The sequence below is a fragment of the Cololabis saira genome, chromosome 14 (genome assembly GCF_033807715.1).
Source record: "Cololabis saira isolate AMF1-May2022 chromosome 14, fColSai1.1, whole genome shotgun sequence".
NCBI lineage: Eukaryota > Metazoa > Chordata > Actinopteri > Beloniformes > Belonidae > Cololabis > Cololabis saira.
This window is the reverse complement of record NC_084600.1, coordinates 24,157,852-24,216,738: the sequence shown is the minus strand read 5'-3', so window position 1 is coordinate 24,216,738 and position 58,887 is coordinate 24,157,852. Positions and strand designations below refer to the sequence as shown.

The 58,887-nt window shown below is 42.0% G+C and overlaps 1 protein-coding gene across 2 annotated transcripts; it reads right to left on the bottom strand.

Annotated features, from left to right (window-relative positions):
- Positions 1–13,527: 13,527 nt before the first annotated feature.
- Positions 13,528–54,747, bottom strand: nrip1b (nuclear receptor interacting protein 1b). 2 transcript variants are annotated; one of them, XM_061740225.1, is made up of 3 exons: positions 54,440–54,747; positions 49,008–49,089; positions 13,528–19,507 (listed from the first exon to the last, which is right to left on the bottom strand). In XM_061740225.1, exon 3 carries the CDS (start codon positions 19,036–19,038, stop codon positions 15,424–15,426), a length of 3,615 nt encoding a protein of 1,204 aa, XP_061596209.1. In that variant the 5' UTR covers positions 19,039–19,507; positions 49,008–49,089; positions 54,440–54,747; the 3' UTR covers positions 13,528–15,423. The 2 variants fall into 2 exon arrangements, with proteins under 2 accessions (XP_061596209.1, XP_061596207.1); XM_061740223.1 differs by lacking the exon at positions 49,008–49,089.
- Between the last annotated feature and the right edge of the window lie 4,140 nt (positions 54,748–58,887).

The following is a 58,887-nucleotide window of genomic DNA, read 5'->3' as shown; positions in this document are numbered from 1 at the left end:
AGTATATTGCTGATTCTGTCTTTTCATCTTTATTTTAAGAATGTTATATTTTGGTTTTCATAATTATAATCACAAAGATTAAAATTACGCTTTCTTTTTTATAAATCTGTCTTTATTTTTAGCAAAGTTTCACATACATAAGTGCAAATTCGTCCACAGAAAGCCTGAACTCCTTGTACTCAAAAAAGAACTTGAACAATATATGAGGACGATCTACTCATCAAAAAACACAAAGGCACAAAAGACCATCGGCATCTGTAAATCGCTGAATTTGTTTACACAAAACCTACTCGTACATTATGTTGTTTTTATTTTTATTTATCTTTTTAATTTACATTCAACTGTCTTGTCCTTTATATATATTCTTTTGTTTATTTCTTTTCAATTTGGTGCTGGAATCTCTGTCTTTGTATGTTGCCTTTGTTCTTAATTTTTCATTGTATTTCAAGATTTAAATAAAGAAAAAGAAAGAAATATATAATAATAATGATAAAATATAACCATGTCATTCCTTAACTTAAAGGAGCCGTCTGTAAGAAAAATGGCCAAAACTGGTACTGCAGTCACTTTCAAAATATTGTTGAGCGGCGTGTACCCTCCCCCTCCTCCCCCCGACCAGAGGTTGCCAGGTAGGCTGCAGAATGCAGCAGGAACGTAGGCTGCCATGGCTGCGATACTTAGAGCCGAGCTGGCAACCCGGATGCCGAAACAATACTGACTTGGTGATTGGGAGATAGGTGGAGGGTGGAGCTTCAGGCCAAAACAAAAAATGACAACATAAACATCAGTTGAGGGCTGCAACTCCTCTTTTTAAACGGGAATATCCTGGCTTGAGTGCTGTTGTCAGTGACATAAGTATTTGAAATGAACATGATTTTTAAATGTCTGTTGACATATCGGGGTCATTTTATGATTCGTTTTATTATTGCTCTTACATACAGCTCCTTTAAAATTGTATAAATTAATATAAAACAATAGAAAGAAAGCAGAACATCCATTCTGTAATAGTGCACATTTTGAGTGCAATAAAAAAAAGTGCAAACAGAAAGTCTGTAGAAAACTTGTAAACATATTTGTGACTCAAAGGCCATGACTGTAGGCTACAGTTGTAGTACTTGATTCAAGCTTTTGAGAGTTACAATGACCTGGAATACCTGGACAGCACATTTGGACCATGATGCCTAGCGGTATGAGAAGAAAAAGACAGTTCAAAAGCACTCTTTTCCGTTTTTTTTTACCCAGTTCTTCTTATTGCATTAAGTTCCTCGCACATGTTTTCAACCATTTTGTGCAGTGATTAATTAATTTTTTTTCAGTTAGCACTCAACGTGGCACCATGTTATCGACGTCCTTTTGGTCCTGCCTTAAACAGATTCACATGTCTCCAGAGGCAGTATGGTACTTATGCTTCTACAAGTTTAATATTGTGGCAAAGGTCTGAGAGACTATGGCCCTCAGTTGGTTGATCTTACTGAGGTGTCAGTGGAGCTAGAAAGCTTCTGAAGGGGAGAGTAGGATAACTGTTACAGTAACTGTTTCTCATACAAGTAAGTTTGCGCTCCATCATACTAAAGAATAATGATAAAAAAATCCTGAATAAAACAGATTTATAGTCTCCCCAAAAACCCACCTATAATGAGCACCAGTGCTTGCAGTAGATGATATTACTTTTTCTAAAAACCCAGGTTTTTCTCTAGTCTCTTCATCCCCACTCTACTTCTATGTGAGCATGTGTTTGTGCATGTATGGTCATATATTATGCTAAAGTCACGAATAATGTCATTTAATAATTCAACAGCGGTTGTTTACTACCGGTGCGCTTTAGTACTCAAACAGTACAGTTTTTCAGAGACTATTCCAGTCAACCCCGGATCTCTTACTAGACATTTGTAAGCTGCCAGCAGGGATGCAGTTTTGAATTAGAACTGTTTATATTTTTGAAGCGTAATGAATTTACCCTTCGCCCAGAGGGTAATTAGCAATGTCGGAATACATTTCTGTTTTAAGCCTCTGACAAGACTCAAATGGGTAAATCCGCTTAAGTGACAGTTTGGGTAGAGACCTAGACAAAGCGAGTCAAGTTCATCTTTGTGAGTTTAATACAGGTGTAATAAACAAAGGACCTAAGCCTTCCGCTAATGTCACCACTATCTTAAAGTACCATTTTGAAAGTACTAAATGTTGCATGTTTCATTGTTAATGAATGCAAAATGAGGAGGAGAATTCTTGACTGTTTGACTTTGTCTACACTCACAAAGTTAAAATCATCTTGGTTTATCTGTAGGGTCTCTTTCCCACACGATCACACGAGTGGATTATGAGTCTTGTCAGAGGGTTAAAATAGGACTTTATTCTGACTTTGGGCTCATGGGCCTAATATTTGTTTATTAGGAATCACATGTGTTGGAAACAACCATGTGTATGTAAACTCTGATGGTAAGCTTAAACTTGTTGTTTTATGTGTCATCTCTCTTCATGCAGCCAGGCGATGTGTTGTTTTTAATGCACATTTTTATAACAAATTTGATATCTGAAGCATAAATATGGGAAATACCCATCAATTACAGTTTTTCTCAGTCGCTTTGGTGCTATTCTCAGATCACTCTTAACATTTGCACAACACTTAGTGCATTTCTCAGAACAATTATCACAAACTGCAAAACCTAGTGGATGACCTGCAAAAGCGCGTCACTTGCTCAAAATGGATTGTCTATCCCTCAAAAGCAAGTACTCATGTCAATGAAACTGTCAGTGTCGTCAAAATGTGAAGTCCTGTCACCATCGTTTATGAGCATGATAGTCAAATGGCTTTGTCATGTTTTCATTAGGACACTATATTCGCTAAGAGTTTTCTAATGTAAAAAAAAAGGTCAGGACTTGGTGACACTACCTGAAAATGCTCAAGGCAGAACTATACACTACTTGTACAGCCATTTGAAAACTACAGTAAAGTTACACATTGCTGTAGTTAGGGGAGTAACTGAGTACAAGACACTGAATATGTATGTTTCACATTTTTACTGTATGCTCTTTGCAATTCTACAGCATTGTGCAAAAGAAAAATACACTACAGTCACTAATTTACTGTAGAACAAACATAAGAAACACCTTTTTGGTAAAGCTGTGCACAAATGTGAACAATACACTATAGCAGTACATATTCTAACTGAACATAGGTACAGTAAATCATTCTGGCACATCCAGACGTTCCTGTCTGTCTGGCCACATATTTTCATCTACATCACAACGGATATCATCCCTTGCAATGCAACGAGGAAAGTATCTTCTGGAGTGGCGAATCCACCCTCTGCATGAATCTGCTGTGATGTCGTCACATGCTGCATCCATGGCTGCTAGCAGGGCCATTTGTGTATGTGGACGCCGGTCATAAACCTTCCACCTCCAAGCAGAAAAAAACTCCTCAATCGGATTAAGGAATGGGGAGTAGGGAGGGAGATACTCGACCAGCATCCTGTCATCATGTGTGCAGCAAACCACTCCCTGACCAGAGGTGAAAGGTGAAAACGGACATTATCCCATACAACGACATAATTGCTCTGTTGGCCTCCACCCCTCTCATTCTCGGGGATTATATCCCTGTAAAGAGAGTCTAAAAAAGTGAGCAGGTGTTGTGTATTATATGGACCAAAGGTATTACAGTAAATTAGCTTGACACAATTTGATAACTTGTTCAACAATTTTGTATGTAATGACTTAAGCAATGAAATGAGGACTATTAGTTTTTTAGGAAATGACTATTCAGCGTCCATAAGTATAGTTCATTTTGACTGACATGACATAAACAAATGATAATGTTGTAAAACAGCAGAGAATTGTATGAGAGCAACTGATACATGTCCAAAAGCATTTGCAATTTGTTCAGAGGAAGGAGAAACTGCTACTATGATGTGGACAAAGGACTACATGTTGTGGAGGTTGAACTAATAGTTATGAGAACTTTCATTCTGATCTGAGAATAGCACCAAAGCGACTGAGAAAAACTGTAACATGAATGTGTTATTTGTTTAGTTTGTTCTCATGCTTGAAATGCTCTATTTTAAAGGTATCTGCATATGTTGAATATACCAGACACATAAGCAATGTAAAGTCTGGCAATGACAAGCAATATTTAGGTGCACTCCTTATTCATGGAAACGCTGGTCTGAGGCAGGAGCAGATTTTGTTCATATCTACAAAAGGTTTTACTGTAAAGCAAACATTTTTGTGAATTCTGAAATGCGTACATTTCACTCTGAGAACAGTTGAAGCACACATTCATTCAGCTCATGTTTTCATGGCCGAGGCCCAATGCATTTACCAAAGTGGATAGGTGGAAGTGTCCACTATGTCTTTGTTAGAGGAAATCTTTGACTGTCATGATCAAATACTTGACTATGCATGCTTTGGAAACCACAGTTCACACTACATTTAAAGCAAACAATTAATATTTCAAATGTATGTTAGAATGAATGTACACAAGATTGTCAAATTCTCAGTTCCTTTAATCCCAAGAAGACACTTGGACTACACAGCAAATATGTCCACGTTGTGTGGTGATGTTGAATGACATTTTCTTTGACTTGTGTCATTTTCAGCTTCTCCACTTCGGAACCTCTGTCTAGATTGTAACATTGTAGTTTTTCTGTCACTGTTACTCTTAAAAATGAACCCGAGTGCACCACCGTTGATCTCACCGCTGCAGATTTTCTCTCGGTTTTTCCTCTTCACTCATCACGTTGATCCCTTGACTCTGTCCAATTTTGCAAACATCAGAATTCTCATCTTGAGTGAGCGCTAAACCCACAGGAGGTGCTAGCACACGACCCACGAATGCATTTCATATCACACATTTAGTATTTAGATCAGTTAAATTATCTTGAAATATAAACATTATAAACATTAACACTAAATGACATAAGACTTCATAAACTGGATAGATAGATAGATAGATAGATAGATAGATAGATAGATAGATAGATAGATAGATAGATAGATAGATAGATAGATAGATAGATAGATAGATAGATAGATAGATAGATAGATAGATAGATAGATAGATAGATAGATAGATAGATAGATAGATAGATAGATAGATAGATAGATAGATAGATAGATAGATAGATAGATAGATAGATAGATAGATAGATAGATAGATAGATAGATAGATAGATAGAACCCCAGAATCATCTGCACATCCCGCTGTATTGTTGAGAGAGGGATGTAATGCAGAGGGTTTCAACCCCTGAACAACAAAGATTCATTTGATTTGAGGAATGGACCGCTGGATCCAGCTGTCTGAATGCTACACTGCAGACAGATGCGATAAATCTGGTGTCCAAACGCTGGGCAAAATAAATGCCTACTGTTGACAATTTAGTCCAAGATGGGAGACAGCAGTCCTCTCACACAAATATGGGTCATTCTTTAGCTGTTCATGAGGCATTGCTGTAGAAGTTATAAGCAAAACAGTCAGCGTGCTTCGTCTATATGAACTGTGTCAACTAACTGGTACATATGAATATTAATGTGTGAAGAAAGAACTTCATGATGTTACCGATTGTTTTGGTAATAATACAAAGAATGTAAGAAAAAGGGTAATCTATTCATATTTTGTAAATTATTGTGCAAATAATGTTATTAAAATTATGCTGATGAATGTATTTGGATTAATACAAGGTAGACAAATGCCTCTATGTTAACAGATCAAGTTTCTATTCTGATGGTTCACCAGCAGAGGGCAATGTTCTCCTTTGAAGCCCCAGTTTTCATAGTGACAGAGGCACACAGTCTCACAAAAGGAAATTACTTTTGAAAAAAGGATTTCATTTTCTAAATCAAGCAGCATTTTAAATAATGAACGGTGTTGTGAGTTTTTAGTTCTGTGCCATATTAAATATTTATACGCCTCAGCTTGGTGAAACTAGTGGCCGACCGACCACCAGAGAGCATGAAGGTTACAGCGAGCTCCCTGAGCAGGCAGACAGCGTGACCTCAAGGCACAAATACAGACGTTATTTAAAGAATTTAGGAGGTTGTTAAGACACTAATCACAAAAAGGACTTGAATAACTAAATGAAGACACCTTATAAGTCACAAAGTCACCACTGTTATCGGAGCATATCCAAACGGATGTTAGGAGCTAAAACTGTTTTGTTGAAGATCAAAACAAATCCTGAAAGTGGGCCTGAGGGTTGTAAGATAACAATTTTACTCATGCTAACATCCAGTCTCTCTTTATAATAAAACACAAGTATAGCATGTCACCACTGTACTAAAATGCAATTTCAAAAGACAATTAAAGCTACAAGCAGCGATGAACGGGCCCTCGCACCCGTTCAGGCGTGCTGCAGTGGAAGTGCTTGTATGACTTGCATGTAGATTCTTCAGGCCTGGACATTTAGCGGATGACACCAGCCACGACTCTCTATATCAAACCATTCAAAAGTTATGGCAGAAAGTAGGAACTATCAGATATCGACCAATCAGATAAAGGGGCAGGGCTAATTTGCCAATTATGTTCAAGGACTCAAAAGCATGTCCGATGACACCACCCACGAGTCTCTATGTAAAACCATTCAAAAGTTATGGCAGAAAGTAGGAACTATCAAATATGGACGAACCAGATGAAGGGGGGGATCGCAGGATCGAGACGCACATTTTGATGTATAACACACCTGGGTGCACATTACGTTTCGGGCCGTATTAACAGCCGAAGAAATGGCATAAATTGCGCCAAAATTACACGATTAATTCAAAATGGGCGACTTCCTGTTCGATTTCGGCCATGGCGCCAAGAGACTTTTCTTTAAGTTGCGACATGATACAGGTGTGTACCGATTTTCGTTCATGTACGTCAAACCGTATCGTGGGGCTTGAGGCACGAAGTTTTATCTGTATGGACCAATTAAATGAAGGGGGGGCGCGCTTTTTGGCGTCTATCGTTGCCACGGTAACGCTTTTGACTGAGAAAAGTAATGTGCATCGTCGCAGGTTCAAGACGCATATTCTGATGTATAACACACCTGGGTGCACGTTACGGTTCAGGCCGTATTAACGGCCGAAGAAATGGCATAAATTGCGCTAAAATTACACGATTAATTCAAAATGGCTGACTTCCTCTTCGGTTTTGGCCATGGCGCCAGGAGACTTTTCTTTAAGTTGCGACATGATACAGGTGTGTACCGATTTTCGTGCATGTGCGTCAAACTGTATTGTGGGGCTTGAGGCAAAAAGTTTTCTAGGGGGCGCTGTTGAGCCATTAGGCCACGCCCTAATGGCTTGCGTGCAAAATTTGGTGACTTTGGGGCACGTTTAGGGGGGCAAAAAGGCCCTCATTTCGTTGGAAAAAAAACCCCCAAAAAAACAAGGAAAACAATTCCTACAGATACAATAGGGCCTTCGCACTGTAAGTGCTCGGGCCCTAATTATGAGCAAATTATACTGCGATAAACACCTCATTAACCAAGCCCAAATAAAATAAATTTATTTAAAGAATAAAAATAGGAAACATGCCTGCACTATCTTTTTGTGCAGTCATATAAAACAGAACACTTGTTTTCAATTCAAAGATTTTACATGTCATGCAAAAAAAAAGAAAAAGACCCCAGCCTGGTTGGTTGTTTTACTTTGCAGTCCCTGAGTCTACGACTCGATCTAACTACATAGTTTCACAGCAAAACGGGAAACCAAACACTTCAGCTACCGATGTACTTCCACATGCACATTCTTCGCTGTTGATTCTTACTGGGGGACACAAAAATATTTACAAGGAGAAAACATTGTCACCATATTTTGTGAACCACTCACAAAGGTTACTGTAATAATGTATCACATCAAAATGTATCCTTCACAAATCTGTCCGTCTGTCTGACAAGTTGTGACTCTTTAACCAAACACACAAAACACCCTGGACCCACGCAGCACACCTATGGCTAAAATATATCACTTTGAAAGTCAAAAATGACGTTATGAGCAGGAATGCAGTTTTTGTTGTTTTGTGACTGTTTCAGAACTTGATCTGCGAACAGGCTGAAACATCTCGGCATACCAAAGTATTCTGGAGTGAACTGAGAGGCCATCTGTCCAACAGCTAAAGCTTGACCTGAACTGGGTCACGTAATGGGACAATGATCCCGTGCACACCAATAAATCTACAGCAGCATGGCCGTAAAAAGGAAAATGGATGAAGAATCAATGCAGAAAACGGTAACTTTAAGTTATTGTTGATTAAAAAAAATGGCTGTACAAGGTATTGGATCATGAGGTGCTTTTATTCTTCATATGCGGTTTGGTCTTCGTTTTTGTGAAATAAACAATTACACTTTAATATGCCCTGTGCTTTTGGTATGGTAAGGACCTGATGGAGTTATTTTTAATTTATGTACTTATTTATTTATTTTAATATTCGTCAAATTATTATTAGGTCAACCTTAAACTTGAAAAGGGGTCAAGTTTTCTCAAGTGGATTATGATTAATGCACACTTACAGGCTACAGTGGAATGTTGAAATGAATAAATAAGTCAAATCTTGTTTTTGTATTTTTTGTTTAGTTATCTCTCTTAAAACATGAAGCTACAAAAAATTATCTGTAACCAGACATCTTTTATCTTTAGACTAAGTAAATGTTGACCACTTATTTAAGAAAAGAAAAGACCTGACCGTTTATTCCTTACAACCATGATTACGTCTCCCCTCTTTTTGCCCTTTTTTCTATTTTTATTTTCATTTTTAACCTGACAGTGCAACATGGGCATTGATTTTGTGACAGCGTAAAGGATGAAATGGTTAAATCCAGTCTGGACCCGATGTATGGTATCCTGACAAGGCCATAGCTTTTGAGGATCCTAACAGTTTCACTGGTCTCTGTGCCACATAAAAGCAATAACAAATACTACATATTTATTCAGATCAACAGTAAATATCTATTCAGTCAAAACAGAACTGGAATTTTCTATCGAGTAGTGAAAATAGAAGAGATCATGGGGCAAAAACTGATAAGGCAGGTTATGTTTTATATATATATATATATATATATATATATATATATATATATATATATATATGAGTGTAAAGTGTTTTATATGCCTCTCAAAAAAAATAATAAAAAAAATAAAATACTGAGATAAGTGACAGTTAAAGTGGGGAGATTTGATGCAAGTGTTGATCACCAAGATCAATTCAAGCTACTGTCTTGTAGAATAAAATGTCTTTGAAAGTTTGAAAAGTAAACCATCCAATGTAGCGCCCTAGGCGAGACATTTACATGGTGCCCCCCTCCATCGGTTATTTACATTCACTTACATAAGTAATCGAAATACATTGTTTTTATCATTGTCTTCAATTTATAAGATAACATCTCACCAAATTAACATGCTTCACAAATTACAAAAACATCTCCTAACGTATCTGAAATACAATATAAATACCCTTCCCACAAAATAAAAATCCGTAAAAAAAATAATGAATAGTAGTAATTAATTATAAGTACAACAATCAACATAAAATGTATATAACTACACAGCATGCACACAATAACTGTATAAGCTAAATGTATGCAATAAAACTAAATAAAACGACTAAGTATACAAAAGCTATATAAAATGCATTTATACAACTATATGCAAAACTTTGTACAAAAAGGCCTTTTACAGACCTAGATGTGTGTTTTGCTACTGCATCCACTGGTGTAGTATTTGTCTGATACTTTTACTTTGGGGATTGCTTTACATTTGAATGTATGTTAGCATTTCCATTTTATGAATTAATAGTAATGACTAGTTTGAATATAATTACATTAGAGGTGATTTTCGCCAATTTTTGTGGCGCCCCCTGGAGGCCACGCCCCCCTCTGCATTTGCCTATATTTCCTAACGGGCCAGGCTTCTCTGCATCGAGTTGTTTTTGAAATAGTTGTAGTTTTCTAGAATGAGACAGATTTTGCTTTTCATGGTCCGATGTTGCTTGGATAAAATCCCAGCAGTCGATACTCAAAACCTATTTTAAAAATCTTTTAGTTAGTAGTTAAAACTATTGAGTATGGCAAAATACTGAACAATAAACTACCGTGATGCTCTTCTTCCTCATGTTTTGTCGTTTGATGGCCCTTCATGACACTGAAACTAAGTTCATTTATTTTTTTTAAACCTTCATCTAAATTCCTCTTGAAAGTGAAATCCAGTTGTATAACTTCAGAGCGAATGGATCATCAGAGCACAAACTCTACTGAGTTAAATTTGGCGTGTTTGACCTAAATGCTCCTTAACCCACGCAGTCCAAAGTTCACGTCCCAGCCTGGTCCACGCAAGGCTTGTTGACACTGGAGTGCCCTTTCTCATTCTACCGGGGGTTTTTAAAAACGTCTTCTTGAGAAGTGCATAGCCCTGCAAACGGAAATCAGTGGTAAATATATTTCCTGATCGACATTTTTTCTCATGAAAGTGTTAGAAAAACAGGGGGATTTCCTTGTTTCCTGTTTTTCCTTTAAGCTGAGAAAAAAAAATTCAGAAAAAAGTCAAAGAAATAAAAGGCCAAGCATATACTTAGTCACGTCTGACTGCGTCTTTGTCGAGAGGAAGAATTATGTTTATCTTCACCGACTGAAACCTCCAGAGGTGTGAGAAAGAGCCTCTGTGAAAAGACTCCTGAGGAGAAGCTGGCATAGAAGATACTGACATTGCTAGTTCTCCCCAGCCGGTTTGTAAAACATTTACCCTTGTGCTTATCTGACATGGCGAATATCACCCATGCTCTTTCAGTGTCAGCCAAGATACCTCAAGCTGACAGCCGGCTCTGTGGACTACAGGGACACTCATCATGAATATTACATTGAGTGTGTTTACATATTTTGCACATGGACATCCGTAAGGAAGTTTTCTAAAATAGCTCTCATTGACCCAAACTCTCAAACTAAGTTGCTTCTTCACCCCATTTCCACCTTTTGTGCTCATTCGACATATTGGTCTTTTATGAATAACTTCTATGTCTTGCATGTACACTAGGAGGTCCGGAACAACAGAGAGCCAAGAGGCTATGAAGTTAGAAAAGAAGAAAGCCAACTGAAGCCGTGCTGCTGCTTGTCACATTAACATGAAACATGGGAGGAACGGCTCAGCTGTATTTTCAGGGAGGAGAGGGTGGGAGCAGTGTGTTGTCCCGTCAAAGCGCATATGTGTGTAGAGGAGGAGTGGGGGGGGGGGTCACAGCTGCAGGACAACAGTTGATCCTGTCCCGGGAAACGGGATCAGCCAGGTCACTGCAAGGGAGGTGGGGCAGGAGGTCACGACCCCCAGGGTAAAGGAAGACTTCACAAAGAGGTACATCTTCTAAAGTGCAGTCACCAGTGGGAGGAGCGGTATAAGGTTGGGAAAACAAACCGTTCTGACCTCTTTTTGCAGCGCAGGAGTTTCCCCAGGTGCTTGCCTCGACCTCTTTACCGTCGTTTGACATACAGCTCTGCTGTTAAACGCTGTTCCAGCTACCACAGCAGTAGCATCTTTAGTAAAGACGGAGTCTCACCGGTATCTTCTGGAAGAAACGGTGGCGTCATTTCGCGTATTCTGCCTTAATTACGCTGCAAATGGAACCACGAGACCCATAAAATGCTAATTAAATGAGTTGTGTTTGTGAATGTGTGGGTTTGCATTAACATCTGAGGTCAAACCATGTGCTCGGAGTTCAAACAGTTGTCTGAGAAGAGGGCGATCAAACATCTGTGAGTTTGTTTTTCACACCAATTACCATGACATGTGACAAGTGTAACCTCTGTATGCTCACCATGTGAACAAACAAAGCATTTACCAAGGAAATCTTAGACTAACATTTAAATCGGCCAACCATGCTTCAGAGTGGTTGGTGTTTAAAACAGTTCATGTGTTCCCATGTAGATAAACCCTTGACTGAGCATGTTAAATGTGCTCATTAAGTTATTTGTGAGAGAATAAGCATCCTTAATGCCAGGAAATAGTTTTGGAGGCCTCATAACTGTAAAATGTTTGTTGTGGGACCAAGGCCTCGGCCTGCAGTTGAGTCAGCGATGGCCTGGTGTGCAGCATTCACATCCTTTTTGGCCTCCCGCTGAGGTCAGGAAATCAAAGAGAGGAGCCACAAACAAACAGTCAATTGTCAAGTTTTACACCTTGACCTCTGTTTAAACTTGTGCCTCCCTCCGTTTGCCGCTGCTTCAGCAATCGGAGGAAATCAAGAGGTTACTGATGGTTCAGACACGATAAGAATCTTGAAATGGAGAAGTTCATGGAGGGGAAAGGTTACTGGGAGTTTAAAGAGAGCGCAGTCAGTCATGAGGAGGATTAAATGAAAGGGAAGTCAGAGCTGAGGAACTGTGCTGCAGTTTCAAAAGTGCACTGCAAACAAAAAGCTATCTGTTCATTCACTGGACTTCACGCTCAAAACCCAGCGGATGGGAAGTTTAGCTTGAACTCATCTTCACCTTTTCGGAGTCTCACGCAGACTGACTGTTTTTCCAAGTCAAGAAAATGATCACCAAATGGAGACATTTCATAAACGCAAGATGGAAAGTTATGCATTTTGCCATATTGTGGATTCTAAACAGCATTCGTTTCATGTACGTAAGGCACATCTTTGGGCATTCACTGTACATCTGGTGACCTTCATGGGTCCTCCCTCCTTTGAGTGTCTTTCCTGCCTTTGTTAAGGCTCAGCACAGTGGAAAACTGCAGCCAACTCAGGAGCACAAGTTTTGGGGCAAATACAGGACATCCTCTCACTCCACTTTAATAGAAGAGTCTTTGATTACAGAAAGTGCTGTTTGGCTTTGATGTCCTCTTAAAATAATAGTATTCTTTAATGTGAGGCCAGAGTCTGATGTTGGGCTGCAGCAGAACATCAATTTCCCTAATGGTTGCTTTGGTTTATTAAAATGTTCTGTAAAAGTGAACACTCACATGAATTATGCAACATTTAAGTACATGTAATGTTAGAAGAAGAAGAAAAAAAACCAGAGCAAAGCCCCAGGTAACATATTATAAATATAATGGAGTTGAGAGTTCTTGTAAGGAAAATCCAGATTTCTGAAGTGGAAAAAGAGGAACACATTCATACCAGGTCATGCATTTTAGTACTTTATTTTTGAGATATCAGTGCAAATGAACACCAAAAATGAAAACATAAAAAAAATGAAATAATGTTTCAGCTCTTCACATGAAAAAAAAGAAACATCTTTTTATATATATATTTATATATTTGTTGCTACAAATGTATTATTGAGATGCACAATGCAGATCTATGATTGTACGTCAATCCCCCCACTAGAGCCCCATGCTCATTCACAGAGCTTTGTTAACCAGTAACAGAAAGGAAAAAAAAAAAAACACAAAAATATTCAATCCACGTTTATTTTTACACTTTTTTTTTTCTCTTTTAAAATCAACTTGCTCAAAAGTCTGTGGTTATTTGGGGACTTCTCATATTCTAAGCCAACCTCTCTGTGATAAAGAAAAGACCTATTTTTAAGACTTGACATCCCTCCCCGCCCTCCCCCCCGCCCCCCCCATCACCAGTAGGGATACACAGGTAGTTCCCATGCGTCTGCATGCAACAGGCAGCAGTGAGGAGAGTCAGACATTATTACACAACACAGCGCAGGATATTTTATCATTTACCACATAGAGACACATGCAAAGAACAAACCAACCAAAAAAGATGGGCATAGCATCCTCTGCCTTTTATGTACACTTGTATGCATACAATTCATATTTACACATCAGGGCATTAAAAACTAGGGTAATATCTTTTTTTTAAACATTACAAAATAGTCATCTTTCATACTGAAAGTACTATTTACACAAATATTTAACCATTGTGAAAATGTATTAATAATCAAAGAGACATACATCATAGATATATGCGTTAAAAAGATCACAAGACTAAATGGATAAAGCAGTATGAAATTAACTGAAAAGAATACAGTACGAAAAAATAAAAAGCTAGATACCGGATATCCCTCAAGACACAAAAATGTCTCGGTAATTGTTGGGGGTGGGGGAGTACATATCCAGCCGCATCGAAAACGAAGAAGTACCTGTGGTCTTCTCTTTATTATCATGCAATTATTTTGACATTTTATCAATAAGAGATTGCCACAAAAATAAGATGCCCATAACCAACAATTGTTAAGAAATAATAAAGAAAATAAAATTTTAAAAGAACAGAACAAAAAAAAACAAAAAAACACACACACGCACGCACGCACACACACACACAAAAACTGTTAAATTCTCAACGGATAACAATACTGACATTGTTTCATTACATGCCATTAAATTATTCCAAAAAAGGACACCAAGGACTCCACTTCCACAGTGCAAACTCCAGGTAGTCTTTTTACGTGACATGAAAAGAATGTATCATGTGCTTCACACTCAAGAGTTTTTGTGTGCATGTAGAAAAGTGGTGTGGGTTTTTACCAGGATGGCAAGATAAAATGGTAAGACAATGCAGCCTTTTATCTGTTGCTCTAGAAACCTGTTTACACACAGTTGTTCAACTGTAAGCACCACACGCGCTCTGTTGACCCATCTGCTCAAAACTGCCGTCTGCAAACATATTACCCGAATGTGCACTGTCAAATATTGGCCTTTCAGGTTCAGTTCAAATAAAAATGAAACATAATGAGTTGTGGCCATCTGAACCTTCCAATGATATATTCTTTTACCACAGGCAATTATACAATATCCTGAATCTTAAGGAAAAGCAAGACAAAGCATTCATCATGGCAGGATCATCACCAAAGGTATTCCAGTGTGAATTTTCAAGGTCCTCCTTTAAATGAATCTATAAATGTACATTGTTGTAAAAGAGCAGCGTCTGAGAATGACTATTAAGAATTTCATCTAAAACTGATATGTGGCTCTATCTGAAAATGAACTGATGAAGGAACTAAATAATGTTTTTTTTTTAATCATCAATTATAAATGTTGCTTGAAATCTCTTAAATGTTTTATGAGGCAACAAAAAAGGACATGGGAAAGTGATATGTGTAGAAGTCTGATGCAAAATTTAAGTGTAAAAGGACTGAAAACAGGCAAGAATGCCTAATTATAAAAATGAATGTAGTGCAAGATAATCACAGATGGAAAGGAATATACTTGTGAAACCTCTGTAGGGTTTGGTGTAATCAAGAAGGTATCTGCAGAGAAAGACCACTTTTGTACCATTCCACGACCTTACTGTCTAAAACTGAGACGAAAATGCAAATATTCTTTTCAATTTCAACTTGCTCTATTCAAAAAGGGGGAAAATAAACAAAAGAACAAATGAAACAGAAAAAAACAACTATTTTTAATCATCAATTTGGCAAGTCATTTAAAAATTAAATTATTGCAAAAAAAGAAGAAAAGTTCATGAATTTGACTCTGTTGTGTATTTTTCTGTAGTTGATAAAACCTCTACTTGGACGACTGGCTCAGCCGCTGGCTCTCATGGCTGTGCTTCTCGTTGTGGGCTGGGGACTGGGGAGTGGAGCTCAGACTGCGTTCATACGCATGCATGTCATTGATTGGCTCTTCTTTAACTCTGACCACAGACTGAGCTCCCTCCGCTTGATCCCTTGCCTCCTTCCTCAGCTGAATGCTGCCCTTCTGCAACATATAATACAAGATGGGGTTGGAACGCGAGAGCCGTGGAGAGTCCGGGTTAGAGTCACAGCCCTCCTCCTCCTCTTCATTCTCGTGATTACTCCACCGAACAGGGCTCTCAGGTTCCTGTTTCACTAAAGTAGGTGGTTCTCGCTTTTGAGTCACAGGCCATGGAGCTGGGTGGCGGCTCCATGGGGAGCGGACGGGGCTGTCACCTGCAGGAGGGGTGGGCAGTGGTCTTAGATTACTTGGAAGCCCTGAGTTGAGGGAACCGTGCAGGTGCCAGCTGGGGGGCTGGAGGAAGTTGTGATTATGGGCAGGTTGACTGAGAATGTTACCGTTAGCTTTGCCATTAGCCTGCAGGACTGAGGGACTGGGTGTCCCCCGTGGCTGCTGGGATAGCTCCTTCAGACAGTTGTCAGAGAGTAGCAGCTGTTTGAGCACATTGAAGCCCCGACTCTCTCTAGTTAGGCTTTCACTTGATGGACTCCTCGGTGGGACGTCTTCATCCTTCAGTCTCCTCTGCTGGTCAGGTTCTACCTGAACAGCAGAAGAGGTAAAAATGTTTGTTTTGCCACTGTCCACTGCTCTTGGAGAGCCAATATTATTCAAATGATCCGTTTGCTCCGAGCAGACACGTCTCCTCTTAGGACTGGGGCTGGGATACTCCCTCTGCTCCTCTTTAATCTGTCTGGACTGTGATTCTGCCTGCAAAGCAGCACTAGTATAATAGGTAGCAGTCTGTTGTTTAAGTAGCTGGCTGAGGAGGCCATATTTTGCTATGACCTCTGCAGGCCGTGGCTCTGTTTTTAAGTCCTGCTGGGAATCTAAAACACGGCAATTCTTTTCATAGCCACTCAGTCTCTTTTTGCCTGTCAAGTCCTCAGAGTTGGCAGAAGATGGTCCTACCTCCTCTGTGAGCTCTGATTTGACCTTTACATCCAAATGGGGCCCATTAGAGCTGTCACAGATGACGGAAGCAGTGGGGCTCTTCTCATAGCATCCCCCTGCCACTTCCACACTCCTCCTTCCACTCCCACTGGGTCTGTCTTTGCCGCCAGCCGTAGCAGCAGCAGAGCTTGTTCCTAGGAGGAGCTGCAGAACTGTCCGCCTCTCAAGGAGGTTCTCAATTTGTGACGAAGGAGAAGCATCCTTCCTAGTGAATGGCGTGCCGCTGCCTGAAGCGCCATCTGAGAGTGGGGTAGTGGTGGTCCTGTGGACTGGAGTATTGAGCTTTTCCAACAAGGCAAGGGGCCTGCTGGCATCAAGCTCCTGACCCAGTGCTTTACCAGAGGGAATGGGTGGAGAGGTGGTGCCACACTGAGCCAGATTCTGTAACAGTTTACTGGCACTGAAGGCCGGCTCCGAAGCCTTCTCAGCAGGGAAGCTTTTAGACTTACACAAATCAAGTGGGCTGGACTGGACATGGGGAGATGGGTAGGAAAATGGGGATAGTGTGCTGCTTGGGTCATGGCTGAGGGAGTAGAGCGACTGGGCTGGGGTTACAGGCCTTTCTATGGGGCTTTTTGCTCTGTTCTCTTCCCAGGGCATCTGCCCCTGTGGCTGACTGTGAGACATGGCCGCCATAGTTATATCAAGAGGTAAATCCTGCTTACCAATGCTTTTATTAACCATCTCATTATTTCTGCGCTCAAGAAGAAGCTGCATGAGTGTGACCTTAGGGTGGGATTTCTGGTCTGGGCTCATTTCAGGGTCTTTGATATTGGAGACATTTATTCCCGATGGCTCTGGATTCCATTTATTTATTAAAGATTCTGTTAGTTTGTCCAGGGAGGAGGTAGAAATAGAAGAGGCGGAGGATGAAGAAATAGCATTGGAAGCAGAAGACAGTGCAATAGAAGATGGTGTGTAAGATGTGGCAGATGGCTGGGTACACGATTGACGAGAGAATGCGGCCACCGTCGAGGAATAAGCTGTTGCAGATGAAGAAAAGGTAGGGTTGGAAGAAGAGCAGGAAGAAGGGGGTGTATGTTTGCGCCCCGTGTCCTGTATGGTGGCACGGCCTCGCATGGAGAGGTCAATGGGAGAACATCTGGAGTAGGAGCTCTCTGCATCACTGCTATCCTTGGCAATGCTCCTCTCCTGGGTGGAGCATTCACTATCCGACGTGACTGAAGAGGAGCCACTCGGTGGCAGAATGCCACCAACGTCCTCTAGGTGCCCGTTCTTGGTCAGCTGTTTCTGGTTGTTGTGGTTGTTCAGTAGCAGCAGTAGCAAGCTGCTGCATGTTTGGGGCGGGCGGGCAGGACGTGTGTCAAAGCCTCGCTTCTCCCTGGGAGGTTGGCTGTGAGTGTGGCTTGGAGCGTGTGGGGGTGTGGGTGGGGAGCTTTGGCTGGCGGCACGCAGCAGAGTGGGGCTCTGTGGACTGGACAGGGCCGTTTGTGGGAGTGTTGCCGTTATTGTGGTTGTTGTTGTTATTCCGTTTTGGGTTGTTAAGGAGCTCAGTGTGTCGGGAGTCCCTCCCACACTAGGTGGCCTGTTGTCCTGGCCATGCTGGTGGCTTGCCATGGCAGCGAGTCTCTCGCTGGCAGACCTTCCTGAGAGCTGGGCCTTGAGTGCATGCTCTCTGGAGTACTGCTGGAGATGGGCTTCACTGGACAGCAGCAGAGCGAGCTGACTGCAGGCCACGCTAGGCTTGGGTGAATGTGCTGGACTAGAACGGATTTTCACCATGTTGGCCACGGCCTTCAAACGCTCAGCACAGGACACCGACTCAGCAGCTGTGGGAGCAGCAGGAGGTGTGGCGCTGTGTGCTGAACGAGGTGACTCAGGGGGCCTGTCCTGATTGTGACCCCGGCGACTGTAAGGGGTATTGTTGTGATTTTGAAGTTTATTCTTCCTCATTAGACCCTTCAAGCGACTTGAGGCTGTCCCATAAACAGGTAGTGGCTCTTTGTCAGCGGGTGGTGCCTTGGATGGAGAGGAACACTCACTGGGGGGCTTATTAGAGTGCTGAGACATCGCCACATTCTGAAGGCGTGAGCTGAATGACTGAAGTAGTGAGGCCAACAGGGTGCTTTCTCCAGCATGAGAAGATCCATCGAGGGCTCCATTTTGTAGGCTTCCCACTTGGCCATTCAGCTCCATCTTGGGGGAATTAATCCGCTCGTTCCCTGGATCATTCCAAGCTCCAGAGCGCAACAAGCGCGCCTTCTTCAAGTGTTGTGAAGAACCTACAGTGGTCCCATTGGTTCCAGCCTTGGATGCGGTTGAGCCATGGTTGGGTATTTGAAAGGGTCCGCCCACCTTGTCACCCTGCTCCTGACTGCTGTGGGCAGCCTCGGATCTCCCGCCCGCCGTGGCCCCAGGCCCGGCCACTACTGGATGCATCAGTAAACCTTCCAGATAAGTTAGTACAGCTGAATCCTTGTGTGTCTCAGGGCCAGGCTCCTCCCCATGAGTCATGTTCAATAATCAGATCCCCTCGTAAAGCTCAGCAATGCTACTGGGAAATAAATGTTGTCTAGGTCATCTGGATGACGGTGGTATGTACTTCTTAAATACCAAAAAGGAACGCAGGTTATTGCACCAGGTGAGTATACAGGGGGGAGGAAGGAAACGCTGGCTGGATGCGATCCTCCTCTGTAGTGGGCATAATCAGCAATTTGTTGAAACGGCAACCATGGTCGGAGGCAATGTGGGACCGGCTGGCCTCCCAGACATTGTGCCTTTTTATAAACTTCAGGACTGCAGATGGCCCCGCTTCAGGCTTGTGTCAATAGCAAGGTAAGAATCAGCAGGGTTTCACCGGTGAGATGTTGACACATTTCATGGTTGTCGATGTCGGGGATGTCTGTCGCACAGCCTGGCCGTGGTTCTGTCAGCTGTGTCTTCCAGGTTTAGAAATCTCACAGGAAAGGAGGACCTATGGGACCTGTAAGAGATAAAAGAGGGAGGGGAATATTTTTGGGTAGAGAGGGGGGGAAAAAAGAGAGAAAAAGACAAATTGTATGAGAATGAGGGATTTTCACAGCACTATATCACACTCATTTCACCATCTTGTCTGCCATCTCTGTTACTTAGCAACATTTCAGACTGACTGCACACGGCTCCTTCTTCTCCCTGCACTCTTCCCTCGCAGCCACCCAACAGGCGACAAATGTAGATTAGTCTTGATTGGATCCAAATTGAAAATTCAAGCCCACTACCTTTAAAACATTCAGGTATTGAGCAATAAGTGCCTCTCCGCAATGTCTTTCAAATGTGAAGTGCCTTGTGAGAGCTATGCATAATTCTTTATGTAGCTTGTCATTTCGGTGGATTATCCCCCTCCACCACCTCCTGTTCCTGATGCAGTTCAGCGGCATTTCACACGAAAGCAATCTATGGTACAGCAAGTGCCACCCACCTACTCACCCACAGACACGCGAGCAAGCATTTAATCACGTATGCTGAATATTATACATAGATACATGTACATGTGGGGATCATCTTTATTTACATCTGCTCTTTTGATCTAGAACTGATTTTAATTACAAGACAAAAGCAGTGTCTGCACTGACCTGAGATAATCTACATGCACAGAAAAATTGTGCATGATATCACAATATATGTAACAGATGAGATGTACTCAACTGTCGAGTGTCAATGTGTGGTTTTTGTTTGTTTTTGTTAGTGTGTGTGTGCGCATGCATGTGTAAAGTGAATGGCTAAAGGATCAGGTGCACCTGTCATACCAAACCATTGTCAGGAGGGCAGAACCAGTGACACTGAGGTGAGCATTGTGCCAGTTGCCATGACAGTGTCAGTGGTACTGCCCTGGGAGACCTCTTCTCTGAACCCTGTCAGCGTGGTTTCCGTGGATACAGGACACCTCCGACAGTCCTGGCCGCATCTCATAAAGGTTAATTAATACAGAGTTTCCACCTCGCCTCAGCAGCTGTCTGTGTCCTTTCCTGATGCCGTTCTCACCTTTTGCGTTCGCTGAGTGGACCAAACATTACAGGTCACATGACAGGACAGCAGCCCTTGATTGCCCTTGACGAAAGGCCAAGGCAACCCACTCAACTACCAGCCTAAACACTTCAAAGAGAGCTCAGGCAGGCGCCAGAAACAACCAGTCACCAGGCTTCTAATCAGCCGAAATCCATCTCTACAGCCAAGGTCCACAGGTTGTGACAGTATCAGGTCATGGAGGTAAGGGCAACTACGTTGCACTTTTAATGCCACCTGGGAAATGAACTGGGATTAGATGCTGGGTTTAAGTTGATTAGCACACAATTAAGTCTGAGAAGCAGTAGGAAAACAATCAGGTTAGCCATTATAAGACCCCCTCAAACCAAAGGTTCACAAGTTGATGGAGTTCTTTAAAACTGTCATACACAGTTAGAAGATAATGAATTAACCGAGATGGCCTACAACCTTCAGTTTTATTTAAGGCCATCTTTAACTGCTGACCTAAATCCGACAACAACAAAAGCCATCCTGGTCACATTGAGCCATCTGACGTCTGTTGTCATTAGATCTTAGATACACAGGATTAGGACTATTTTTCCTGCCAGTGAGCTTAACACAGTCATAAAGGAGTGGCCTTGACACCACATTTGATCAGCAAAGTAAACATGAAAACATGTTTACCATCTAAATGGCTAATATTCTGTTATAGAGCCTGGTAGTTGGTGGGGGAAAAATGGAAATGAAAATGGAAAAGAAATGCTGACACTGTTTAAACTTGGGGAATTCTGTTAATCTCTGCTGCTGGCAGTGAACTTTTGGAATTACAGCTAACCTTGTCCACATTTTTGCCCAAAGACACTTCTACAAAGGGCACGCTAAGCAGTCAGGGGATACCACGAACCTGCACTGTATTAATATATTATATCCATCTATATATTACATTATAAATGCTGTCATATTTGATAATGTTCTTTAATCACAGGGAGGACTTGAACAATGCGTAATGAGAGCCTGTGTCAAAAATGCCTGGCCAAGCAAAAAATAAGTAAAAAAAAAATCTGTTCACCTCCATAACAAAGCCCGGTTAACAAAAACAAGACATTAATATAGGAAGTGCTGTCCCCTATACTAAGCTCCCAAAACACACAGCCCTCCTCCTTTCCTCATTGAGAATGTATGATGTGTGCATTACTATTACATTATCTCCCCTGGTGTGTACACTGAAAATGACCTTACACATCTGTTAACATGCCATCTCATTGGTGGTGGCACCCAAAAAGCCTGACCTCCAGCCCCTCACCCACCACGGGGAAACCGCAGCACCAATGAGCTACTCCGTAGTTTCGCCGGTGATTATCCATTATCCTTGACAATGTCAGCCAATGACAGAGCAGGCACCATTCTAAAGTGATTTTTACACATACGGTCAGCCACGCACAAGCGAGAGGGAAAGCGGGATGGCGAGGGATGGCGAGGGATAGCGAGGGCCGCGGCTTCATCATCTCCAGGCTGGTTGATTCTTCCAATTTTCTGTTTCATTCTTTGGCGACATAAAAATGCACAGTAAACGGGAAAGGTCACTGCTCTCTTAGCCACAATCTGAGGTGCTTGGAAATACTTAAAGTACTGGGAGAAGTGCTGAGAGCAAGTGCTGAAGATGTATGGTTTAAATGTGAAAATTATAAGCTATAACTCTTGAAATGTACTTGTCTTACTTGGACTAATGTTTTTTTCTTAATTTGGGAATAAAAAGGTAAGAATCCATACATCTTTTTTTTTCTCAAATATTGATGGGTTTTTTTATGAGAAAAAGAGCATAGAAAAAAAATGGCAAAATGGTACCGATGTGATAAATCCCAAAAGAGAAAAAAACAGTTAAAAGGACTGCCCACTCAACAAGAACAACAAGCTTGTTTTCGTGGGCTTTGGGAAGACTTGCGGTTACAGTCATGGCAGCAGTTGAGCCTTATAATGAAATTATAGGCAGTCTTTCTGAGTGGGAAAACATTTGCAAAACAGCAGCACTCTTCAGCATCTTGATGCCACATGGTGCTCAATTATGAATGTAAGAAGGTTCTGGAGCCAAACCTTCAAAGACGGAGTCATTATTCTAACATGTAACTGGAAATGGCTGACGGCATATTCTACGACAAAACGAGCCAGTTTTACCCTTAAAAACTACTAGTGACATCCTGAAATCATGCGCCTGCTCGTCTTCCTGGCATTCCAGCACAAAAACATAATAAATAACCATCATTTCCGTTTCCCCTTTTTAAATCCCCCTCCCTTCTGTCATCACTCTGTTTTGGCTTTTCGAGTAGGAAAAAAAAAACAACCCAAAAACAAACTACCTTTCAGCAGGTTGTAGTAAATGTTGTAGTGACACATCTGAGAAGTATTTGTAATATGCATTTTGGGCTCAGATATATCACATTTCTGAAGCGTCTATCTAAAACAGCTGATTATCCAGTTCTGGAAGTCCCACCATTTCACACATTTTTCACTGCTGATGCCAGTGAAAAACGGCAAAAGCTGCTGGATGTGTCAGTTTTAGCCTCATGGACGAGTCCAGTACGGTGGTACCGTTTAAAATGTTGGATGACGTTTGTTGTCACAAGGATTGTTATGGTTTCTTCTCTAGAGCTTATTAGCCAACTAAATGTGTTTGATCTTTTTGACTCGCAGAGAAAAACTTCCAAACTCTCACTCTTAACGCTCGTCTGGGTCAGTTTGCGTGTAATGTATCAAGATGAGAAAATCTGATCAGCCGGTCACCTCTCATCGTCACTTAAAAAACTTCAATTCTTTCACTGGCTGCTCACATGCAGGCATGGAGCCACTTGCTGGTAGCACAGCATCCTTTAATCTAACAAAAAAGTTAAGTTTCTAAATGACCTTCATCGTCAGGGATGGTAATCCATTTAAGCCATTTAAAATGTATGAGTGCAAACAGAAGAATTAAAAAAAGGGGAAGAGCCAAAGGAGAGGCAGTTAAAGTCAAGGTCATTCATCCCGCCAAGGCTCTTCCACTTGATGCAACAGCTGGTGTCCATGCAAAGCTCTGGGCGTTAATAAAAAGTGACAATGCTGCCTGAGCGGTGTGTATTACTAACGTCTGACACCAGCCTGGCAGATGTGTTCTCTTTGCATTTAAGGGGAGTCAAGGTTAAAGGAATTTAAAAGGAGAGGCGATGCCTAAACACTATTATATCATGTAATCTGCAGCCTAGCCCTGCTGCACATACTCGGCGGGGTAGCTCACTTACACATGCGGCGTGACTGTTATTTGTAAATTCAATATGGCCTGACATGATTAAATAAGGCAAAACATAAGCTTCCTGACCAAATGCAAGCCCATCCACAAGTGAGTGGGTGCACAAGAGGAAAGGAGAATTAAAAGCGCTTGTTCACCTTGAGAGAGGTAAACAAGAGAGCAACATGCTACTGAACAGCAGGAGAACTGGAGCAAGTAAATGTTTCAGCAGATAAGTCAGTCGGGACTAAATAGCACTGAAATGAAACACAGAAACATGCATGCCCACACAATGAGAACTAGGGCGCTGTGACCTACTTCTTAAGATGCACTGACCAAACAAGCCATTCACAGTGCACACAACCACACACGCATACATGTACAGGGTCATAAAGGAGCTGTGATACATCAGGGCTTAAAATTCGACCCTCTCGCTTAGGTTGCACAGACTTTCTGTTGAAAAACGCCCTCTGATTCAGAGCAGATGAATGGTGCGTGATGGATGTATTCTAGCATTTCAGACTTGGACTAAATGGGAGCTGACTGCTAAAGTTCTCGGCCCTGATCTGGCTCTGAATGAGGAGCACGGGGGCGGATTTCAACTTCATCTGAACTCATCGGCACAAGGAGTTCTTGGGGTTGAGAGAGATGGCAAAGAAAAATTCAAGCACACTGATGAGTCATTTAAGTGTTTTAGAGCCCAGCTGAGTGGCGGAGGACCAAGAGATGATATCACCGCACTGTAACACACACATCCTTTCCTCTTACTTTACATGGCCAGGCTTGCAGGGATTTGCTTACAAAAATGTTTGTGTCCATAGTAAATATTTGTGCGCTGTTTGGAAGACCCACCCAAGGGCCATTTCCTGAGTGGCTGAGAATTAGTGCATCAATTAAACACACACAAATTCCTCCTTAATGAGCCGTGGCTGCTATCAGTCTACACCTGATTCATTTCTATGGGGCTCTGAGGTAATCTTCTGCTTACATCGCCCGTCCAAAATGGCGCTCATTTCCCTCCGAAACAACACACATTTTACATTTATAAACAGCGGCGGTGAAAATCGGAACAGCTGATTGCCCCATGGCCATCACGCTGAAAGGCAGCGCTGGGCCATTGAAACACACTGCAGTGGTGTTGTCTGAGGGAAATGGGACACTTTGCAATTGAGATCAAATGTCCTGCTGTCAGGCTGCCCTGAAAGCTGGATGAAACCAGCTAAAAAAAAAAAAAAAAACGTGGTCTTTAACGAATCATTTCCATAATATCCTTGGCATCACTCCTAAGAAAGCTATTGCTGTGAGTCAGCAAGATGTCTGCCTTTATTGGGTTAAAGAGAGTGCAGCTTTTTCTTTCGACTGTGAGTAACTCAGGATGCTTTGGATTATTATAGCATGCGACGTAGGTCTAAGTGACAGAAAGAGAAGAAGACTAATCTCTGCCATCATTTTGCCTTTCATAATGCTCTCATTGACCTACTTTGTAATTTTTAAATCATTCTAATGCTTGCTCCGAGTGAGGCTGGAGAAAGATATTACAGGGTGCAATGAGTTGTGAAGGGGGGTATTCCATTAGAATCATCAAAAACACAAATGCCTTTCTCTACCTCCTTTTGTCTCAAACAACACTGACTTATTCAAATGTAAACAGTTGAATTAATCTTTTAAAAATAATTAGATACATTAAACCCAATAAAGTATGAGGCAATTATGTCTAACCATTTTCAGACTATCTCTCAAACAGCAGCGGTCTAACCTGGCAGAGCAGAGCTGAGCACATGCCAATAAACGGGATACTTGAATAAAAGTAGTCGTACACCAGGCCCCGAGGCCCGAGCTAGCGCTCACATAGATCATAAAAAGAGCTCCATCGGAAATATTCACAACAGCATCCAAATTTAAATTAGCTACAAAAACCACCTGGTGATGGAGGACTAATCTTATGTTCAAAACTCTGCTGGCCGACTGCTCACCCACACACCCTCCAGAGAACACATCACGCCCATCCTCCGCCAACTTCACAGGCTTCCTGTAAAAACAACACATACATTGCATGATCCTCCTCACCACCTACAACGACCTAGAGAACTTTGCTCCCTTCATACCCGACAGATCTCCCCCATTCACCCCGACCGATCACGTTCCACTGATGCCAACACCCTCACCCCCATCACCAGGACCAAATACAGCAGGAGATACAATACAATACAATATAGGGGACAGAGACTTTGCCATTGCTGCCCCTAGCCTCCAGAACTCCACCCCCTGGCCACCCGTGACTCTGATTCACTGCTGTCTTTCAAAAGTCATCTCAAAACCCATCTCTTTAACATCTCCTACAACACCTGACCAATCATTTGTCACCCTTGAGTATCTGTATGTGTTTGTATTCATGTATGTACTGTATTTATTGTCCATTTGTATTCTTTTTGCTTTGTGTTTTTGTAAAGCTTTCGAGTACCTCGAAAAGCGCTATATAAAACTTGGTAAACTATGATGATTATTATCAGGTGAGGTGGGGCACAAACATGTACATACATCTCTAAGCTGCATTTGTTATTGTGAGGTCATGTTTCCATCTTTTGAAAGCAAGTTTCTAGCGGTGTTCCATCATCTGTTTCATGCTTACATATGATGACGCAGCTAACACACTGCGATCCAGTCAAACTGAAACTTTCCTTCATAGCAACGAATAAGCAACCAAGCACGAATAAGCACCGTGAAGAGACCAAACCTGTTAACCAAGTAGGAAGGTGGATATGGTACAAACATCAAGACAAAAAAGAAAAAAAAACTGAAAAAACCTGAGTCACTACTGTTACGACACAAGGCTAATGGTTGAGATAAGAGATAAGAGATAAGAGATAACAACAGGCTGGAGCATGCTAAGCAGCCAGGCAACCAGATGGGCCTCGTGCCATTGCACCCTTTGGTTACACAACCGAGAGGGGACCCAGTTGTTGGCTCATCTTTCAGTCCTCTTGGGTTGCTTCTTCAAGCAAACACCGGGCACAAGCTATTATAATCAATGATCGTGAGAAGTTTCACTGGAGATTGTAATCATATACTTGCGTACTTGAGTGTTGCGACAACTCACGCAAAATCTAAAAAAAGCTGCGTTGAAAACAGTTCGGCTTAGCTAAAATGAGAGTATTTACACAAAATATTTACTTGTATGAATAAATAAGACATACATCTACACACATTTTAACAATTGACAACTTAAAGCATTTCAAAGGCACTTTGGCACCCAAGAGGAAATGATTCAGACAAAGTGAGAAGAGAGGTTTCTCTTTTATGCTTCTAAGAGTCTCAGCAGATACATTTTTCTTCTATTTTCTGAGTCTCAACTACATTACACTCGCTGGTTGTTTGCTTAACTGATTTAAATATAAAATGTGTCAAAAAAAAGGAATGGAAAAGCACACAGACCCTCCTCAAGAAAAATAGATCTTTATTTGATGACTAAATGCAAGTGAAAATTTAAATGTTGGTTATTGGACAAAGGCTTTCCCTGTGCTTGTAGTGCTCTTCTGTGAAGTGTGCCAAGATGACCATGATCTCCACTGTAATGCAGAGAAATCCCTGTCCTACAAAGACCTCTGCAAAACACACTTTATTTAGATTAACCCTCCTCCCATGTTTAAGCCGTCGCCTCAGCAGCGGATCTCAGCAGCGAAAACGCAGCAGGTTGGACAACAGTGGACGAACAGGAACATTTGGCATTTTGTTCAGGATTTGGTGATTTTGTGGGTGAACCACCCTCGCTAGGAACTCATTATGACAAAACTTGGTTCATAAACAGAATATTAACTTTATCTTTGCTTGGATCCCAGGTGAAGTTTGACAATATTCCTTCTGAATAAGTTAAAATATTGGTTAAAAAAAAAAAAATATATATCTTTGTCAGAGAAGTCGAATGGAAATCTTATGGATATTGTAGCTACACTGATGCATATGTATTCCCCCCCTCTCTATATATTTTCTATCACCAATCATAATGAACTTATATTGTTAAGCTCATAGCATAATTACCTAAGTCACTCATGTTTAAATATGACTTGGGCAATTATGAGTCCAACGTGGCTGAATGTCTCCTTTTTAAAAGGGATGGCTTTACAGGAAGTAGTCCTTGGTCAATTTTCTTTGTTCATTCTAGTGAATCATTGGGTCAAGGGTGTGACTATAATAAACTTAACTGATCAATTTGAATGGCAGTAAATTTGAATTTGCCTAAAAAAAAAAAAAGGGACAGACTAAAGACAAACCATAAATTGTAGCAACTCTAGTCATTGCTGGCATGATTACATAAAATTTAAGAAAATATCTGAAAGAAGAAAGTATTCATTCTGACGTATTTGTTTTCGTCAAAAGTGAGACAGGCCGGCTTGGATAAACAGAGGTATACGAGTAAGTGGATCTCACTTCTGCATGCCATTGTTCACTGTTTGCCTGGTTCCCTTTTAAGCCGGGGTTATTTGCAATTAACTGCCATCACCTGGCAGCCCAAGCACAATCAGTCTCTGATTCAGTAGCTGGAGTGAAAACTGGCAGAGCTCTGCAGACTGAACATTGCGGCCCAAATGCAGAAAACTCAGTAGTTTGATGACTGAAACTCTGAAATGTACACACACTTTAAAAAAAAAAAGATGGATCCATCTGTGAATAGAATGAATGTGGAATTATACACAAGTACACAAACTTAACTTCCAATACCATTTTTCTCCATGAATGGTTGCCAGCACTTCCTATTCCATTCCAGTCTTAACTTAATTGTTTGCCTCACAACTAAAAAGACATAACAATGAAAGCGACTGCAAAGAAGAAGTGACACCACAGATGGTTTTTAAAAAAAAAGAAAAAGGCAAATTGGTGAAGAGCTAGAAAGCTCAAGCTAGAAAAGCATCTGAGCTGCTGCAGGAGGAACAGCAACCCCTGCTTTAACTGCAATGGACAAACACATAGCGTGTATGTTGGGTCAAACAGTTGGAGACATGGATGGAGAATGATATGCATGTCAGAGCAAGATAACCAGAGTTATCTTTAAACATTAGTTGCATTGAAAAGGTCTTCCAATGCTGCCAGAACAGTCATCTCTATGCATGGCCAATACACCAGGCTGGTGAAGGTTATAGTAGCTACAGTTACATAAAAGGACATTTATAAGAACTCATGAGAAGAAGCAAACAAAAAATCCCTTGCATGATAATCTAGCGACAGGATTTTGTTTCGTGCTAGCCTCAAAAAAGCTTGAGCAGAAGGTAATTTACTTCTTTTTTTGGTTCAAGGAAAATGTGTGTACAGATGGTCTCAAGAATGCATGAAGTGCACACATTCTCACAGCACATTAATACTTGATAAATGCTGGCTTGTGTGTCGGAAAAAGCACAGGAATGGTTTTTGTGTGTACGGATCATTGATTATTCTGGCCACAAACTGAACCTTCATTAAACCCTCATTTTAGATTGAGATTTTAAGCTCCATTCAACGACAACTCTTGGATATTCAAGGATAAATAAATAGAAATGTATTAATGGTGGTTGATGAAAAGTGTGAACTGGATTTTGCAAGCTTCTCTGTTGCTCTGGAAATTGATCAGATTGCCTTTACTGTAACCAGCAGAAAGCCACTAATTGTCAGCCTGCATGCAGACGGGGACAGGGGCCAAGGCTTGCAGGAAATGAGCCTGTGCTCTCTCACTCCACCATTGACTATTAAATCAGACGTAGGGGGCTGGACAGGACCAGCAACCCATTGAAACAGGCATTTTTGGTGTAATGACCAAATAAGAAGAAAGGGAAAACACTATCCACCGGTTAAATGTTGTAAATAGTTCTCGAGAGACTTAGAAGAAAAGTGAAAATAAAAAATACTCCACATACTACGCCATATAGCAGCACAACTCTTCAGCTGTGGTTGGGAGGTGAATGCGGACACACATCATGCTGCCGTACCTTGTCATCCTTAGCTGTAGTGGCTGATACAGGTAAAATGCAGTAATCAATTTGCTCTACTGGCAGGAACGCTCCTTTAGAATACTAATGAGGCTTCCGCTCTCTCCTTTCTGCTCATTTCAACCATCCTTCCACTGCTGCCCCTTCTCCCTTTCTTTTTCCTCATTCACCTCTCTCATGACTTGACACCCCCCCCCCTCTTCCCACCCAGTGCCCCAGACCTGACCAAATGCTAAAGGAGGCCGGGCTGTCTTCTGCACAGATAACTGCTGCCACTAATCAAGCCTACGTGCACCGGGGCGTGGGATTAAAAGAGCTTGCACAGCTTGACTCAGGCACTGAATGGTGTTAGCGCTCACATTTCTCTCTTTTTCACACACACACCCCCCCACACACACCCCACACACACACACAATCAAAATAAAAACCTATAGGGAAGCCAGCGTCTTGTCCTAGAAACACACAGATACACACATCTCACACAAGCAAACAACACAACAAGGTCAACTTAAAAGCTGATGTTAGGTGAGCATTCCTGCACTATAAAAGAACACACAAAAGGAGATTAGATCTAAATTTACTCCGCCAGTCAAAACGGGACTCGGCGGTGAGCCACCCATCTCTATCTCCCAGAACACATGTCATGCAAGAGACTGCAGGTTTGTTCACATCTGAAGCGAGAGAGAGAGGAACAAACTTGACTGAACCGACAGACCCTCAATTTCTGTTCAGTTTCCATTTGCAGAGATGGCTTACAAGTGTGTTGGAAGAGGGGTCTACAACATCTCAGAGCACAGTGGAGATGCCTGGAGGCTGTAACAACATATCCTCAGTGTTTTTCTTATCCTTTCTTTCTTCATTTACAGTGTGGGCGCATTAAGAGTCTTTGCACACAGTCCCATACATTTGGAATAAGTTCATGGGTCCATGTTCTCCTCTGTATGTGTGTGTGGGGATAGGAGTATCAGAATGTGTGTGGGTCAGAAAGGGAGAGAGAAACAACGCCACCCTATGCAGCAGCAGGGATATTTCATTATGTACATAACGAGTGCCATTAATCGCTCTTAACAAGAGGACACACAACCTCACCTTGGCAGTCTCACATGCACAGCAGGAAGGTGTGTGTGTGTGTGTGTGTGTGTGTGTGGGCGGGGGCATGGAAATATCTATAGTGCTCAAAGAAATTAAAATTCACCACACTCAAGGACCTACCGCCTCCTTTTGACCGAGCTCATCGGGGCCCGGGGGTGTGTGGAGGCAAGCCAGCAGTCATACAGAAGTTGCTTGTCTGATGGACACATAAAAAAAAAAGTAAAAAGAAGAGAAGAGGCACTGACGGAGAGGAAAGGAAGAGAGGAAATGAATGTAAAAAGAAAAGTGGAGGAAAATGCTGCAGTGGTAGTTGCCAACGGGGGGCTCATGCCCTTGACACAATGACATGGGCAAAAGAGGGAGGAGAAGGAGGGGCGAGGGTGGAGGGGGGGGGGGGGGGGGTACTGTCATGTGACACTCTTTGTCATTCATCTGATCACCCTCACCCCCCCACCTCACCGACCACCTGGCAGACTGACCGCCCCAACCTAAAAACCTTCATTCCACCTTTGTGTGCACTCATCCTTTCCTGACCTGACACCATCACCCCCCCCACCGCCCTCCCACCCACCCAAAATCCCCCACCCTCACCCCCCCATCCCACCTCACTGCAGTCCTCGCATCCCATATGCCCCTCCCCTAATGCCCCCCAACAATTCCCTCCCCCGCGGCTGTGCAGCAAGGTCAGACGGGTCACTGTGTCCTCATCTGTAATCCGCTGCCATTCGTCAGCAGCCCCGGCCCGGGCTGGAGGAGAGAGAGGAGAGGCAGCCGCTCCGACGAGGGGAGAATGCCCAATTAGGCAGCTGTCACACACACACACACACACACACGGACACGGACACACACGGGCACACACACACAGCTCAGAACAGCAGAGCAGAAGAGAGAAAGAGAGGGCGGGAGGCAGGCTGCAGAATCAGCCTACCGTCCACAGACTGGAGGGGGGGTTGAATCCCTTCAGCTGTGAGTGTCTGTGTATTGTTTTGGTTTGAGTGTGGAACAGTTGGAGGGGGTCATCTACAGTTTAGACATATATGACTACTATGTGAGGTATGCCAACGGGACCGGAGGGGGGGGTTGGAGGGTTGGGGGGGGCTTTGGACTTTAGTAAAATGAAACAAGTGTTCATCCGTCTGTTGAGGAACTATCTTATCTGTGACCTCCAGACTGATGAGATGATCAGACAGAAGTGGCCATGTGCAGATCGGACCAGGTCCTGCCTCACGGCCAGCTGACCAGTTAAACAAACCTGAAGGCTGTGTCAACACGTACCCAGCCAGAGTGAACTGTGGACCGGAGCGGCAGCGCCAGACTTTTTTTTTTTTTTCTTCTTTTTAATGGACACACTAGCAGCAGATATCAAATGGGTGACAAATATCCCATAATTGGATCATTCATCACAGGCAAACACATCTGCTTTGAGTAATGGGAAAACTAATCAGCAAAAATGATACAAAGACGACTCTACGCCAGGCACCAGGAAGATTTATGCCAAAGCGATCCGGGACTCAAGTCTGCACCCATTGATTCTTTAGTCTAAATGTCTTTTCATTTAATCAAAGGAAAAGAGTCAAAAGGGTGCCATCTTAGCAGGGTGATAAACGGGTTTGATCAAATGCCACGAGGCCACGGCCACAAATAAGAGGCCCTTCTTCGCCAGGTTCACCTTAAATGTCAAAGTTCATCAGGGTTCACTGGAGCTTCAAATCCAGCTTTGAGTGGTTACTGTTCGCAAGGATTGCATCACAAGTGTGAAGGACACTTATCCGGTAAATCCCGTCTGAGTAGAAAGTACAGTTCATAGGGACTTAGGCGCGATGTCAGACAGGTCGGATACATATGCTCCTCCGCTCCAAAGAAGATTTTCACTCAGCTACAGGTCTCCGGGGGTGTCCCTGCAGCATTTTGTATCTGCATCATACTTTGTACAAAAACATAAAAGAGGCCCAATGCAAGAAGAAAACAAACACTGAAAATCTGAAAGCAGCTCTCCATTGGCGGTTTATTATCCATCACAGGAAGTTTTCTTTTCCATAGCAAATATTGCATCAGACCAAAATTTGAAATTCAAAAATGATTTTGAATTAATTTAATTATTTTAATTTTGGAGCGGCAGTAGCTCTGGTGGCAGAGTGGGTCGTCCAATGATCGGAAGGTTGGCGGTTCGAATCCCGCTCCGTCCCAGTTGCTGTCGTAGTGTCCTTGGGCAAGACACCTTACCCACCTTGCCCTGTGTGAATGTGTTGGAATGTTGGTGGTGGTCGGAGGGGCCGTTTGCCACAATATGGCAGCCACGCTTCCATCAGTCTGCCCCAGGGAAGCTGTGGCTACATAATGTAGTTTACCACCACCGGTGAGAATATGTATGAATGAATAATGGTCTAAGTGTAGCACTTTGAGATTCATCGAATGTAAAGTGCATTATAAGTTAAATTCATTATTTATTATTACTTGTAAACAGACTGAGCTGACAGAATCCCACCAAATTTCTGATTTAGTATCTGTGCACGCGAGGGTGTGCAAGATTCTGAGTCTTGCACACCAGTGCATTTCAGGAACAAGTAAAGAATGAATTGCAGATGAGTAATCTACAGTAAAGAGTTATGTAATTACTTTTTCTGCACGTAATGAATAACAAACATGTGCATAGCTTTCAACAACTTGACCAACACTGTTTACTAATTGTGACACTACATAAACAGTGTAAAGAAACTGCTTGTTTTCCATTTACCAGAAGACTGAAAAAACCTGTGTGTTTTCAAAGCCAGTAGAATTTGAAAATATTACATTATATATGAATTATTTGATGCCTCTTTTGACAGCATATCACATACTTGCCTATCTTTACCAGGCTGCAAAGGTCTTAAGCATCTACTACATGTCAAAATAACATAAGTGTTTTGCACTCCTAAACTACCTGTAACAGGCCACAACAATACTAAGATACCATATGAAACAAAAGATGCTATTAAGTCCATTATTAACGTCACAGCAAAATCCCCATTAAGCCTTACAGCCTCACCACAAGTCCCCCTGGGCACACTTTAGACATTTCTGTCAGGCGATATCACTGTGTGACTCCACCCATCTCGGTGATTGTTATTATAATGACTCAGTGTTTTCTCAGCCAGTTCTCGCCCCGTTCTTCCAGCAATGAAAGTACCTAAAGTGCTCTCAAAGTCTAGAGATTGTAATCTGTGATGTCATATTGATGCATAGCCCCAAGCAGCTCCATTAGAGGCCTGGGAGACTGACTTTGTGGACTCATACAATGAGGCTGCCTGTACTTTTACATCTACAAGGAAATGTAGATATAGCAAGGCTATTAGTTCTGTTCCAGCAAACACACTCCTGTCTATGTCCAAAAAAATCATTTTCATTTATGTTCACCTCATACTTCTTTTTCAATGATGTTATGCGGGAGTAAATTAAAAGACGACGGGGTTGGCTTCATTCTTGGCTATGGGTGATGAAAACTGCTCTGCATCCAACTCTGTGGCGTAATAACAGAAATCAACATGCTGAAACTGAACTGAAAGGAATCCTAAGCAGGTTTCCTGCCACAGGAAGATAAGACATTGGATAGACACACAAACACCTGGCGAGTCCAGCAGGCAACATGCTGCCAAAAACAAGAAGCGTAACTCCGATTCTCAGGCGGAAGGCCAAACCTGACATGTACAGCTGTGCACTGCTGTTGGACAGGACATTGTTTTTGCACGGTGTAAAGAGCACTGTGAGTCAAAGCCTACTGACACGTGTCACTTTAATCCACCAATAGTGTAGGAAATCCTAACCTTGAGCAATAAATGGGTTTAAGGTCATTTTCACACCCAATAATCAGGTAGACTCGGTTGGGGACTTGGTGCAATTGGGATTGCAACAGTGAGGTGGTCCAAGTTTGATTTCACACTGAACCTTCTGTGAAACATATTCCTCTCCTTGCCTGGGGTGGCCCTGCACCAAGAATCACTGAAGGAAACGTGCAAGAAGAACATTTGCCCATCTGATGGTTAACGCAGCACTATGTGCAGTTAGTTTGTAAAATCCATCGCTCTTGTGGGCGCTTACCAGTGATTGTGATATGTTTTGTATGACTAGAATTCTATGAAAGTTTGTAACTCATCCTCACTCCGTGTCCGACCGCGAGATATTTTTCACGGAAATGTGAGCTTGTTTAGGTTTGCGGCTACCCACAATGCCCCACGTTGTGGCCTACTCCCTGCATTGGGTCTGCTTGAAGTGGACTGAGACCTGCATGTGGCCCAGAGTCCGCTCCTTTGATCCACCAAAAAATAAATAAATAAAATGTCTGGCTAACTTCACTACATTACCAGCGCTGACCTGTTGAATAAAATAAATATCAAAAACAAATATCATCCTGGTGAAATGAAACAGTGGAAACTAAATGAAATTCAGCCACCACCATTAATCCTTAGCTACACTAGTGGCGTGTCAACATGTCACTGGGACCGTCACCGGTCCGTGTTCTTCCAGCAATTAACCCAAGGACGGTTCTGACCCGACATGCTTAAATACCATTTAGAGTTTTATTTCTGATGCCGACTTTGATCTCTGGGATCTGGATATCAACGGTACAGAGTACTGATTTTTTTCATTTTTAAACTTTAAAAAAACAAAATAAACTATTTTTTTTTTAATTATAAAATGAAGACCAACTATTAAAGAAAAGAAATACGGGAATTAAACATATCATTCACAAATAGATACAATAAAAGACATTTAATTAATTTCCCTGTGGGGATTAATGAAGTTAATTTATATTCTGACACTTGAACAAATTGGAGGTTGTAATGCCTGTCGTAAAGATGATAGCCTGCCCTGCACTACTTTTATCTGACTAACTCTGATGCGTCTGTCTCGTACCATTCAGAGAGAGAGCAGTTTCAGAGATGCATTTCTGATTTGGGAAACTGATGTTCAATTTCACAGTAAAATCCAACAATTTCAACAACTACTAGGAGCTGCTCATCCAGGACACTGAATCCTAAAGTTTTGTGCATCATTTCCCTGATTTCTGGCTTTATTTGGGGAACTTTTCTTATTTCTGAAGGGAACCAGTACTTACTGCTGCGGTTCGACCCCATTCTCCCTTTGAGGACATAAACTTGTGCTTTTTCATGTGATGGCTCCTTAAATCCTGAGGTTCCTCATGTGACTTTTATTTTAGCATTATCTGCACTCTTTCTACATATTGCAGTTTTCCTGGTGGGTTGTCCGAGTCTAAAATAACTCCATAAAGCTAACGGGGGTGTGCTGGAGCCTCCCTGCTCCTTACAGGCCAGAGGCAGGGGTAAACCCTGGACAGGTCAGATGGTACACAGGGTTTTGGTAAGAATCTACGATGCTGCTATTGGTGTTGGGACAACTCTTTTTATTCTGACTCCTGAAAAACTGTAATGTTATGGTACTTCAGGAAAACACTAACATACTAAAGCAAATGTCTTCAAATGAAAAACAGATTTAATTAAAAGTTTGGCATCTTATAATGGACAGAAGTGGCATAAACACAAATAAATAAATGAAGGTAGACACCCAATACAGGTCAGAGAAGGGGAGAAGAGAGGAGATAAAGTGGATCTCTGTTATTTTATTGTCAAAGCCAAAGAATACAATTCTGTATTTTTGCCACTTTTATCTATTCCGTTTAATAAAAGCCCTTTTGAACTTTTAATTCTCCTCATTTCATTCACAGTTAAAGCCTTGCTAAGATCAGGATGGTTTAATCAACTTAGATTCTGAAGGAATTTTATTTGGATAAAGTGCAGTGTAAAGTTTGCTCTAAAGTTTGCTCGTAGTAACAGATTTTTGCTTGATTCGTATGTGAATACACAGGTACGCTGAAATTAGGTCCAGCTGTTTTTGTGCATCGCTCCAGATTTTGCCTTAGTCATTAAAACAATGCGCTGTTGGAAAATATGTGAAGTTCCACCAATAACAATGAGAATTAGAACAAATGACCTGCCTGGAAATAATGACGGCGGCACAAAAAGCCGTTCAAGGGAATAAAGGCTTTTATGTGAAGGAATACAGTCCTTTTGTCAGTACGACAAAAGTACCATCTAGATGCTGATTAACTGAATCAAACGTGTTAATATTCACATTACAAGAGCGCAGCTTCAACTGGAAAACAGTGCAGCGAACAATTAGAGCAACAGTTAAAAACATTAAACATCTGGGTCTGTAAGCACGGCCCTACTTCCCATCTGAAACCACCTGCTGATGCACTAGATTTGGTCCGTGAAGCAGCTCAGTCTCTGCAGCCACAGCAGATTGGTCAAAAAGGGGGGAATTTACCACAAATTAAACTCACTTCAGCTCCAGCCCATAGCCGAAGAACACTTGCCATTGGATCACTGTCCCTTTAAATAACTTGGAGGCCTTTTTTTCCTCCTCTCCTCCCTCCCCTGAGGTTTATCACAGTGACTCTTCCCTCTTCCATCTTTTCCCCGTTTCTCTCTCTCTCTCTCATACACACACACGCACACACACACACAAGGCTCTATGTGCGGTTGGCAACTACAAAGCAGTTAGCCAAGCATCTCTTGGCTCTGTGCAGAGAGAAGAAGACACTCTCATTACTACCCTTAAAAAGCTCTTGCCCTCACAAAATTCACCGTAGACCCAGACAACGGTGCAGGAATGCCAAAGGAGACTTGAAGAGTTAAAGGGCATTTTTCTGTTTATAACTCAATTGGCATGTGAGTGTATGCGTGCATGACTGTGCTTGATGGTATCTACCCCCCCCCCCTTCCCTTCCCTTTCCTGTTCCCCTTTAATGTCACAGGGCTGGCTCACATGACCTTGAGCAGCAGCGATGGCACGGCAAGAGCGAGAGCTGCCTTGCCTGCGGGCGCCCTTGAACTGGATCTGCAAGACAAAAAAAAAAGGAAAAAAAAAAAAAAAACTTGCCTGATAGACATCTTGGCCCTCCTCCTAGCCAAATCCCCTTACCCCTATCCCACCTATCCTCCCCCTCTCCCTCTCTTCAACTCTTTTATTCAATCCATGCGGCTCCTTATCTAGTCCCCCCTGGTGGGAAGGGATTTATCAGAATGCTGTATCTTTAACCTCTCTATCAGACTGTGATAGAAACAGAATTTCAAAATGTCTGACTGGCCTGCATGGATTTATTTTTAACCCCCACAACCCCCCACCCCCCCCCCCCCCACCCCCATAACTCAGTGCCATTTTGGGAATAGGGGCTTTTAAGGGGGGGGGGGCTACTTTATGGAACACACCTGTGTGATGAGACCGTTGAGGTGTTGTTTACGTCCAAGGAAATTCCAGACTGTTTTTGTCCTCGCTTCGCTCTGAGCCACTGGCACACAGTGACCTGCTGCAGCTTCAAAACAAATATTCCAGCTCCCGTTCCAAGGATGAGCATCAGCTCAACAGCCAATCAAGGCCTTCCTTCTGGGAGAGGAGGAGGTGACTCAGAGCCAGTGTTTTGACAGGTTGATGATGACCTGCTGGGTCCCGCTGAAGACCTCTGATTTTCTAAAGTAAACACTGTGGTCCATAGTCTAAAGTCGGACTCTTGCCGTGTAAAACTGTGAAATCACAGAGGAGGGTTTTATCTGCAGAGAAATGTTGTGGCACCCACCCTGCAGCTGAGACTCAGGCCATCAAAGTTCAAGTAATACAGTCAATATTTGTGTTTCTCTGTTAGAAGCAATAAGTTAAATTCTTAGCGTTTGATAAATTCAAAAGAGGTCTTTTCGTTTGAAAAGAGCTCTTATGAGAGAGCGTGCAGGGAACTGTAGGAGAGGTTTGTGCACATGGAAGCTGGCCCTCCTCCTAACCCTCCTACTGGCTCTCTTCAAACCTGACCTTTCAAAACTGTAATGTTATCACATGTCATAAGCAGGCCTGCTGGAAACCATCTGCTAAAGGCGCTGTGGTGGCTCCCTATCACAAAAAAAAAAAACAACAACATGAAAAGACTGGTTGGAGTGGCCAAATACTGGCTCTGACTGGCGCTCCTCTCAGCTCGTCTCACCTTCATACACACAAGCACGCATTTAGGCACATATAAACCCCGTAAGAGGCTGCTGTTGATCGGCATGAGCCATGAGCAGTCTCCTCAATTAATGTTAAGGGGCTTTCGAACAGAGACATGAAGTTCTGGGGCTAAGAATAACACTAGACAGACCTGCTCGCCACCAGCGCTGTGGCACCTATGAGAGCAGGGTGCGCGGAGTAACACAGACTCTTGCCGCAAATCCAATCCTCCGCCATGTTTAGCCCCACCTCAGGATATTATGTTGCGTTGCTCAGTGTGACACATTGGCTAATAAGGCTGTTTTTAAACAGAGCGGAACCAATATGATTAACATTAGCTGAGACTAATATAGGAAAACAGAATCGACGCAAACACTAATTGGTGCGCACATATTTGCTCCCATCAGACAGAAATCTAGTTTTCAAATTAGGGAGATGAGTGTGTTGAAATATGAAAAGACCCAGTGTAGATCATTCCTGCATAAGAAAAAAAAAAAGAAAGATTTTTTTTATGGAGGCACCACAATGTCCTTAGAGATTCATTACAGGCAGATTTGTTCCACATAGTGAAATATGAGTGAGCTCTGCTGCTTGAAAATTGCATTGCTCCATAAGTAGACCCCAATGCCAGAATAAGCCCAGATTTTCAATTTTAAAAAGGTCTTAGCTCAATATAACAGCTATAACAATTTGTGAGAAGATCAAAGCCCCTGTTTATCCCACTTGGTCTGGGAAGACACAAACAGTATGGAATGACAAGGGAAGGCCTGGCCCTCCTGGAGTTTATCAGAACTGTATGATGACTGGGTGGACTATAACTTCACCAGGACCTCAGAGCCATTTTCAGAATAAATAAATAAATAGTGGGAGAATTTATACATGTTAAAAAAAATCTCTGCCATCATTGAACAGTCTGAATTTGTCGAGTGTTGATTGAAATGTGGCCAAAATGAGTTAAGGAAAACTGGGGATATTAGTAAATTACCAGTCCACACGCCTGTCTTTAAACAGACATCAGGAAAAGTTGTTGTGGAAAAAGCTAAATAAGCAAATATGACGTATTTCTACGCCACAATTGAAATCGGAACGGAAAACAACTTGACCTGAATAAAAGGCCAGCAAATATGGGAGAAAGCCGAATATATTTAGAAACAGTCACACGAATGTCAGAAAAAGAGAAATGCAAAAAGACCCTTTACTTAAAAAGCATGTGTGGCTTGGGGTTTGAGCCTGTCAGGCCTGACTGCAGTAATCAAACGCTATTACTGGAGACTGAGAGGGGAAGAGAGGACCTTATAGGAGGTGGTAGTGCTTCAGAGAGCCCTGTTCCACTGTAAGGCTTATACCATGAGTGTGTGTTTTTGAAGTGTGGGGCCGTGGAGAGAGGAGAGACCTCAGTGCTCAGCTTGGGGCGTATAATCTTTGGTTCATTTGCAGCTTTTCTCCCCAGTATGACAAGCCGTTTACAAGACGTAGCCTCTGCTGCTGACCCAGTTCTGAGTGGCTGCGTCTCCTGACAAGGCCCTGCCTCCCCATCAGGCCCTGCTCCTCGTCTAACTGACGATAACACCGCCACCCTCTGCCTCCGTGAACTGTGGGGGAAAAAAAAAGAAAAAAAAAAATAGGTCGCCCTGACCCACTTTTCTTCTTTCTTTTTTTTCCCGCCTCTCTAAGATCGTGCGAGGAGTTCTGCAGAGCATGATCGAGGGAGACAGTAAAAGGGAATAGAGAGAAACAAAGGCAGAAAAGAAATTTAAAAAAAAGAGGCAGACTCAGAATCTTCTCTGTGATCGGCCACTGCATTCTGGTGACACATTGCTTTAGCCTTTGCTTCAACAGTCATTCGTTTCAGGCTGGCCTGATGTTACTTGGGGAAAGAAAGCCCATCCAATGTTTTGATGCAACAACTTTTGCTCTTTAATATACTTTATCATCAAATTTCTGCATCTTCTCTTCTTAATGGCCACTATTCGCATCGGCATTAAAAAAAAACAACAACACAGTAAGTGGACTGAGTCAGTCATCCTTTAATCAGAACATCAACAGTTCAATTCCCAATTTCCTAGAAGCTGCGCCTTGTCTCGAAGTATCCTCGGGCAGTACCCTGAACCCTCACATTTCCTGAAGAGTCCATCAGTCAGTAGGTTTACATGCACTAACAGAAAGCCGAATTTTTGTATAGTTTTGTATGTATAAACCTTAGCCGGGCTGTAGCTGAATCGAACTGAAGCTCTTGAGATCGAACTGTTAGTGCCAGATAATGTGGTCCTAATCCAAATTATTCCCGCATATATATACGTAACCCACGCTTAGCAGAGCTAGTGACGGCCCCGGGACTTCCCCTTCCGGAGGTAACGACACTACGACAGCCAAAATATAAACACAGTAGGAAAAGGAGAAGACGGACAACAAAGAAGGAACCGGAAGAATGCCAACGCAAAAGTGCATGTGGCGCCCCCTAGCATCGCGGAGTACAACGCACCTCACTCAATAATCTTCTAGCGCATGTATATTTGGATTACTCGGAAACTCCAGTGTAATCCTTAGCTAGATTGTTGCCAATAGCTTGATTTAGATGTGCATGTAACCATGCTGACTGTGTGATCAGGGAACTACTCCTTATGCAATGCAGGGAAACACGTAAATATATACAATGTATATTCAATTTTAAAAAGTGCTTTATGAATGTTTGTGTGAAACACGAGTCATTTAACGCCACTGAAGGCGTGACATGCCATCTAATTTGAAAAATGATGAGTCTTTCTTGGCTCGAGTGTTGCAGGGCTAACTGACCTGCCCTTATGCCTGAAAGCATGACACTGGCCCCTCTGACATCTTCTGTGTTGCTCCGGACAGCACATGATACATATGAGATCACATTCAGTACTCTCAAGCAACCCCGTCCCTCATTACACTGCACTCAGTCATGCATCGCTTTAGTAATCCCTCCATACATTACCCAGAACACTCCTCAGCGAGCATGTTCCTCCAACAACAGCTGAGAGTTTGATTAATCTAGAAAATGTACAGGTTGTTCTGTCGAGCATTCTGTTTTTGTACTGGATTCCTGTTACAATACACACACAAACACACACACACACACACACCTTTGACTGTGAATTTAAATATTAATGCAGCTGCCAAAAACGATCACTCATCATTCAATGGTACCTTTGGTGTTGCTTAGCAACCTTTGTTTAGTTCCATTTAAGAGTCAGACTAGGGCTGCGTCCGAAATTGCATACTTCCACTCTAATGAGTATGCAAAATGAGTATGCAAGATTTTTTAGTGCGTCCGAAACATTAGAATGTACTCAATAGTAGCTCTATCCATACTCATTCCAGATAAATTTATTAGTGTGGATTGATGGACACTAGCCGAGCAGAAACTTCCCACAATGCAATGCAGCGGTGTTTGGTTGCTAAGTGATACGTATATGTCATAAGTATAATAATATTATTATATAATATTAATATTATAATATTCGTATATAATAATATTAGATAATGTCATCTTGTTTTGGCCAGGATAAACGGGAAATAGCGGAGCGCTGCTACTGCTGCTGTGACACGTCACTTCCTCCCAACGGCAGGAAGTGACGTGTGCGCTCTTAATAGTACATCTGAATTAATGCAAACTACTGATATTTACTCAAAAGTGTGCCGAACTTAAGTATACTTTTTAGTATATACTGTTTAGTACGGGATTTCGGACGCACCGTAGCACACAATTGTTACCTTTTAAATACTTTTTACTTTCATAGAGACTAGCTAAACACTTTTTTTATTGTTTTGCTGTATTCAATTTGCTACTGTGTATTACAAATATCTTACACATCTTAAAAAAAAAAAAACTTGACTTGAATAAGTCAGAACATTTTAGTTACACAAATCACCAGAAAATAAACTCCTGGACTCCTTTTCCATACATCAACGTGCCTTATGCTGGCTATCCAATTTCAGACAGTTGGCCTGGACGAGAGTATTCGCCTCATCCTCCAGATTCTTGCTGCTACATGTGTCAGCAGCTACATGCGTTAGAATGTGTATTCATTTGCATCAGCCACAGTTTGGCACTTTAAAAGCCTGGGGAGGGTTGACCTGCCACTAAACTCTCACCAGCTCAGCGCTCAGCTCCTGTGTGCTAATGGTGACCTAGTGGACAAGTATGCTGGTGCCTCAGAGACGGGCCAGGAAGTCCACTGCTCCACTTTCCTGTCCTGTCAGACGCGAAAAATGGCTGGAATACGAGGCATCTTCTAATGTTTTTGTAAAGTCTCCCAAATATGAACAGAAAGAGAATAAATCTTCTGAAGAAAGTGAGGTATTATCTCTCATTATTTGGCGGGGATTGGTGGAGGTGCTAGTTTCAGCTGAGAGGGTGGATGTAGGTCATGCCCTGCCTCTTCATAAGCACCAAGGTCAACACTGAATGGAAGGTAAAGTGGCTTAGACAGAAAGAGCCCTGGATAAACCACATTTGTCTGGCTCTTGTGCCAGCAATAGCTCTAGATGTGTAAACACAGTCACACAAACACATCTCCTCTGCGATAACCATAGGTGTGTGAAAAATAATCATACACATTTTGAGATTTTACATTTTAAGTACTTTTCATAACCCAAATATGCAAGTGTGACAGACAAGTGCTGTGCCACCATCATCTGTCATTATACAACTGTAAAAAAAGAGCAACCCCCTCTAGCTGAGGCCGGGGGGAAATAAATCAATTAAATCAAAGCCGAATGTCCAAAAGGAGCACACACACACACATACATTTCAGGTGGATGTTAACTGATCTCAATGTTGCCAAATCATTGTAGTCTTTGTAAATGATATGCAACCATTCAGCCCAGTGGGTTTAGAAGCATCTGGGAAGCCAAAACATATTTATGATTTGGGAAGGATTTGAAATTCATTCTGAAACAGGTAAACAAACTCAAACATCTAGCCAATACACATTAAAAAGCCACCTTGAGCCAAAAATAGAGCAAAAAGTCCAGCAGCGGATAGTTTGGTCCATCTGAATATACCGGTACAAGAACACTTGCAAGTATGTCTAATATATAATTATTCATGACTTTAGTTATGCAGGTATATTTACTTTAATTTGTCTAACTAAATACTTTCACAATACTCTATGTAACTGATCAGGACATGCGTTCATCTGGATCACTTACATACCTTCTCTTTAAAACCTCCACATTATTCATTCAGATTAACTCTGAAATGGAGCCAAAGGGAACAGTCCCTTTAAAGTAATATTAAGTGCAAATGACAACTTTTAAGCCAAGAAAAAGTACTTTTCTGTGATGGGGAATTAGCAGTTAGTCCCTCAGATCGCTGCCTTGAATCCTATATGAAACCTGGCTGTCACTCATGTCAAATTCACTTTTCCATTTTCATATTAAGAGTAACTATAGCTTATCATATCGTCTGATTAAGCTTTGCATTGTTGAGTATGTCATCATTTTTAAGTTGTCAGTTGTCAAAATAAAAGAATAACGACTACAACAACAATAGCAATCACAGTCGGCAATAGTAATCAATATCAAGTTTATCACTTCTGAGGTGGTCCATATATCATTGGGACAGCTCTTTCACAAACCAACTGCATTATATTGCAATGCCAAATGCCGGCTAGGCTTTGGCTCCGAAACGTCTCTGGCTCTACAAAACTACCATTCAAAAACCATCACCGCATATCACAAAAGACAAAATGATTAAACTTTTCCCCAAGTCATTATAACGATAGATTTTACTTCAGTTTATCAAAGGGTTGTTGGCCCTTCTGGGAATAATTCAAAGAAACACATTTTTGACCAATCAGCTTTAAAAGGATCAATCTCCAGCTACACTTCTCATTCCAACAAAACCGACACCGGGAGAGCCAAATGTCCAACCTCAGGCTTCAAAACAGTAATTCCTAACCCTGGCATCACAGTCACTTTGCTGGCACCTTGTTTTCAGTCACTTCATGCAACACTTCATCATATTGAACTCCAATTAGGCAGAAATAAAAGTTCCAAGAAGAAGTGAGTATATTTACATTTAATCCAATCTACGGTTGTAGCTTGGCTAGGGCTGGGAATCAATCATGGTCAGAAGTATGTAAAACTACATTATGACAGGCAAGGTCTGCATTGCTTTTTGTTGCCCCGCCCCCCCTCTCCTATGTCATGGCTGACTTATTATTTCACACACCAAAACATTTGGCAATGAATTTAGCTGGTGGCAAACCCGCTGGAAAGCTTTACACTGCTAATGGGGGCAACAGCCCCTGGTAGGGTCTCCCATGGCAAGCTGGTTCTGATGGACAGGCCAGACAGAGTGATGCTATACAAACCAAAATTCAAGGTGTCACATATCTCTTGTTTGGATGCAGGGCTCAGTGTCAAACACATGGGGGCCAGGCTCAGCTCAAACAATACATAAAATGTCACCTCTTCAGTTGGGAAAGACCCTGAACTTGTGTATGACTGTGAGAGGTACTGGCTTGATATGATTTGGCTCATCTCAATGCACAGTACAAGTTCCAGAACCAATCTTTAGAGGGATAGGACCCTATACCACTCTGGAGTTGCCCACGGTGAGAGGCGCCAGGCTGGAGTTATGTTCTACTGAAGGACTTCAGTGCCAACAAAGGCGTCTCTGATCTGTACCCAAGCGGTGTTCTGTTATCTCACCTCCAGCAGAGCTTCAACCACATCTTGATAGAGGTGGAGGACATAGACTCCAAATGAGCCTTGTTCCATGCCTCCATTGTAAAGGTTCCTGACTGGAACTTGTTGTGGCAGTATTCACCAAACCCAAAGTTAAAGTAATCCAGGGTTTGTTTATGAGTGAGAGAAGAACGGAACTGGGGACTGACAGCCAGATCAGTCCAGCATCTGTGGTATTGCAGACACTGTACTAGTCTATTAGTCTAGTCCAAGTTGCTCCTCGAAATTGAGAGGAGCCAGCTAATGTAATTTGGATATCTTGTGTGGGTGTAAATAAAATGATACGTTAAAAAAACAGTGTTCATACCAATATAATTTCACACAATTTAACACAACCTCTATAAATCCAAAACCTGTTTCTAAATAGTCTCCTGGGTTATGACACAATCCCAGCCCCAACTCTCTCTATGCATTTATCAGCAACACGTTGAGGTGGAGACTTACTCCCAACTTCTTATCATTATTGTCATGTAGCATTAAATGTAGAAATATGCCAGACAACCTCTGGCTTACTAAGTTTTTCACCAGAAAAGTAAGTTGGGAAAGCAAGTATTTGCTTTCCCAGCCTCATATTTGTCTGCCCTGTGGAGCAGCAGCCCATTTATGAATTGTCCATAATCACCCTAAAATATCTGCAAACTGCATTGCATGTGCAGAGCACCTTCGCAAGTTCAGGCCCAATTAAATGTAAACATGCAATCCAACTACCTTGCTTTAGTGTACTAGTCTAACTTTGAGAAATTCCTTTTAACACGACTAACATGTTAAAATGTAGTTTAGAGGTACGGTTTTAATTGGACTAATAAAACAACTAAATTTTTACTAATATTATGTTAACATGAGTTTCTCTCTCTGATTGTCCAATTTCCCATCTGTAATGAAACACTGGTGAGGCGTAACAATTCAGCTTGTACAACGTGGTCTCAGATGCTTATTTACCCAGGCATATAGTTGCATAGTCTAAAATAAGAACCTGAGCTGGTTTGGTTCAAACAGCAGAGCAGCTACAGTCCGTGAGCGAGTGAAGGGAAACGGCATTAGGAGGAATCCAAGCAGCCAGCTCACTCTGGACATGACTCATTGGGCACATGAAGTTACCTTTCCCTTGCATATGCTGGTATCTGCGATTGAGAAGTGAGAAGATGACTAAACCTGCTCAGTTTATCACCCTTGTCAAACCAGGTGGACGCTTGTTCTGGAATTCAGAAGTGGGCAGAGGAGGTCTGACCTGACCTCGACCCTGTTTGACCGCAGAGTGATTACCAATTGAACGGCAGCCCCGGCAACCCCTGCAGCCCCTGCAGCTCTGCGTAGGCCTTCATTCTCGTAAACATGCAAGGTCACAAGAGAGGATATGGGATGAGGCTGAGTGTCACATGATTGGATGTCCTTCTGGAGAGTTACTTAAAAAGCCTCAGCAATCAGGTCAAGGTCAGGCTTAAATGCCAATGGAAAAGAGTCTGGAAATGTGTGTATGTGCGTGTGTTAAAGAGTGCACAAACAGGGAGGCGAGTGATGCAGGGGGACGACATACTCTACATGTTCAGCAGCAGTGGGTCTTTGATAACTTCAAAACAGAAGTTATGATTCTATTAGCCTTATTAATCTTCCTGCTTAGTAGACACTTTTATTCAAAGTCACTTACACGATTATCACTCTTCCACATCTCTTTCCATTTCTACAGCTGGATATTTACTGGAGGAATCCAGGTTAATTGCCTTTGCTCAAGGGCAGAGGGTGAACAGAGTATGAGCCAGCAATCTTCTGGTCACTAGTCCATTTTCCCTAAGTAATAGGTCATATGGCTGCCTCAAGTCATCAGTCCAGTGCTCTGCAACTCCTCTCAAATGGCCTCTCTACAACTGGGAGGATTCTAACACAGTCATGAGAAAGCTGTACTTCCCAACCACAGTCTTTCGGTGTGTTTACCCGCCTCTAGTGAGGACTGTAGTGAATAACGCCACCTCGCTAATGCATTTACAAGCGGGCTGGAGGTTCACAAAAGGACAGCGTGTTTTAGAAATTCAAGAGACCACTCTCAGTGAAAGAGCGAGAGTGGGGTTATGCCAAATGTCCTCGGTCCTTCCTTAGTGGTGTGGGAGTGTATTCCTTTTTCCTCCAGACAAGTGCCACACATGCAACCATGTTCTGTTAAAAGACATTTATTAAAAGTGCAATGAATCATTTAGGTATTCATTGGGCAATTCGAAACGGATTGAAGGGAATTTGTAATTTGAGAGCCATGACAAGGCTGGTCTTTTTTGCATCTCTAATGGGATATCACGTTGGATGAATGATAAAATATCTACCTTGGAATAACATGCAAAAACTAAGGCATTTCAAGGGAAGATTCTGCAGAATTCCTTTATGAGAAACCTGAATAATATGCTGCAGATCCATTTGAACCAAGTCTCTTCACGGTCACCCGCGCAGGTCCCCTGTTGCCCGGCAACAATTCAGCTCATCACTAGAAGCCAAAAAGTTACACAATACCAGTTGAAGCCAAGAGAGGATTTGGTGTATGCATGCAACACTACCATTGTGAACGTGCTGAACATGTGCTGCAGAAGATATTACCATCTTCTATAAGATGCCAGTCTGAATGAATGAGGAAGTGGGGAACACCCCTCCCATCTCTTGCATACTGCTCTATACAAGATCAAGAAATACAAAAGTGTAAGTGTTCGGTGAAACCTACTAAGCACTTTTTTTAACTGAGCAGGCAACAGACAAGTAAAGATTTCAAATACAATGTTTAACTATGCATGCGTTTTACAAAACTTTACTTTTTTTACAATGAAAATAAAGCCCAGAGACACAACTACAAAGCATATATTACACACACATTTCTTTCTCTCTCTCTCTCTCTCTCTCCCTCTCTCTCTCGCGCTCTCTCTCTCTCTCTCTCTCTCTCCACCTTCCCTTCCATCTTTTATCATCCAGAACAATATATCCATCATTCATTCATAAATTCTGAAAACTCCTCTTTAGTTAATTGCCTCGGAAAATTTAATTTCAAATGAAAGCTTTTAAAAGAGAAATATATAATGAAGTTGCAGGGATCTCTCTAACCCCCCTCTGTGTTCGGGGGGGCCAAGGGGACATGTGCTGTGAGCTGTGCTGCTCTGCATTGCTCCATGTCAGAGAAGTCATACACCCATGTTTAAAGCAGAACGTTATGTAAAGCCTCCCCCTCTGCACAGGCTTACTGCACCAGACACTGTGTCCTTGCCTGGTCTGCTCAAGGTTCCCAAAAGGACAGGCTGCTAAGAAGTTGGGAAGGACGGGACACGGTGATAGCCTGCAAAAAGAGAGGCCGGGGAGGGCGGGTGCAGGGGGGTAAATGCTGCCTGTGACAGCCTTGGACTCTGAATTCAGTGCCAGACAGGCTCATGCATCAATCCCTCAACTTACAAAGACAGACCACTAACCTTGACGAGGCCAGGGACTCTTCAGGAATGAGTGGCATTTTAACTTAGCCACAGCTCCTCTCCTGCCCTCCTGCCACATCACCTGGTTAAAATAAGACACAATTGAGTAACAGCTGACCTCAGACACAGAGCCTTGTGACCCTTTGTTCTAGTCTTCAGCCCTTAGGCTTCTTAGGCCATGCCAGGAACCTTAACTATAATGATTTTAGAGCCAGTATAAATAAAACTTAGAACATAAGGTGCAGTCGCTTTGTCGGACATCAAAAGCCATCTTGTTTGAATGACAGAAACTTCTATGAATTTACATTTACTATGATGTGTGGCTTCAGTGGTTATATTATCACATAATTAAAGCATACAACTTCACACTGTTACTTTAAAAGTATTCCTTCAAAAGCTACAAACATGAATCTTTAAATTAAAAAATAAATAAATAAAAAAATGATAAAGGCAGCCCTTCTCCCACATGCACACGCAGGCTGGATAGGCCTCTTATCAAAGAGCGTCTGCCCTCATTCCTACAGCAACCCGCCTACTCTTTCACGCCTGTGACATTGGCCTGCCAGTGGCAAAGGAGAGACTTTTTTTTTTTTCCATTTTCTGACTGCAGTATCCTGGCTGCCTGTTCAACACAATAGTCGAGAAACCTTTCTACTGCACCTCTTACAGCCCCAAGGCAGCAGCTCTGCTGTAGGAGCAAGACAGGCAGAGAGCGGCAGAGAGGGAGGGAGGGAGCCAGCTCTTCTCTCTGCTCCGACCACAGCGGTCTGGCCAGCATGAGAGTCAGCTCCTTTCACATCACCCACAAGGTCCACTGTTTCACCCGGCATCATCTCAGTCTTTCCTCAATGTGCATCAGGAGGGAAACCGTGGCGATTCGGTGCTGAGGTGGTCACCTCGCTGCCAGCTACAGTGGCTGCTGCAGCTCTGCTTCACTGATCAGCACTTTCAGGGTTCCACAGCTGTTGTTTCTGAATGGAGCCCGCGCTTCACATAGGTAACGTCTAATTTATTTGACCTCCTATATCTTGCTCTTTTGGCCTGCTTCCCACTCAGTGAGCAATTTCAGCAAAGTCTAAATAATTCACAGCAATTGCAATCAGCAGCGATCAATCGTTGGGCATAATTGAAGGGCCTGTCATTGCACCAGGGCCAAGGAAGGCAAGAGGGGTGGCAAGTCGGAGGTGAGAGTGACGGAGAGGGGGAAGCTGGGAGGGGTGCCATTCAACAGATGGTCCCTGGCTACTGTAGGGCTTGAAAAGGATGAGCCCATCTTTCCCCCACACATTCTGCCATCCCACCCTCAATCCAGGAGCAATGGCTGTAAAGCTTCATTTAGCAGTTCCTGCATTGTCATCAAAATGAGTTCCATTGACTTTGGTTGCCTTCTGTTCATGACAGAAATGCCAACAGTAGCCAGAGTGATTGTCTGTGAATGAGATAGTGCTGTTACAACAGAACCATCACTTAAACCCTCATCATCTAAGCAGCTCACAGTGGGAAGACACTACAACTGAACACAGAAAGCAACAAGAGCCTCTGCACTCGAGCACCTTGAGTTCTGAACTGACGCCTTCATTGTGTAGGTATTCTAATTGTTATCATATTCAAATGTCCACATGCTTGTCCATGTAGCTCTGGAGAAGTTTAATATACATGTATACTCTTCTTTGAAACAACTTTTCTGACATATGCTCCATCAGCATGCATATGTTTTCAATCTAACAACACGATTTTGACATTTTTGTAACCAGATATTTTCCTCTAACATCAAATAAGTCCCTGCTCCAATTTTATGTCATCTGGTGCTGCTTTGGTATCAGGAGGAGATAATGCAGTCGGCATATACAGTATATGAAATCCACTGTGATAAGAAACATGTAACAAGAGGCACAGAAAAACTGAAAACCTTGAATAATAAAAAAAAGAAAACACAGTGCAAGCATCGTCTTGCAAACATTTTGATCAATATAGACTGGTTGATTTGATATAAATGTTCAATCCCACAATGAAATTTACAGCATAATTGCTATGCCGTAAGTCGCCATCCTATAATGGCAGTGACACCGACTATTGTTATTAGTAGAGTGCTTACTAAATAAACAATAACATGATTTGGCCGAATGCATCCTCCACACCGATATTACAGAGCCCAAACAATTAGAGAAATGAGCTGGTGGCCTGCAGGTCCCTGGTTTGAATCCACGGCGGGCTGACAAAGTACGGGACTATAAGTAGATGAGAAATGCACTTCTGTTCCTTCAACATGTACTGTCAAAGTGCCCTTGAACAATGTTCAGTGGCCAACAACACAAGTGCTGGGCATCTCCCAGGTCTATAATAAATCAAAAACCCTGCAGTAAATGCACGACACTTGTTCTAGTAGATTGTACATTAGTTCTGTGCCCTCCCTCTTCCAGAGTATCTCAGATGCCACCTTCAATTCTTGTCTGTTTCTTCTGCTGCTGTGAGAGATTTACAAACAGTAGACTAAAATAGGTTGGAAGTCCTGTATCTGTGGAATAATCCGGTATAGAAGCACACGGTAAATCTGATGAATTATTGAAAGGAGGGAGGAAAAAAAAGAAAAATACCCATCTGATTCTGAAATCACAGCTTGTGTTTCATCATCGTCAAAAGAGACGCGTCGAACACTCGCTTGTGTGACAACAATCGCAAAAACACACGTCAAAACACGCCACTTCCAGTAGCCGCGCTGCTAGCTTTGTTTTGATGGCAGATAAGAGTTGCTGTAATGAAAGGCAGCCGGTGGACAAAAGTGAAGGGTGCAGAGTCCAGTCTTGTGACTGTTGGGCAGCCTTGACATCATTTGCATTCAGCCATTTGAATGTTCTCTGGTTCTACACATCACTCCGCAGCAGATCTGTGGACATTAGCAGATGGCTCAGTCAAATCAGGTTTATCAAGTACAGAGGATCCTCCGAGCGACGGCACATATGCCAAATCATTCAAACAGACGTACTTTTATGGTGCAACTTTTAAACTCGGGCTATAAAATGTTTTTCCTGATCCGTGGTAACAGAGGACAAGCTGAACTACCTTCTTCTGAGTTCAGGTCAAATAATTAAGCAGCTTAGCTGTTAGACAAAAGAGAGGCTAAAAGGCAGACCTCCAGACACAGATGGTGCTTAGAAGGCTGGAAAAACTTTACCTTTTTCCTTTACAGGACTTTAGATTGTTATTCTACAGTAAATTGAGATTTAGCACATCAACAGGGCCTTTTTCTTAAAACCGAAGTCACAAAATCCAAAACAGGTAGGTAAGCTTTGCAAACTGCCCTTTTGGAACCTGAAGTAAAGATGCACTCTGCTCTGTCCCCTGTAAATCACAGACAACCTCAGCCCCTGACCTTTAGCCCTTTCGCTGATCCAAAGTCCAATGAAGCAACAGGACATTTCAATAAAAACAAAACAAAAAAACGAACACCTTCAAAGGCCAACGGAGAAGCCTCCTGCCAATCAACTAAAAGAAAACGTCTGAATCTTTGAAATTAATCAAAGGTTATCGGAAAAGACAACAGAGTGATGTGGCAGGCCGCAGCACACCTACGGTAGTTCAATCACCTGTTTTTCACTCTAAAGAGCCTTCGAGGGGACTGGCCTGTAGTTCCCAACATGATTATTGACGTAGTGAAGATGGAAAGGCAAAACAAAGTGACCATTAATGAGCATCATCAGCTCAGCCAGGAATCCAGACCACCATTGTTTTTATTCAAGCAAGGATCTGTATACGGACACTGTTGTAGCAACATTTCTCTTTAATATGTTTAACAACCTTTGCCATAAGACATAGTTCATGGTCAGTAGTTACAGGCCACTGCATTTCCCTCCCCATTACAATGTAACCACATTGGAAGGAAAATGTAAGACTCAATAAGAAATCATTCTTACCAAATCAAATACCCCGTCCAATGACAACTGTTTAGACACATTACTTATGTTTAAAGCTCAGAAACATTAAAGCTCTGAGGCTCATTTACAACATGGCACATTTAATGGCAAGATTAGGCAAACTGTAATTTACAGTCTCGTGCAACTCTGACGCTTTTCCCATTGGTGGTGCTAAAAACTACTCTGAAGATAACACCAGAGGCCGTGGAGCCCACTGTTTTGAAGAAATGTGCTGAACTAAATTCAATCCACTCACGCTCCCAGGGGCGAAAATCCCGGGGGGGACAGGGGGGACAAGTCCCCCCCATTAGTAAAGCTGTCCCCCCCCTAGAATAATTTGACAGAATTAATAATTTTGGAACAATGCAGTAGTATTTAGTAGTGATGCACCAAAATGAAAATTTGTGGCCGAAACCGAAATCGAAAATAATAATAAACAGTAAAATCTCATTACACTTAAAACAAGAGTCATCATCAGAAAAATAACTTGTTATTTGACAATTTTCACCTGTTTCAAGTAAATTTTCACTTGAAATAATTAGAAAAATCTGCCAGTGCGACAAGATTTATCTTATAAGTGAAACAATCTTGTTCCACTGGCAGATTTTTCTACTTATTTTAAGTGAAAATCTACTTGAAACAGGTGAAAATTGTTGTTTTTTTCCAGTGATTAGTCTTGTTTTAAGTGTAATGAGATTTTTTTTACTAAAATGAGACATTTTAACTAGAAATAAGACAAATATTCTTGTTAAGATTTTGGGTTTTTGCAGTGTATTATGTCAGATGTGCTGTATTATTGCCACCTTCCACCTAATACCATTGTTTTGTATTACTCTAAGAAAGGTATTCTACCTGTTTGCGAGATAGAGTTGAAAATGTCAAAATGCTGTATTAAAGGAAGGCTAAAACTTTTATTCCTTGTCCCCCCCTGGATTTATTCTCTAAAATGTTACTGTTTATTGTCCCCCCCAACTATGAAACGGGATTTTCGCCCATGCACGCTCCGTTACATTTCCTACGGCACGACAACTCTTAAAACCTGAATTATGGTTCCGGGTTAAATCGACGCAGAGCCTACGCCGTAAGGTGCGCGTAGTCGCGTACCCTACGCGGTAGGCTCTGCGTTGGTGTAACGCGGAACCATAAATCAGCCTGATCACATTAGTCCGATGAGTGACAGGAGCCACGCAGCTCTCTGCGCTGCTGGCAGGAGACACAGGAGCCCCGAACACGCTCATACTGGGGAATATTCATCAATATTTACATGTAAACACTTATTTTAGCGGGTAGTGGGAGAGAACAGGTAGTGTTGGCTGTTGGTGAACGAGTGCTGGGGAAATGACAGGCGGACTAGTCGCCCACCGCCGGGTTGGTCGCAGCACACAAGCAGACGTTTCCATTCGCGACAAAACAAACAAATAAAAACAAAAAAAAATATGGAAAAATGCGCGTCATCATCCCGACAGCCACGGATACAGATACTAATAATAATAGTGGTCAGGATATGAAGGTGAATGGTACCTGCGTCGTCGCCCCAGTCAGCCGGAGCCGGAGCGCATCGCTCCCAGTCGACAGCAGGACGGCAAATCCAATGAAAACGGCCCCGCGACACGTTTGGCAGGAAACAGAAATGGCGAGGCAAGGTTTTTTTTAATGTATATTTCAAAATGTAAGTCCAAGAAAAAAAAATGCCTCGATGTCTTTCTCTTTTTTTCCCCCCCTCACACGAAAAAAATCCAACTGCGTCTGTGCGCTGAGCTGAGGTGCGGAGCGTGCAGTCTGTGGGAATTGTTTATTCTCGGAGTCCCCTCGCTGTGGAGAAGTGCACGGAGACGTCCACACTCCTCCTCCTCCTCCTCCCACTCCTCTGCCAGCTTCTGACACCACCCTTAAAGGAACAAGCCTCCACTCTGCTGCTGCTGCTGCTGCTGCTGCCCACACACTCCCGCTGCCCGCAGCAGCGACTATTAAATGCATGTTTTAATACTGTGGCCGCGAGCAGAGTTCACGGCAACTTCTAACTGGCCGCTGTGCAAAAAAAACCCGTGTTTTGTGAGTCAGGATATGTGAGAGCATCGTTTATCGAGAGTGAGCCGTTTCATCTATCTTCCCAAATGACCTACAGTTGTTTTTGATTTTTTGATTTGATTTGATTTATTTTGTACATGTAAAAAACAACAAGTCAACAGAAGATAAGAAAACAAAACAACAAAGCAATGAATTTCATACTTTAACATTTGATATCTTAATTTATATGTGCAAAAAGGAGTAGGAAGAAGTGTACATTTATTTAATCCTACCCCCATTCACTAATCATTTAACCCGTATTTATAAATACTCACACACTGTACTCACACTGCTAAATAACAGTATTATTATTATTATTATTATTATTATTATTATTATTATTATTATTATTATTATTATTATTATTATTATATACTGTAATTATATTCACGCACACACCTATACATACACATAGTTGAATATTTCTACACACATGCCCATATAAATATTTATATAAATATACTTATTTACACTATACTGTCTCAATTAACTGCATCTGCTCTATATCTATGTATATATCTACTTACACACACACACACACACACACACACACACACACACACACACACACACACACACACACACGCACGCACGCACGCACGCACGCACGCACGCACGCACGCACACACACACACACACACACACACACACACACACACACACACACACACACACACACACATATATATATACATACACTTATACATACATACACATATATATATACATACACATATATATATATATATATATATATATATATATATATATATATATATATATATATATATATATATATATATATATATATATATATATATATACATGCATACATACATACACATATAATTAGCTGCCCATTTCTGAACATAAATATAAACAAATCTACCCATTCACCCAATAGTGTTATCTGCAGGCCCCTAAATTGATGTTGATTAGACGTTGTTTTTATTGTTAACTTGAAAACGCTTTATGTGCCATAAATGTTAGACAGCGTATGTATCTCAATTAGACATCATTATATTGTATTTTGAGAAGTAAAGATATCAAGTTATTCTGGATTCACTGTTTTTCTTTGAAACTCTTGTACATTGGTGAAATCAAATCAAATCCAAGCAAACTGTAGAAGGGAGAAATGGTAGTTAGTTTTAAAGCCACATATCTGCTTACTCATATGGTTTGGTACATTTAAGTTGCAGCTGAATTAGTTTAAAGAAGAAATGATACATAAAATGAGCACATTTTTACAAAAACTGTTAGTCGATGCCACTTGGTGAGACCAGTGTATAATAGTTTGTATTTGGCTGTTTTAAGTATAAATTTATACAAGTAGATGTTTAGTTGGTATTTTCTTCCTGGCATTTATAACAGTGTAAATGTCAATTGGGGCATAGTTGGCATTTACTTTTGTACATTTTGTGTTTGCAACACTCAGTGGTGCTAGTTGGCTGTGCAGTCATGGCGACTGACATCTCTGTATTAGTCTGAGTTAAAAAAAAAAAGTCGAACAATTCCTCTTACTGAAATTACAGAAAAACTCTCAGTTTGAAAATGCCAGAGAAGAGACTGTACAGGAAATGCAATGCTAGCAGGTGGACGAGACTAAGGTGTTGCAGTCTGCATTGATCTGACTCGTAGTTACATTTCTGCAGAGGTATATGTTAGGATAGCATGTAGGCTCCCCTGCTTTGGTGAACTTATATCGTCGCTATGCTGATCTGATGAGGTATAAAACACCCTGTCTTCTAGTGCAGAGTGATGTCATGGGGTTTGTGGACTTCAGAAGTCCTTCCCTGGTTGGCATTAGCTTACTAGTAGGTAAAGATAATGGATGGATGAAGGCAATGTTAACTGCTGAGCATGAGTTAAATAAGTCACACAAAGCAAGGCGGTTGTTTTGCATTGTACCCAGATCCAATAATGAGTTTTACAGGGTCAAGGGTTAAGGATGAATGGCTTACGAGCTTTGCTTCTAAGGCGAGTTGTTTGTTTGGTAGCTGAACTGTAACATCGCCCAGTAAACTGTATTCCCGGGTTAGTGATCACTTTGTAGACAGGGAGGATACTTGAAGGGTTTCCAGACATTTTATTCAAAGTATCCTCCTGAAAGTTGTTACGCTAGCAGCCAGCGTTTCAGTGCTTTGTACACCCTCCCTGCAAACCGACGGCTCGTCCTCTGACAGACCTGAGCTTGTGTTCTCCTCTGTTTCTCACTGAATCACATTTGTAAACCAGAGGCTATTTGGGACCTTCTTCAAAAAAAGAATATCGAGCTTTGTTTTTGGCCATACATTTCTCAAAGCAACATGCAGTATTACAATATGTTGCAGCCAACTCAGCACTGGGCAAAATTCATCAAGACCACGGCTGTTTCATGTCTTCTTCAAAAGGTTGATGAAAAATTGTAAACGTTACACTAGAGAGAGAAATTTTGACCATGGTTATATCTGTTGTTACAGTTTTTTTGTGTGACAAAGTTGCTACTTTACTAGCCATAACAATTTGATGCATTGCTCTGTAATTAAAAACTTTTTCCAGAGACAACAAACAGTCTTGTAGTAAATAATATTTGGGTTACCAGAATAAAGTTCAGGATCATTCCACTACTTTTCCTCAAATTTTCCTGTTGTGGAGAGGAGTTATATAGTGACTAATATCCTCTATGGCTCTAACGCCCGATAAAAATAACCTTGGTGATGACACCAGGGCGAAAAATCAGGGTTTGAATGGAAAGCTTGGCTCCTGGAGCTCGAGGCTTTAATCAGGCTGTGAAAGTCTGATGAAAATGCTGGAAGAGAAAGCTGCATTATGGAAAATGTAGGCTCCCCTTTTAAAGAGTTTTATCCATCTTTCAATCTATCGCTCACAAGTCTCTCCATCTTTGTGGGGATGACATAATACATAATGAAGACTATTCCTTGATCTTTCCACCTTCAAACATAAGATGCTCTTTCAGTTAAATTAAGAATTAAGTAAGGAGTGCCCCAAAGAACCTTTATGTCAGCATCTCTAAACAAATCGTTAGGCTGCTCCTTGGACGTGCTCCAAAATATGAGAGTTAAAAGAATATATCTGCCACAGTCCTGGAGATTTACTACCTGCCTCAGCACACACTGGCCAAGTGGAGGAAATGAACAACATAAACAGCATCGAGGTGCCCTTGAACGAGGCACCGAGGCAGGCCCCCAGGTGTGAACGCGTGTCACTTCAGCGTGAAGTGAGGTGTCATTCACGCACAGCAGATGTACTCTCCTGGAGATTTTGGTTTTAAGTGACTTCAGATGTCATGTTCTTCAGTCCCCACCGCCGTCGGACCTGTAAATCTGCGTCTGTGATTGCACACCCAAATGCTTCCAAATGATGTTTCTCTGTCCTTTTGTCATCTTGTGCTAATCTGTGCTATCAGGTCCACTGCCCCACAGTCTGTCATCTCAACACGGCCTTGAACAAAATGTCCCTGAGGACCCGGGGAACATCAGTGTTCTTGTGAATAAGAACACAACAACATAACCTACTTCCAACTATCCCTGTCTCCATTTCCCTTTTCAAATCCAGGATGGGAGGTAGAGAATGTGTCGGTTTGTGGGAAGAGTCTGCGTGCGTGCATGTGTGCACCCGTGTGTGTGTTCAGGGTGATAGCTCCTCCTCCTCCTCCCACTTCTTGTGTTATCACATCACGCTGTGTTATTGGCCACTTGTATTCAGCAAGTTGGACACTGCTCCTTCTAACCTGCTGTAACCCCACTGTGGTGTTTAAACAGTAATTCAGTTCATTGCCAGTAATATAAACAGAGGCGGCACTCAACATGTCAGTGAGGTAAATTGGGTAGTTTTCTTTTACAAGGCTGTTGTTCAAAGAAAGGTTTTACCTGCAATTTGCATTTTGAGTACAACGCAGTTAA

What these genes read in the sequence shown, in the direction of transcription:
- nrip1b (XM_061740225.1), bottom strand. Translation starts at nt 19,038, where the DNA reads ATGACTCATGGGGAGGAGCCTGGCCCTGAGACACACAAGGATTCAGCT.